Source organism: Lampetra planeri, chromosome 30 (assembly GCF_965212315.1).
Source record: "Lampetra planeri chromosome 30, kcLamPlan1.2.h2, whole genome shotgun sequence".
In the NCBI taxonomy this organism is placed as follows: Eukaryota; Metazoa; Chordata; class Hyperoartia; order Petromyzontiformes; family Petromyzontidae; genus Lampetra; species Lampetra planeri.
Genome location: NC_136136.1, coordinates 5823543 through 5895631, shown reverse-complemented (window position 1 = coordinate 5895631; position 72089 = coordinate 5823543). Strand labels below are relative to the sequence as shown.

General features: G+C 48.3%; 2 protein-coding genes across 2 annotated transcripts; one reads left to right on the top strand and one right to left on the bottom strand.

Moving 5' to 3' along the window:
* Positions 1-17288: 17288 nt before the first annotated feature.
* Positions 17289-46646, bottom strand: LOC144728742 (uncharacterized). The gene is made up of 6 exons (XM_078608349.1): positions 46638-46646; positions 46159-46342; positions 31082-31151; positions 25802-25875; positions 21003-21174; positions 17289-18735 (listed from the first exon to the last, which is right to left on the bottom strand). The coding sequence occupies exons 1-6, from the start codon at positions 46644-46646 to the stop codon at positions 18021-18023; spliced, it is 1224 nt and encodes a 407-aa protein (XP_078464475.1). The 3' UTR covers positions 17289-18020.
* A 20362-nt stretch (positions 46647-67008) lies between these two features.
* DIO3 (iodothyronine deiodinase 3) lies at positions 67009-67860 on the top strand. The gene has a single exon (XM_078608324.1). The coding sequence runs from the start codon at positions 67009-67011 to the stop codon at positions 67858-67860; it is 852 nt and encodes a 283-aa protein (XP_078464450.1).
* Positions 67861-72089: the final 4229 nt, after the last annotated feature.

The following is a 72089-nucleotide window of genomic DNA, read 5'->3' as shown; positions in this document are numbered from 1 at the left end:
ATTCCCCCGATAGCCTCAACAGACCTTTGTGGCAAGTACTGTGAGCGAGTACTTATGAAGGCCGGCACGGCACACGAGGAGGGATGGTGACCATCACCACGCCCATCTGCCTTTGTCTCCTTCATCTCGATGCGTACACACCGGACCGGGTACTCATTTGAGGCTGAGTTCGATCCAGGGGAGGCTCACGACCGGAGCAATGAACAGCATCGAGAGGGCAGAGCTCTTTGTTGCAAGGCCCGTGGGCCATTGGCGGTCCCTGGTGGCCTTTAGTAAGCCCCCCACCACCCCCCCCGCCCGACTTTCAGCACCCCGACAATACACAAGTGGTGAAAACACTCCCCATCATCATCATCGTGCTGCTGTCAAACCCCCCAATGGTTTCAAAAGCCCGGCGGCCGTCACACTGATGATGTCTTATCGACGAAAGTGCCCCCCCCCCCCCGCCCCGCTCTGAAAATATAGCGAAGAACACTGCTCTCTACACGGTGTGCAGATGCCGGGTGAATTAGTGGATTGTTGAATTGCACGACCGTGAGAGGTGGTTGCGGCTAGGGTGAGGCTTTCATCTAGCAGTGGATTGATCATGACTGGTGATGATGACAGACGTATCCACACACACACACCTGTCAGAGCCAAGTTAGAACGCACACACACAAGCATTATACGTACATTTACATCCCGTGTACACACACACACACTACTTCTCAGACCCGTGCTCGCTCGAGGTCACTGTGAGTAATTATGCGATGAGATTTGCATTGGGGCGTTTGAAAATATCACGAAACCAACGGGTTTGGAAGATGCGGAGAGGAGGAGGCGATGGCGGATGTGTGTGTGTGTGAGTTTCTGCAAGGATGGGTGGGTGAATGAATGAATGAGTGATCGGGTAGGGTGAGTGGGTGTGTGTGGGTGTGTTAGTGTGTGATTTGCAGCCCCTCCAGCCACTCATTGATGTGCTCCCAAGGTCCAATTGCCCCCTGCGACCCTTGGACGACTTCACTCCGCACGGCACCACTCACAGCTTTGACAAAGTGCGCGACAAGTGACTGCGGCTCCGAGCGAGTGAGCGTCACTGGCAGTGGTGGTGGTGGTGGTGGGGCCGGCCAATTTGGGGGCCCTAAGCAGGGACCCCTTCCCCCCACCCCCCTCTTAATTCCTCACATCCTAGTGAGATGACGGAAGAGATATAGACACGAGATTTTGTGAGATGAGAGACATGTAGACAAAAAAAGATATGGATGTTGTATGTATTCTGATTTTTTTTCGCATCGTGCATAGCCAACCGTGCTAATTGGAGGTGCTGCGAAGGGCGAACAACATATGTCGTTCGATGCGACGATAGAGATACAGACCAGATAAAGATGAGATAGGTTAATTGAGCGCATGTATATGTAGACATAAATAGAGATGTAGTGAGATGAGAGTTGAATTGGTGTTATACGTTAATTATCTCAAGTTTATTAATCTAAGCTAATTTTACGTTTTTGTAGCGCCTTCACTCAATGCGCTTGACAGAGTAAGAAACGGTGCCAAAATAGATTTAATTAAATTGGCAGGGAGGTGAATTCTGAGCCGATATTTGAAGAACCAATATTTTTTTCTCATTAGACCCCCCTCCCTTGTATCTCCTTGGGTGCCCTCAGCTTTTGCTTGGTTTCACTTGTGCCTAGCGCCGCAACTGAACACGGGAGCTGGCTACTTTGTTACATTTAAGCCCTTCATCTATTTCAATACATCGTTATAGTAGTACACTCATTGTTTAGTCAGTCAGCCTCAGGCCCTTTGCACAACAGAATGTAAACAGAGCCCAGGTGGTAAGACAATATTATTTTTGGAATGGTGTCCCCTATCGTCTCCGTTCCCAGATTCTCATTAGCCGTGGCTCAATCCGTGAACATGTTCCAACTCTTAACGATAACAACCATCAATCTTGAATATTGTTACTGGGCCCGTTTTGGGCATACGCTCAACAACAACAACAAAAGCCCAACCAAGGCCTGTAACTTTAAACCATGCATGCTGTGCCAGACGAGGAGCAACAAAAGCACCAATGGGTTAAGCTGCACTTGAGAAGTCTGTGTGTTTGCAAACACCCACCCAGAGGGGGGAAAATAATAATAGGAAGAAGAAAAAAACCCTCCCTGAGTGAAAGATTCAAATATCGTGCGACGGGTGTGCAATAAAACTGTGGCGATGTCTCGTGAAATGTGATTCTGGCCCCCCGCGTCACAGAGTCTTGTACTCGGGGCTGCTTCCCATCTCCCGAGGCTTCGTGTCCATGTGGAGCACTGGACGTGACGGACTTTTTCAGAATCAGAATATTTATTTATACTGGAGGAATCCGATGAGCTGCAAAGCTCTTTTTTAAAAAACACAGATCTCCAGAAGGGGCACGGGGTCAGAGCGTTGGAACAACAAGCGATACAAAACACGATAGTAGTACGAAGTATAGGAAAGGTAAACAAATCAATTAAAAATGTATACAAATACAACTAAACGATTTGTTTTAATCTTACCAACTAAAGCCCACTGAGCTATTAGATCATTTTTCGGAAGCGACCTGGCCACAAATGACAGCTCAACGAAGTGGCTTTTCACGTGGAAATTTACAGCAGAAAAATAATCTCAGATAATTTGGCTGTCAATCCTCACCTCGCACATCCTTGGTGCAATGTGAATTGACGTGGTTTGGCCGTCCACAAGATAGGCTCAGCCTAAAATGACGAGTCCAGCCCTGGTGCGCTGTAGTCAGTCGCCTGGGGTGTGTGTGTGCTAGCATTGACCTCCACGGACCATGTTTAATTCCAGCTCAAAGCCAACACCAATGATGATTATTTGAACCGGTCCTGAGCCTTCCCTAGGTCGACTCAGCCTCAAATGAGTACCTGGTGCGGTGTGTATGCATCGCCACTCGGGAGACAAAGGCGGCCGGGCGTGGTGCTCTCTCTCTCCACTCACCCCCCTCGTGTACCGTACCGGCCTTGATAGGTGCTCGCTAACAGCACTTTCCGCAACAGTCTGTTAAGGCTATACACGGGTGATCTTTGACCTTGTTTTTGCATTCACTCATAACCTTCTTGCATACTCCCGTGTCGGTTTTAATAGGCGCTCGCTAATGGTGCTCACCCTGGGCTGCCTGTGAAGCAAAGCACGTGGCATGTGTCTGTGTGTGCTGTCAGCCGACTCGTCTCGTGTGACATCGCGAATGCACGGCTCGCTTGTGATTATGAGTTGAGCGTTCAAGAGAGAGAGAGAGAGGCGGGGGTGGTGGGAGCGAGAGCGTAATCGTGACAAGGGGTTTGTAATTTCGCTGCCACCAGGGTCGCTCCTGTACAATTTTAAGTGTGAGGGAAAACTTGGGTAGCAATTATGCTCATAGAATGGTTCAATTAAATTCAACTTCCTTCATTATAAACCAGGTAAGGAGCGGGTGGGTGGCGTCGGTTTGAGCTCTGTGCTCAGGAGCACACGGTAACCTGAGTTCGAGTCCCAGCCATGGCTATAGCTGACATCAGTAGCGATTGGTGTTTAAATTCCAGCTGCAACAGTCCAGGAACAAAAATTCCGGGGAATTCTTTTCAGAATCAGAATACTGTATTTATTTATACTGGAGGAATCCGATGAGCTATGAAGCTGTCTAGATTCTAGCCACGCACGCATCCATCGCAACCCATTTTGTCCTTGCGACACAACATGGGAAGACATTCATCGCGTATAAATATTCATTTATTTTCCGAAAACATGTTAATGCATGGAGGACTGCAGAGCTTGGGCAATTGTTGGTAACGCCGACTCACCACCTGTGCTGCTGCCTTCCAGCTTTGCCTGCGGGTCCTCGGTGATTGTTGTGAGATGCTATGTGCTATATAAGAATAAACATTATTATTATTATTATCCAGCAGTGGAGTGACAAAGAACCGTCAATTGCAAAAATCCTGTGACTGATGTCAAGCAGTTTAACACGTCGGCTTAAAATGTGTCGTTAAACCCGCCACCACCCGACACATCCAATTAGTAAGGTTAGTCACGTGAACAAAGCATGGCAATTCGTTACTAGTACAGCACTAACCGGTGTGTTGGAGAGTAACGATTTGGTATGTTTTGTTTACGTAACAAACCTTAATAATCTTCTTGGTTCTTTCGGTAAAGTCACGTAGAATGGAAATAATAAAATAAAAATAATAAAACATAATAAAATAATTCTCACGACGTTTCGGCCACAACGCAAGCAGCCGTCCTCCGGTGAAGAACAGGTCTGACGAGAAGACAGTCTGAATTTCCGACAGACCTGTTCTTCACCTGAGGACGGCTGCTTGCGTTGTGGCCGAAACGTCGTGAAAATTATTTTATTATGTTTCATTTTTATTATTTTATTATTTTCATTCTACGTGACTTTACCGAAAGAACCAAGAACATGATTCTCTGTAGTCACGAAAGCTTTAAATCGAAAAGAAACTTTAATAATTGTCGGGTGGTGGCGGGTTTAACGGCACATTTATATTTACGCAATCTAACGCCCATAAAAAACCTATATTACGGATAATATTGGTCGCGAAAGCCTAACTACGTGTTAGACTGATGTCCAGCAGTTCACTGCAGACACATTTAGCAACTGTGAAGCAAACACGAACCGAGATCATTCCGGGGGGTGGGGTGGAACAAATCGCGGTCGCAACATCTGTCACGCTGGCGCGCGCACGCGAGACGTCGCAATCGTTCACACACCGCACACAGCATACCACACACAGCACACCACACACAGCACCACCACACACAGCACACAGCACACAGCACCACCACACACAGCACACCACACACAGCACCACCACACACAGCACACAGCACACAGCACACAGCACCACCACACACAGCACACAGCACACAGCACACAGCACACCACACACCACACACAGCACACAGCACACAGCACCACCACACACAGCACACAGCACACAGCACACCACACACCACACACAGCACACAGCACACAGCACCACCACACACAGCACACAGCACACAGCACACCACACACCACACACCACACACCGCACACCACACACCGTGCACCACTCACCACACACCACACACCGCACACCGTGCACCACTCACCACACACCACACACCGCACACCGCACACAGCACACCACACACCACACACAGCACACAGCACACCACACACCGTGCACCACTCACCACACACCACACACCGCACACCGTGCACCACTCACCACACACCACACACCGCACACCGTGCACCACACACCACACACCACACACAGCACACCACACACCACACACCACACCACACACCACACACAGCACACCGCACACCACACACCACACACAGCACACCACACACCACACACCACACACCACACCACACACCACACACAGCACACCACACACCACACACAGCACACCACACACCGCACACCGCACACAGCACACCGTGCACCACACACAGCACACCGCACACCGCGCATCGCACACTGTGCACCGTGCACCACACACAGCACACCGCACCACGCACACCGCACACCACACACCACACACCGCACACCACACACCGCACACCGCACACCGCGTCCTCCTCGAGCGTGCGGGGTGTGCGGCGGCGGCGTTGTGGTGGTTAGCGCACCGCTCAACGAACCCCAGCGCCCCCGGAGTAAAATTTCACGGCGAACATCAGTGGCGATTATTTGAACCAGTTCTGTGCCTTCCCATAAATGAGGCCGACCCTGCCTTACATGACTCGACTCAGCACTGCTACGACTTAAAGAGTGCTGTTTGTTGCTGGCTGTTTGTACCTGGTGCGGTGTGTAATGCATCACCGCTGGGGGAGCAATATGGAGCCAGGCGAGGTGCTGACCACAGCACGTGGCAGCCGGCCTTCATAGGTGATCCCCTATAACAACACTTGCCCCGACGGTCTATGCAAGACTGCACGGGGGATCTTTGCCTGTTGTGTGTGTGTGTGTAATGTAAAGCATGAATGCGACGTGATGCGCCGTGTAATTGCTAGGACACGAGCGTCGCTCTCTCTCGAGCTCTTCGGTAAAGGGGGGAGGAGGGGGGAGGGGGACGTCGATGTGATTAGAATTCAGGGCAAAAGCTCGAGTCTCGGGGACAAGGGCTGAGTAAGTGATGTTTGCCATATTCTTAGGTTTTTTTTCGGTAAAGTCACGTAGGTAAAACATCAAAATTAATGAAAATAAAATAAAATACATTAAAATAAAATACATTATTTTATTTTCATTAATTTTGATGTTTTACCTACGTGACTTTACCGAAAAAACCTAAGAATATGATTCCTTGCAGTCACGAAAGCTTCAAATCTAGAATTGATGTTTACCAATTAATCATCGAGCTCTGGGCTGTATAATCTGAGCAGCTGCTACTGTTGCTGCGACTGCTGCTGCTCCTGTTGCTGCTGCTGCTGCTCTTGTTGTTATTCTAATAAAGTTGCCTTTAGTGGGGACCATACATCATAGCGTTCGTTTGTGTAACGAGGCGAGCCCATAAGCAGAACATTGCATGAAGCGCTGTCGTGGCGGAGTATAATGAAATGCAATATCGGTTCTAATCTCTGGGCCGATGGGACGTGTAGATTACCCTTCGGTCGAGACGCGGAGCAAGGCCAATTTGTTGCGTTATTGTATTACTCTGGTGCTTCACATGTGGCATGTACGTGTGTTGTATTTACGTATGTATGGTGAACTTCCTTTGCACCGTACGTAGCCAACCGTGCTAATAATGTGGCGTGACTGGCATGTGGCCTGACTCAAGCCTACTGAGCTTCCGAGATCTCAAGCGACTCGGTTGCATTGCGGGTGATTAGGTAACAGGCAAAACAATATAATTTCTAGATGAATATTTAAACATTATTTGGTGGTGCTGCTGGTTCTGCTGCGTTGGCAGTGGTGCACACGCACAATGGACAACAACAACACTCAACTGATTCGTCCACAGCCCTTTTGCCTTGAAAAGAAAACGTATATAATCGGTGACGTTTCGGGAAATGGCCCTTATTCACATCGCACAGAGAGAGGTCTGAGAGGTAGAGGCAAGAGTAGATAATCGGCTTTTGAAGCGGATGATTTAATCATTCCGGTGGCCAAAGGGTGCTAACCAGCAAAGTCGCGCCATAGCATTTAAAATTTCACTGAGAGCTCCTGCGATTTCGGCAGAGGTGATGGTGGTGCATACCTGTCAAGAGAAGCTTTTGAGGCAGAAAGGGGGTTGGTGGATCAGGAAAGGGATTCTCTTGCGTGTCCTGAGAGAGTTCCAAACCTACCGATGAGTTGTGCGACCGGCGCTGCCAGCATACGACAGCAGAGCGAGTGTGTGTCACGAGCCTCTCTGTGCGGACCTTTGACTTCGATGGTTTCATATTATAATGATTATTTTCTGAACGAAAAAAAAACCGGGGAAGTTGGAAAGTGAAAATTTGCGAGGGGGTCTGGAGGTGGGGCATGCTCGGGATGGCACTGAAAGGGAACTGGGGACATAGGGTCAGCGAGCAAATGCGAGTTGAAGAAGGCAGCATTCGAACATTGCGCCAAGACGACAAGTTGGAACAGCGTTGAGTCGAGAACACACACAGCAGCTTCGAGATGACAACTTGCAGCTCAGCACACGGCAGATGCCTGCGCAGCGCGACTCACGACCTCCTCTTGATACCAAGATCCAGGATGGTCATGTCTATGCGCCGCTTCTCGGTGGCAGCCCCAACAGTCTGGAACGCCGTCATCCCTCTGCACATTCGCAGCATCACCTCAATCGCCTCCTTCAAGAGAGACTTAAAAACTCACCTCTATAACCACGCTTTCGAGCGACTCTGAGCTTGGCTCCGCGCCTCTGAGTTGCGGCCACTACGTCTGCACATTTGCGCGCGTTATAAATGGAACTATTATTATTATCTTCTTGGTTCTTTCGGTAAAGTCACGTAGAATGGAAGTAATACAATAATAAAAATAAAACATAATAAAATGAAATAATTTGATTTTATTATGTTTTGTTTTTATTATTTTATTACTTCCCTTCTACGTGACTTTACCGAAAGAACCAAGAAGATGAATCCCTGCAGTCACGAAAGCTTTAAATATTATTATTATGTCACGGTGACTGCCAAGAGGAGTAAGCAGGCCTCGGGCGGGACGCGTCACTCGCATGGATGATGACGACGATGACGACGGTCGAGACTAACTGCGGACAGGCAAGCAAAGTCGAGAACACGTCCTGCCCCAGAGGACGCTCATCGCAGATCGTTGCGGTAGGCCATCATCCAGCAGTGGATAGGTCATGGCCGAGAATCATTATGAATTTAACAACGACATTGTCTTAAATTAGTCAAAGTGAAACAAAGCGATGTTTCACGAGATGTGGCCTCTAAGGTGCTACGGCATCGGTTACCAGCCCACTCCGACGTGAATCGTGGCCGGATAATCCAACTCAGATGGCCGGGTTCGTATCGCAGTGCCGCTAACCACTGTGCCACCGCTCCAAAGGCAAACATGCCCCCACCCCGACCGCCCTCGTGTGCCGTGCCGGCCTTCAAACGTGCTCGCGAACAACACTTTCCCCAACAGTCTGTTGAGGCTATATGGGGGGGAGCAGTGTCTTCGTGTGCATGCTTGAAATGTGTATGTTGTAAGCGCACGGGCAATACACAAAGACAGAGATCACCCCGTATAGCCTTCAACAGACTCTTGGGGCGAGTGCTGTCAGCGTGCACCGATTTGAATGAAGGCCAACACGCCACACAAGGGGGGCGACTGGCCAGCACCACGCCCTGCGGCAAGTTACCGCACCAGCAACTCATTCGAGGCTGAGTCAACCTAGGGGATGGCCACGACCGCGTAAATCACCAGGAATCGATATCGTTAGCCTAAACACAGTTGGACACTCAACGCTGTTAGAAAATCGAAGCTGTCTGGCTCTGCGTAATGGCCCGCGAATGATGCAGGTGGGACCTCGCCTCTCGTTACTGGGAGCTGTTGACTTCATTGCAGCTTATGCAGACCGTTAGGCTAGGCCAGGGGTCGGGAACCTTTTTGACTGGGAGAGCCATAAAAGCCAAATATTTCTAAATATATTTCATTGAGAGCCATATAGTATTTTTAACGTATAATAAATTTAATATGTCTTACTTTTAATGCGACTTCTGGTCACGGGACCCGTGACCCGAGAAATTTTATCTTCAAAACTAATTTCTGTTTACTTTAAAATGACACAGTATTATTAAGCAATATCGCAAGTATTTTAAAATCAGTTCCAAACTGATTTTATTTTATTATTATTATTATTTTCAACTCAAAATTGTCTGGGAGCCATATGCCGTCACCGGAAGAGCCATATATGGCTCGCGAGCCATAGGTTCCCGACCGCTGGGCTAGGCTGTAAATAAATATACATGCAGTATGTGAGTGCGTGTGCTGTGGGGAGAGTTATGTGTAGTGTAGCGGTTAGCGCGCTGTGCTACGAACCTGGCCACCCGAGTTCGATTCCAGTTCACAGCCAACACCGGTGACGATTATTTGAACTGGTCTTGAGCCTTCCTTAGGGAGACTCAGCCTCAAATGAGCACCTGGTGTGGTGTGTAAACATCACCACTGGGGAGACAAAGGCGGTCGTGCGTGGTGCTGGCCACCCACCCCCTCGTGTACTGCTCCGGCCTTCATAGGTGCTCGCTAACAGCACTTGCCCCAATATTCTGTTCAGGCTATATGGGGGATCTTTGTCTTTTTTGTGCGCCTACTATTGATCTCAAGCCAAATCGGCAGATTTCCAAAAAATAGTCTTGAGACTCAGTGAGGCCATCCTAATTAAGCGTGCGTTATAATAATCATCATGATATAACAAAAAAATGAATACGTAACGTTGCGTCTCATTTTGCACGTCTCCCACCGCGTTGCGTAGGTCCGATAAGTAAACGTTTTAGCATATGAAACGCATATTATTTACACGTCATTTGCATTAAAAACACACACACACAGTCACGTGCCATCGTTTCATTGCACACATCTATCGTTTGGGTCAACCCTCTAGCATCTATGTGTGTGACAGAGTGACAGGTTGTAACGGGAGGGTGTGAAGCTGATTGGACTTGTCGACGACCGGTACCAGCGGTGTCAAGATCGGCCTCTGTGGAGGAGGCTCGTGAAGGACGCTGCTGCTACTGCTGCTGCTGGGCAGTTGGAGGCAGTCGCCCCATCCAACAACAACCGAGGGCAGAGGAGCGACGCTCACAATAACGTGCGGAGCGCCGGGTGGGCAAACACAGCATGTAGGGGGTACAGCTGGTGTGCATCTACCAGTCGTCTCAGTCAGCCAGCCCATGACACCTGAGTCTGTCCCGAGACCTCCTGTCGGCAGCGAGTCATCGACACTCCACGTGGCCTCTAAGTGCACCTGGCCTGGCACAGGCGCCGTGGTGACGTCACCGTCACTGAGTGTCGAATGGCCGGGTGTGTATTGTTCTTGATTGTAACATGTGTGTCCAATTGTGTGCGCTGTGAACCCGACGACTCAGTTTCAGTTTACAGTTTCATTTATTAGGTATATAACCCTGTAAGCCATGCGGCTCTTGACTCGGGTGCAACCGCAACAAACAAAAACATGAACAAGAAACATCTTGAAGTGACTACGCACAACATAAAAATCCAGGAAAAAAACAGCAAGACTCGAGTTCGATTCCCGCTCACGGCCAACGCCGGTGACGATTGTCTCAATCAGTCTTGGGCCTCCACTATTAGGTCGACGCAGCCTCTGATGAAGTACCTGTCGCGGTGTGTAAACGTCAGCACTGGGGAAACAAAGGCGGTCGGACGGGGTGCCGGTCACTACCCTACTTGTGAACAGCACTTGCCTCAACAGCTAAAGGCTATAGGGGGCGGGTCGGGGGTTGATCTTTGTGTACGCGTGTGTAATTTAAACTATGCTGTGCGTCTTCTTGGTTCTTTCGGTAAAGTCACGTAGAATGGAAATAACAAAAATAATAAAAAATAAAACATATTTTGTTATGTTTTATTTTTATTATTTTATTATAACAAAAATAATAAAAAATAAAACATATTTTGTTATGTTTTATTTTTATTATTTTATTATTTCCATTCTACGAACCAATAAGATGAATCCCTGCAGTCACGAAAGCTTGAAATCGAAATTTATGCTGTGCGTGTTTGTGCCTGAGTGAGTATGTATGTGTGTATGCTTCTGTCTATGTCCGTGTAAAGTGTTCAAGCTGGCCATTGTGCGTTCCCAATAGAAGCACCCTGTTCTTCTTGGCCCAGTGAAAGCGTGAGGTCGACGAACGGTGAACTCTCTCGCACTCACGCACCCCGCATCTCTCACCTTCGCACTCTCGCGCTGTCTCACTGGATCTTATTAGAAGCAGTTCGTGGTACAACGTCCGGAGAGAGAGAACATTGAGAATCACCAGCCCCACCGAATGTTCCAAGCAAAATTACTTTTTATATATCTAAAAAAACACAAGTCATCCACGAGTCGGTGTATTTCGGCATGCGACGACTTGCAATAGATTGATAATAATGTCAACTCGTAACACTGCGCTGCGGCATGTGAATCGCTCGCTCTCGTAGAGAAAGAGAGAGGACGACTCAGAGGCGTCAGGAGGAGGAAGTACATATGAGCTGGAAGGCAGCAAGCAGCAGCAGCCACGCGGTGAGCTACAGACAACAATTGCCCACGCTCTGCGGTCCTTCAGCCAGAGGTAACCCACGCGTGCGAGGGGCCAACACTCTATCCCATACAGACTTTATCCAGCAGTGGATTGATCTAGTTATATAAATTATACAATTGTTGTTTTATAGTTATCATTATCACCAATAATTTCATTCTTTGTTTTTATATAAATACTGTATGTAAATATGACACTAATCTTGAGTGAGGTAACTGTGTCTGATGCCATGCATTATATATATATCTATCCTATTCATTTTCCCAACTCATTACGAGAATATACAGCATGCATTTTAAACAAGCAGGCAAGCCAACTGCCTAGCCGGGGAGTTGTGATATTAGACAAAAAACTTGAGCTGTGAGACTGTGTGCAGGGGAAATTGATTTTGTCATAAACGTTGGCATTTGACGGAACAAAATGTTATTTACGAGCATCCTTCAATTATATTACACTGGCACGTTGAGTCGAATAATCCGCTCGGTGACGTGCTGATGATATTGCAGAGAAATAAATCACGATGTATACGGACCGTGAGCGCCAGCGCGTTGGTGTTAATATGCACATTTAGTCCTGGATGTGTGCAATCATTCTATTATTGAGTGTGATGGCAATTTGCTCGGGATCTACAATAAATGCCAATGTCGAGCTCTGCTAGCCCCGAGAGGGCTTCCGTAGAGAGTTCGTGTCGTGTTGCTATTCCTCCGTTGAAGGAGCACAACCCGCAGTGGTTTAGTGGGACAATGACATTACATTTCAAGCACGTTGCTGTATCCGCAGAGGCAAGTGATAATCACCATGACCCATGGATGGAGGCCTTCCAAAATCCGTCGCTGTCTCTCACGGTGTTTATTTTTGTGTGTTCGTATCGTGATGTAACGATCCGTCCAGCACCGAAGCACGAGCCGATTTCATCGCTCCATCTCTCTCCCGATTGGGCGTCCACTCGAACGCGTTCCGTTCCTTGGCAGCTACGCTGTCACCATTCTTAGCCACCGGCCATGGTCTCCTCTGGCCATGACGTGTCCCCCGCCTGCAGGTCGCTCGACTTTCGTTCGCAGTCTTAACGATGTGCTGGACTCGCGTGCGAATTTAAAATTACGCACGTGCAGAGGTGTCTTCAACAGCAAACCAAATGGAATTTCCCAGCATTCCTGCGCGTGTCAAGGTGACACCGAAGTTCTGGAGCACGTGCTACCACACAGACACGTGACCGATCGCCTGCTTTGTTTTTTTAGTTTCCTTTAAGGCGAATGTTTTTTTTATCAGATTTATTGACGAAAGAACAAACGGAACAAAAGATGAAAAGTGGGCAAAGAAGCGTGTAGAGGCGCGCCCTTGGGACTTGCACTTCGAGACGGGAAGAGGAGCACGTGGATTTTATGCATGCATGTTGAACAAAACAAAAACTCACAATGCATATTATTCTCGCATTTTATTGCAAAAAATAGCAGATTACTTTGAGTGCTCCGAGTACGGGAGGGTTATGAGATGAGCAGGAAAATGACAGCTCTCTGATTTTCAATTGCAGAGCAATGAGCCATCGACTCGCGATGATGATTATTAGTGAACACTGTATTTATGTATGTTGAACTTCTTTCGCACCGTACGTATCCAACCGTGCTAATCGGTGGTACGGGGGCAAGGACAACAAAACTAAACACAAAAGGCAACAGGCAAGATTTCAAAGAACATAGGCTGTTGGGGGGACATCATCCTGACTCTTGAGAAGAGTGCGTGGAGTTTTCGGCGAGACGCTCGAAGGGACCGTGACCCACGGTCAAGACGAATGTCGTCGAGGTGGCGGCCAAACGACAGAACAGGCCCCCGAGATGACGTTCGCCCTGGAGACGGAGCGTCGAAATTAATCACTTCGCGTTCTACTGTCGTGGGCAAACAAAAATGAAACTTGCTTGCATGCTCGTGAGGTGCGAATCGAAAGCAGTGGGACGGCGAGGTAGGTTATTGAGCTGACTGTGGGAGGCTTTGAGTGCTGACTGTCCAAGAGCGTTTGCGTGGGTTTACCACCAGGCCCAAATAAATAAATTGAGAGCAAAAAAAACAATTCGATATTTGCCGTGATATGTTGTGAGTGTGTGTCTGCGTGCCTGCGTGCTCGCGCGCTTGTGTTTGTGCGAGGGAATGTGTGGTGTGTTTACTAACAGCACTTGTCCCAATAGTCGGTTGAGGTTATACATACGGGAGATCTTTTGTCTTTGTGTGCACAGCCGGTAAGGTTGCGGTGAGCGCGCTGCACTTCGAACCCGGCGACCCGAGTTCGATTCCCCCTCACGACCAATAACAGTGGCGATTATCTGAACCGGTTCTGGGCCTCCCCTCGGTCGACTCAGCATCAAATGAGTAGCTGGTGCGGGGTGTAAACATCTCCTCTAGGGAGACAAAGGCGGCCGGGCGTGGTGCTGGCCACCCACCCCCTCGTGTGCCGTACCGGCCTTCATAGGTGCTCGCTAACAGCACTTGGCCCAACAGTCTGCTAAAGGCGATACGGGGGTTCTTTGTTTGTTGTTGTTGGTAGACGTTGCGTGAGCTTGTGAAGGAATGGGCGCATCCCGTGCCAAAGCAAAAATAAAACACTCCATTCTCCCGCTGGTACCCTCGGGACCTCCGCTCGATCGATGTTTCCCCTCCAAAGAAGAAGATGAAGGAGATCGCACAGGTGCAGACCAGCGGATTAGCAACGGTTGGCTACGTACGGTGCGAAAGACTTTCTACGTACATACATCTCCTCTTCCTTTCCTGTGAACTGCTTTTGGTGATTCGTTTGTCGTGCTTCGCCCGCACCCCCCACACGTCCGATTGGCACGGTTGGTTATGTACGGTGCGAAAGAAGTTCAACAACATATGAACATTCACTTCGCGCGTGCATGCATGGACGTGGGACAGATTTAGTTTTGCGTTCAGCGCTAGATCCTTTGGAGAAAAAAAAACACTCCTGCTCTTAATAACACCGCTTGCCACCAAAGAATTAATCAGAGAGTTTGCGTTGAGGGGGTAAAATTTCCCCCCCCCCCTCTCTCCCCAACAACAGCAACAGTTTACATTGATAATGCGCCCATAACCTGACAGCGACAGGTCACGCGGCCGCCGAGGGTGGCGCGTTCGCCCCCTTGTTGCAGAGGTTCGCGGTTCGGATCCCGGTGGCCGCCCCGATTAATGCTGCAGGCGTAATAATCGCCTGCTGCAAAGTGAACGTTAAAGAACCCGTGGCGTCATTTGCCAGCGTAGGCCATTGTGTTGCGGCGTCATGGTTCAATCGTTGTCACATTTCAAATATTACCCGCAAATGATTCGGCAGTGAAAAGGTTTCAGTTTGGTGTTTTAACATCTTAACACCTGTTTTGTTGCCAGAAAAAAGGGGACAAACCTATTATCATATTTTGGTACTGGCAAAGGAGGTCCCATGATGGAGATATCTAGTGCGTTTGATACTTCATAAGTAAACAGACGGTGGTTTCTGACCGATACGAAGGCCAGAAGGGAAGGTGATAAAACAAGGTGCTCGAAGCATGGGGTTGAAAACGAAGGAAAGGAACGTAGCAGAGGCCTGACATCAGAGGCAGATTTGACCACAGGTGGATTTGCCTGGGGAGGGAATTCTTAAAATTCGTTTGACGTCAGACACAAGGATCTGGTTAGGGATCAGCAGGATAAGGAGAGAGAAAATATGTTTTTTTATCATCTTTCGAGGTATTTTGCTTCAGTGATCCATGGCTAAATTTCGATTTAAAGCTTTCGTGACTGCAGGGATTCATCTCCTTGGTTCTTTCGGTAAAGTCACGTCGTGAGAATTATTTTATTATGTTTTATTTTTATTATTTTATTATTTCCCTTCTACGTGACTTTACCGAAAGAACCAAGAAGACGATCCATGGCTGTACATGACCAACATGACGATGAGCATATCCGATCTCGGCAGAGAATGATCTCAGAAGCCAGGCCGACTTGAACCGGGCTATCTGTATTGGTGTGCATCGTGCATGACAGGTTGTTATAGGAAGGATACTTGGTAGGCAGCAGTGCAGTTGGACTCTACTTCTATGGCTCCCGCGGCGTTTCTTCCTCCATTCACAAATGCGCACCGGCCACGACCGTCATGGTGCTGGATAGATGATGGCTGCTGCTGCTGATGATGATGATGATGATTATCGATGGGGTAACACGACGCTAACTGGCTGTGACGGTCCCACCTGATGACGGAGACTTGTGTTGCCTCCGAAACGTCGTGATTTTTGTTTTTATTTTATTTTATTTTCATTAATTTTGATGTTTTACCTACGTGACTTTACCGAAAAAACCTAAGAATATGATGATAACACTATGGGAACCTCATTTGCCAGTAAAAATATGATAATTGGTTTTTTACCCTTCTATCTGGCAACAAAACTGACACCTTTTTACAAGGAGTCATGTTTGCATAGACCGCAATACCTGCAGTCATAATACAAACAAAAGAACATAACTCTGATAATGTGCACTGTCCTTGAAGTTGATTGGTCCACACCCGAGACAGCTTTCCTTAGAGCCTAGTCTCATATGGGTTGGACCAGATGACCAGATGACGCCAAAATGCGCCTTTTGGCGTCAAGTTGATTGTTGCCAGATAGAAGGGTAAAAAACCAATTGTCATATTTTTACTGGCAAATGAGGTTCCCATAGTGTAGATGCTTGCCCCGAGCTCTCATACTCTGATGGTGCATTGTCTTTGAGTTGTGCGCCTTTTGGCGTCATCTGGTCCAACCCATGTGAGACTAGGCTCTAAGGAAAGCTGTCTCGGGTGTGGACCAATCAACTTCAAGGACAGTGCACATTATCAGAGTTATGTTCTTTTGTTTGTATTATGACTGCAGGTATTGCGGTCTATGCAAACATGACTCCTTGTAAAAAGGTGTCAGTTTTGTTGCCAGATAGAAGGGTAAAAAACCAATTATCATGATGATAACACTCAATGGGACACGTCCTGACTACAGGCCAAAGTGCCGTGAGGCAACACGTGGCAGCACAACAGCGGCTCTGTGCACACACAGTGGTATAGACAAGACACATGCGTCATGAGTTCCGTTGTTTATTTCCCTACACGAGTCATATATCAAACACAATCTCTAGTGGGGCTGTGGAACTCACTCACACACGTATACAATTGACGTGTATTTATACACCGCCGTGTAATAAATAGCGAATCGTAGGGGCCGTCCATAAATGACGTCCCGCGATTTTGGACGATTTTTTACCCCCCCCCCCCCTTCGTCACTCGGCGTCACAAAAAGTCAGACCCCCATTCAAATATGACGTCACAAAGCTCTGCCCCCCCCCCCCCCCCCAAAAAAAAATATAAAACATGCTTAAAATCGCTTTAAACTATCGTCATTGTAGTGCGTATTTAATGTGGCGCTGCACTCTGATGTTGTAGGAGAAAACATTTATCAAAAAGTCTATTTAATTAAGTAGAACGTGTTGTCAATGTTTATTTAACGTTGCGCATATTGATGTGACGTCACATTTCTCAACCCCCCCCCACCCTCGTCACAAATCGTCACAAATGTCTGACCCCCCCCCCCAGGTGCGTGACGTCATTTATGGACGGCCCCGTACAACATTCTCGTTATACCCAGATATGATGTAGTTCTCGCGGCGTGCTTCCCGGGTCGCTGGTCGACTGTGGTAGGCGCAGTCATGGCGATAGGTGGACTGGATGTGGTGTGCCGGGTGGACGACCTGCACGGACTCGACGGAAGTGAATCTCTGGTTGGACCACGGGTTCCAACTCTCAGTTTAGCACGCTTCGTCTTGTATCGAGCTTCCCCCCCCCCCATCAGTTTGTCTACTTACAAATTGAAATGTAAGGCGTTACACGCTAAACGCGCCTAATGATTGGTAAACACGTCACGCGTTACTCAGTGCGTACTCCGTGTCACGTCTGACATAAAGACAAAGATCCCCCGTATAACCTTATCAAACTGTTGGGGAAAGTGTTGTCATCGAGCACCTATGATGGCCGACACCGCACACGAAGGGGTGGGTGGTCAACACCACGCCCGGCCGCCTTTGTCTCCCCAGCATCGATGTTCACACATCGCACCAGGTACTCATTTTAGTCAGAGTCGACGTGCTATAGGCGAGGCCCAACAGCGTTTCAGATAATCGTCACTGGCGTTGGCCCTGAATCGAACTCGGGTCCACCGAGTTCATAGCACAGTGCGCTAACCACTGCGCCACCGCTCCCCGTCACGCGCACGCACGCACGCCGACACACCGCGCGGAGACGACCCCCAACATCTCTCCCCTCTCCCTCCATAGACGATCACGCGCACGACCCCAGAAGCCGAGCGCTCTCCCCTTCGTCCGAACGCTTTCCTCCTCTCGGTGTCGCCGCCGCCGCCTCCTCCTCCTCGATGTGCCACGTGGAGCCGTCCCTAGCGGCCCGGCCCCGGTGTCTCTCGATGAGGCGGCGGTGGCGAACGTTGGCCGCCCACGTCTCCCATCGCGGCTTGAACACCAGGGCGATGCTGCCGAGGAGCACGAGCGACGTGAACGAGGCGAGCGCTCCCACGCACGCCCAGCGGCGTTGCCAGTCCGACATCGAGCCGGAGCCGGAGTCGGAGTCGAACCCGGCAACGGCGGGGACGCGGGCGGTGGATCTGCGTTGAGCCATCGTCACCTCGCGGCGGCGGAGGAGCGCGGTCGGAGGTCCGAGAGATACGAGCGGCAGCGGTGGCGTGAGATGCTGCTGGGCTGCTCGATGTTCGACTCTCGGATGTTGAAGTTGCCGTTCGTTCTGTTGGCGGTGGTGGTGCTGAAGTGAGTGTTGCAGATGTGGATGTGGTTGTGACTGCTGCTGCTGCTGGTGCTGCTGCTGTTGTAGCAGTAATAGTTGCTGTGGTTGTTGTTGTTGTTGTGGCGGTGGTTGTTGTTGTTGTTGTGGCTGGTGGCTGGGTGTTTGAGATGTGAATGTTGTCAGCGGAGAGACGTGTGGTTGCTGGCAGCCACGCGTGGAAGTCGTGACCTCGCGCGGGGAACTGGGGTTAGAATGACACAAACAACGAATGCTCATCATCACAAGGCCATCACAACACAATCGCTACAGAAAATGCCAGCATTGCGACATAGCAACGTGAAATATCGTCAAGGTCAGTCTACTACAGTTTACTCTCCCACATTCTGCTGTTAGATTCTGCACGGTTGGCTACGTACGGTGCGGAAGACGTTCAGCATACACAAACACACATTTAGCAAACGCTCATTAATGGCATTGGACATGCAACCGCAGGACTCTCTTTAACAAAAACAACCGTAAGATTTCGGGAAAGGGAATTATCACTGGTATTATTATGATACCAGTGGATTCGAGCGGGATAGATCTGCTGGACGAGATCATGGCCAGCTTGACGAGACTCGTGGCGTAATGGTAGCCAAAGGAGAGAACGCATCCAAGGGGACGCGGGAGATGGAGCCATGCTATTGGGTTGACGTGCAAGCAGGACGGGAGGTGGATGATTGAAGCAACACTGGAGAGCGAGCGGATGGCCACGGCGTAGGTAAAGGACTTCAGCCGGCAGTAGATAGACAATGACTGATGATTGTGATGATCTAATCAAATGTGAGACGGATTAAAAATAAAAACTCTGAACGGTTACAAATGATATATAATGGGTAAACAGTCAACGTGTCTTCTCCTTCACATATAATCCATCTCTCCGCATACAAAAACTAACTAAAGTATTTCTCACTTGACTCATCAGCCGCACGTGCTTTCTGGGAGGACATCATATCAGTAGCATTGATTCAGGATAAGCAATCAATGCTGCTGGATTTCTGCACTACCAGACGGCCGTTGTGTAAGAAATACTTGTTTTAATCGTTGTGTAAGAAGATATTTTTATTTGTTTACGCGGAGAGACCGATTATATGTGAAGGAGACATTTAGCTATTATTTCCACTAGATTTGAAGCTTTCGTGACTGCAAGGACTCATATTCTTAGGTTTTTTTCTGTAAAGTCACGTAGGTAAAAAATTGAAATGAAAATTAATAAAAGTAAAATAAAAAAATAAAAAAAAATCACGACGTTTCGGAGGCAACACAAGCTTCCGTCTTCAGGTGGAACCGTCACAGCCACGACAGCTGTATCAAGTAAATGAGAGATTACAAGAGCTACCACTCCGTATATATAATGGTTGAGGGGGGAAGGGCCCGGAAAGGCACACTTTTTTATTAATATATTATCTCCACTCCTGTCCGTCTCGTTTTCCCTGTCGCGTTGATTGCTCGTCTTTCTCACGTCTGCCCCAATTAAAATCGTCTCGCTCGCCCCCCATTTGGCTCTCCACTAAATTGGGTTAATTTATGCCACGCGTGCGCGCACCCAGTGTTTGTGAGGAATCATCCCAAAGACATCATCATCATCACTCGCTCGGTCAAACCGCGGCTCTGTCTCCAATTCTCTCGCTTGTTGCCTAATGGGGCGCGTGTCGTGTTGATTAATTAGGGGTGGAAGGGGTGGAAGGGGTGGGGGCCCGGGGGGAGCGAGGATGAGGATTGGGGAGGGGCTGGCAGGGACAATAAAAATCGTTGTGTCAAATGTGTTGGGATACTTGCAGCGAGTGTGATGTGTGTGATAAGAACAAATACACTCAACGCATTTTTCAATGACGCTCAAGCCTTTTATGGCCCTTTTTCATATCACAGACAAAAAAGCCGGACGGGGGGTATTGGCCACCCACTGCCCACGTGTGCCGAGCCGGCCTTCAAAGGTGCACGCGAACAGCACTTGCCCCAACAGTCTGTTAAGGCTACATGGGGCAGCAGTGTCTTTGTATGCATAATTGAAATGTGCATGTTGTAAACGCGCGGCCATACACGAAAACAAATATCCTCCGTATAGCCTGCGACAGGCCACTAGGGCAAGTGCTGTTAGCGAGCACCTATGAATGTCGGCATGACATACGAGTTCTAGATTTGAAGCTTTCATGACTGCAAGGATTCATATTCTTAGGTTTTTTTCGGTAAAGTCTTGTAGGTAAAAAAACTAAAAGTAATAAAAGTAAAATAAAAATAAAATAAAAATCACGACGTTTCGGAGGCAACACAAGCTTACGTCTTCAGGTGGAACCGTCACAGCACGATAGCTGTATCAAGTGATACAGCTATCGTGCTGTAACGGTTATTTTATTTTACTTTTATTAATTTAAAATGTTTTACCTACGTGACTTTACCGAAAAAAACCTAAGAATATGACATACGAGGTTGTGGGTGGCCAGTCACACACAAACCCACGCACGTACATACCCGGGCGTGGAGCAGGGATCTTCGCGGGGAGGACAACCCGACTCTCCGGGGCCCCCCGCGACACACGGAGAGCCGTGACCGGGGCAGAGAGGTTGATCCCCCATGCTGGTGGTCATAGTGGTGGTGGTGGTGGTCGTGGTGGTGGTGGTGTCCGTGTTACAGCGGTGGGCACCTGTACACACGCGTTTGCGGCAGGTAGAACATGGTGTGAGTGTTGGGACGGGCGAGTGGATTAATGAGTGAGTAATTGGGTGGGTGAGTGAGCTCGTGGGCGGATCAGTGGGTGGGTAAGTGAGTAGGTGGGTCAGCGGGCGGATAGATGATGAATGGGTAAGTATGCAAATGGGTGCGTGAACATGGGTAAGTTCGAAGTGGAGCGGTTCACTCCAAAACCATTGACGATTATCTGCACCGGTCCTCGGCCTCCCCTAGGTCTACTCAACCTCAAATGAGTAACTGTTGCAGTGTGTAAATGTCGCCACTGGAAAGACAAAGGCGGCTGGGCGTGGTGCTGGCTAACAGCACTTGCCCCAACAGTATGTTAAGGTTATATGGGGGATCTTTGTCTTCGTAGGTTCGTCAGCTTGTGGGTGAATGAGCGGATAAGTGAATGCGTGAGTGTGTAGGCTAATGGGTGGGTGACTGAGTCGGTGCTTGGATAAGTGGGCGAGTGAGTGAGAGAAAGAGTCGAGTAGTAAGAGTGTGAGTAGTTATCTTCGTGCAGTCAGTGGACGGGCCATTGAGGGAGGCAGTGAGCGAGTGATTGGGTGTTGGTGAGTGAGCGTGTGGGTGAGTGGGGTACGAGAACAACGCGATCGTGCGTGCGAGCGAGCGAGCGCGTATGAATTAGTGAATGGGTGTACATATAATCGCGTGGATGGGTTAATGAATCGGTTACAATGCACGAGTCGGTGGGTGACTCAGTGAACGAGAGTTGAAGCATCATTTTTTTTTGTAACCATCTCATTGAGATGGATATCAGTTCCAAATAAAAGTGTTTTTTTGTTATGTTAATGTCCGTCGCTGTGCCTTACAGCGGAAAACAAAGCCTGGTCTTCGTGTTTCATCTGTTCACGTCCGGCTACACCACACATGAATCAGCATCAGATTATTTAATTACCCTGGAGGAATCCGATCAGCTATAAAGCTCTTTTTTCACAGATTTCTAGTACGCGATCAGAACGTTGTAACAACAATCAATACAAAAACACGATAGCGTGCAAAGTACGGGAAAGGTAAACGAATCGTTTAACAAATATACAAATAAAACGAAACTATTTTTTCATCTTACCAGAAACGACCTGGCCACAAATTATATCTCAACGAAGTGGCTTATCAAGTGGTAATTTATAGCACGGGGACTCGTTACCACAATCATTATCACAATCTTCATCACAATCATCATCATCACAATCATCATCATATGCATCATCACCACAAACATTACAATCATCACCACAATCATCACCACAATCATCACAATCATCATCACCACAATCATCATCACCACAATCATCATCATCACAATCATCACAATCATCATCACAATCATCATCACAATCATCATCATCACCACAATCATCATCATCACAATCGTCATCACCACAATCATCACCACAATCATCACCATCATCATCATCACAATCATCATCACAATCATCATCACCACAATCATCATCACCACAATAATCATCATCATCATCACAATCATCATCACCACAATCATCACAATCATCATCATCACAATCATCATCATCACAATCATCATCACAATCATCATCACAATCATCATCATATGCATCATCACCACAAGCATCACAATCATCATCACAATCATTATCATCATCACAATCATCATCATCATCACAATCATCATCATCACAATCATCATCATCACAATCATCATCACAATCATCATCACAATCATCATCATATGCATCATCACCACAAGCATCACAATCATCATCACAATCATTATCATCATCACAATCATCATCATCACCATCATCATCACCACAATCATCATCACAATCATCATCATCATCACAATCATCATCATCACAACCATAATCATCACAATCATCATCATCACAATCATCATCATCACAATCATCATCACAATCATCATCATCATCATCATCACAATCATCATCATCACAATCATCATCATCATCACAATCATCATCATCACAATCATCACATCCACGCGAGGGTGTTGCGTGACTGTTGGTGGATCACGTAATGGCCCTTTCTTCATACCACAATAAATAATGTATGTGCTATGAAGGCTCATTGCCCGAAACGTTGCCTAAAATATATTTCATATTCTTTGGGTCTTTCGGTAAAGTCACATAGATAGGTTCAAAGAAAATAACAAAAAAACTACGACGTTTCGATCGCAACACAAGCGTTCGTCATCTACGTGACTTTACCGAAAATACCCAAAGAATATTAATTCATGCAGTCACGAAATCTTTAAGTCAAGATAAAACATAGTAATTGTTTTACTTTTAAGGCCACACTGCTGTAACCGAATATGTTGAGCGTTTCGTTTAAACATTGAGATTAGTCGCTTATCATGTTTTCGTTGCTGCTGTTGTAAGGGCAGTGCTACTGAGTGTGTTGTTGTTGTTTTGTTGTCGTGTTATCTCTCTCCCGCGCTCTGTGGTTCACACCGCCGGTGGTGAGAGGCGAAGAGTGACAGCGCCCAGCGCGTTATCGCGCGACTCACGAATTCAATTAACACAACTCCCCCCCCCCCCCCAACAGCCCCCCACAGCCCCCCCCCCCCAACTCCCCCCGAACCCCCCCCCAACTCCCCCCGCAGCCCCTCCCCCCAACTCCCCCGAACCCCCCCCCCAACTCCCCCCGCAGCCCCTCCCCCCAACTCCCCCCGCAGCCCCCCCCAACTCCCCCCGCACCCCCCCCCAACAGCCCCTCCCCCCAACAGCCCCCGCAGCCTCTCCCCCCAACTCCCCCCGCAGCCCCCCAACTCCCCCCGCACCCCCCCCCCCCAACTCCCCCCGCAGCCCCTCCCCCCAACAGCCCCCGCAGCCTCTCCCCCCAACTCCCCCCGCAGCCCCCCCAACTCCCCCCGCACCCCCCCCAACAGCCCCCGCAGCCCCTCCCCCCAACAGCTCCCGCAGCCCCTCCCCCCAACAGCCCCCGCAGCCCCTCCCCCCAACAGCCCCCGCAGCCCCTTCCCCCAACAGCCACGCAGCCCCTCCCCCCAACAGCCCCACCCCCACGCCCACGCGTGTATCAATTAAAGCAAAGCGCGCGAGTGGGCAGGGTGATGACCCACGGGTGACAAACACGCAGAGAACGCCCGCGCCGCCCGGCGTCTCTCTGCACGATGCAGGCGCGTGTGCTTGGGGGCAGCCAGGTGGGGAGCGGTAGTGCAGCGGTTAGCGCGCCGCGCTACGGGCCCGGCAGAAACCCCAGTTCGATTCCCCGCTCAAGGCCAACAACACCCAGTGACGATTAATTGAACCGGTCCTGGGATCCCCCTAGGTCGACTCAGCCTCAAATGAGTACCTGACGCGGTGTGTAAAAACATCGCCACTGGGGAGACAAAGGCGGTCGGGCGTAGTGCTGGCCACCCACCCCCTCGTGTGTCAGTGTCGACCCAGGTCATTGCTACTCGCTCACAGCACTTGCCCCAACAGTTTGTTATTGGCTCTATACGTGAATCCACGGTTCCCATTGTGAGAGATGGAGAGGGTGACACACAGAGGTAGAGGGGGTTACAGAGGTTGTAGGAGAGAGAAACGGAAATAATGAATGAGTGGGAGAGGAGAGGCAGAGAGAGTGAGTCACTGAGAGAGACATTCAGGCAGATAGAGATGGAGAGAGTTGGCGAGAGAAGGGTGATAGAGAGAGAGAGAGACAGAGTGGATGAGATAGCGACAGAAAGAGAGAGTGTGACAGAGAGACAGGGTAGGGGCGAGAGAGACAGAGAGATATAGATAGTGGGCGATGAGAGAATGGTGATATACAACCACATGGTGGGTGCGTGAGAGGCGTAGAGAGCGCGAGAAAGAGTGGGCGAGAGAGAGAGAGAGGGTGAAATACATCAGACGGAGAGAGAGAGAATGAGTTGGCGAGAGAGAGGGTGAAATACATCAGACGGAGAGAGAGAGAGAATGAGTGGGCGAGAGAGAGAGTGACATAGAGAGACATGGAGGGGTCAATCCTCGCTGCGCCCCCCCCCCCCACACATCCCAAGACGCCCATCAATTACAGACGCACAATCGAGTGCGACGTTCACTGCGCTCGCGTAATTAACTCCCTCGATGGATCCCCAAGTGGCGTCACGGTGCAGCGCGGGCAGGCGGAGTCGCTAGAATCGCCGCTCCGTCCGTCCCTTCGCGTTCATCCCCCGTCAGGGTTACAGCGAGGTTGGTTGGCATGGGCCTCGGTGCAGGGAATTAAAAAATAAAATAAGCAGCAGGATGAGCAACCAACAGGGAAATTTAAAGTGTGTTGTTATTGTTGTTGGTGTTGTTCGGGAAAATGGAAGGAAACGGAAAGAGAGGAAGACCTACCAGAAAATAGCTTGATGACGACGACGTAAGAAAGTGGTGCCAGAAAGATGTGGCACTAAATGAGCATATTGGCACAAGACATAGTAAAGTGGAAACAAATGACGAGATGTGCAGTGGACGGACTATTTGCCCATGATGATGATGTTGATGCTCATCAGGTGGTGCTCAGAGAACTCAAGAGAATGTCGCCCCATCAGAGGCGTGCCAACGCCAAACCAACACCAGCACCCGTTCCTCAACCCTGCTTCTCACCTGGAGTGGGACTCGAACTCAGAGGCCGTGGCCTCCGTGTGTCGCACAGCGCTCCCGTCCAGCCTGGCCGGCACCTGTGTGCAAACAGAAACGAGCCCGCGAGTCGCTCACAGCTCCGGCTACAATACTCCACTCCGGGTTTTTCAGTCTCAGTTGCATGACGCGTGCAGGTGGATTCCACGATGTATTGGATTGCGCTGGCAGTGACTGCATTATCAGTGCTGCTTACTCACGCAGAGACCATTACACTCACATCGAGGCGCATAGACTCACAAAGAGACCGTAGATTCAAATTGAGACCCACAGACTCATAGCAACCCATCGACTCACGGATAACCCCATATATTATACTCTTAGGTTTTTTTGTTAAAGTCACGTAGGTAAAAATAACAATAATAAAATTATAATACATGAAAATAACTCAATTAAATCACGACGTTTCGGAAGCAACACAAGTCTCCGTCTTCAGGTGAGACCGTCACAGGTAAATTTACTGTATCAGTAAACGGAGACTTGTGTTGCCTCCGAAACGTCGTGATTTAATTGAGTTATTTTCATTTAATATTATAAAAAAAAATTTACCTACGTAACTTTACCGAAAAAATCTAAGAGTATGAATCCTTGCAGTCACGAAAGCTTCCAATCCAGAACCCCAAAGATTCACACAGAGATCCAGAGGCTCACAGAGACTCATAGACTCGGAAAGAGACCCACAGCCTTACATAGAGGCCCATAAACTCACATCGAGGTCCTATAGACTTTCATGCGGATTCACAGACTCACACGGAGACCCATATTCTCACACGAAGAAGCACACACACAACCTGAGTGCTTATTCTTTGGGTCTTTCGGTAAAGTGACGGAAATAAGTTCAAAGAAAATATAACAAAACAACAACAAAAAACTACGACGTTTTGATCACAACACGATCGCTTGTGTTGTGATCGAAACGTCGTAGCCTTTTGCTATTTTTGTTATGTTTTCTTTGAACCTATTTATGTGACTCACCGAAAGACCCAAAGAATATGAATTCCTGCTGTCACAAGCTTTAAGTCAAAACTTGAGTGCTTCTCAGACGGGAACTAGGAGATGAGTGTACAGCAAGTGGGTTCATGAACCCGTCTGCATTGACGACTGAGTGTTAAACTCCTCTGCATGCTTGTTGGTTGTCCGGGTACTCTGATCTCCTAGCACACAAAGCGAAACTCTCATTAATGGATTTGGCCCCAATGTCCCAATGTATCAGCCTGCGGACAATAAAACATACACACACACTCTTGAGATTCAGCAAGGCTCTCCGAATAAAATAAAGTGTACATACTCTTTGGTTTTTCGGTAAAGTCACGTAGGTAAATAAAAACAAAATCACGACGTTTCGGGCGCAACACAAGCGTCCTCCTTCAGGTGGGGACAACTTAGCGAAAGTACAACCGCTTAAATTTCGATTTAAAGCTTTCGTGACTGCAGGGATTCATCTTCTTGGTTCTTTCGGTAAAGTCACGTAGAAGGGAAATAATAAAATAACAAAAATAAAACATAATAAAATAATTCTCACGACGTTTCGTCCACAACGCAAGCAGTCGTCCTCAGGTGAAGAACAGGTCTGTCGGGAAGACAGCGTCTGAATGGGCACCACCAGGCTTGGCAGCGTATATTTAAGCTGGGTTGGAGGGGGGAAGGGGCGCCTTGACAAAGGAATTTGCATATCAAGAGGAATTTAGCATATTTATGGGAAATGCAGATATGGGATTAGTCACTACTTGTGGAATGCGTAGGAGGTGGGGGGGGGGTTTCAAAGTCATATTACACACCGCTTAAGTGTGTCGACACACACGCGCCCGAAACGTCGTGATTGAATTTCTTTTAATTTTTTTACCTACGTGACTTTACCGAAAAAACAAAAGTGTATGAATCCTTGCAGTCACGAAAACTTCAAATCTAGAACTAAAGTGTACAATGAAGAAATTTTTCTCTGTTGAAAAAAAAGAATTGTTCCATAAAAAAATAATAACGATTTGAAGGGAAAGGGTTCGAAGTGACCTCAATATTGGACAGGTACCTCGAGACAATGATTGGGCAGAGGAGTAAGGAGGAATATCGTTCTTTGATCAATTAAGCATTGCAAAACCCCGTATATTTGTGTATGAATTTAATTCGAGGTGACTGGGTACAACTGAATTATTCACCCGGCGCCCCACCGAGTCAGTTACGCGGCATTCATATGATGATATTCACTATGTTCAATAGTAATTTGTTTCTTGTTAGCAAAGTACATTGTCTGCTTTGTCCAGCACAGGCGTTAAACATTACGCGACGTCATCCTCGTGAGGATACAATTGTGTGCCTCTGTAATGAGCAGCCTGGATTTCGGAAAAATACACGGCTCGCGATTTTTAAATAAAAATCAAAGCGGGCCCATCGGTCCCTAGGCAACACGGGGTGACGGAGTCGTGCGGGCAACAAAAAATTGGGACGCTGAATTTTTCAAGGATTGTCACCAAATCAACGGTGGTCTTTGAAGTCGAGAGAGGAGGGTGGTATATAGGAGGGTGGTACCCGTTCACACAATTCCGGGCAGCTTGAGACGTAAAGAGAGTCGCGAATCGAAGACCATGCTGCAGCGGTGAAGTGGTACAGAGGCGAAAAAACACCCCCCAAAATAAATACTAAATACAATTCTAACATTGTTCTTAAAGGGGGGGGGGCGTATAAGTGACGTTTCGGGAAATGGCCCTTCTTCATAGCGTACAAATTAGAGTCTCGCATACGCTGCTACTGTTTCCGAAATCCTGCGCCGAAACTGTTGAGTTGTAATATTGGGTTTGAACCGTTGGGTTTAGTTGGAGCTGGGTCGAAATTGTGTTGCAATGGATGAAAGGCTGGATAAAAAAGGCTTCAGAAGGCTTCCTGTGATTACATCGTCCGCGCGACTTTTCTACCGAGTCAAGATGCTCTCTCGCAGCGGGATTTGAGAATGGGAATTTGTGGAGCGATTTTAATATAATTGGAGTGAACATGTAAAAATAAATGACATGGAAATTGATAGGATCCTTGGCGCGAGACTAATTTGCTCACCCTCCAATTACCTCTGTTGACAACGTATTCTGTCAGCAAATCTAGACTCTCTGTAGCTACACGGTCATGAAAGCCTTGTGGGGTCCTGGGGAGATGGGAGCTGATTGAAGCTCGGAGGGAGAGCAGAGGCAGAGCTGGGAGAAAGAGAGGGGGGAGTTGGGGGAGATAGGAGAGAGAAGGAGGAAATGGAATGTAGGGCGAGAGGGGAGCTGGGAAAGAGGGAACAGCTGGAAAAGAGAGAGAGGAGAGGTGAGAGAGAGAGAGGAGAGAGCTGGGATAGAAAAAGGGAGCGAGGAGAGAGAGAGAGTGAAAAAGATCCGGCAGGGTGCTTGGTGTGGGAACATTCGAATGGGCTGTCGAGGAGCCTCGTTATTGAAGGGGATTTAAGGGCTGGCTCCCTGCTAATGGACTTCGATTGAAGTAGGCAGTGAAAGAGACAGATCGAGTTCATGTGTTCGCACATCTCGACACTGCGATGCATTTCAAGTGTACGGGAAAATGCACCTCCTGCTTAAAAAGAAAAAAAACTACATTACCGATCTTAATTTTAGAACTTTGGTGACTGCAGGAATTATTATTTGGTTCTTTCGGTTAAGTCACGTCTAAAGATAAAATAATAAATTAAATTAAATAATAGAATACGACGTTTCGATTGCAACACAAGCAATCATCATCAGGTGATGATGATTAAATAATAGAATACGACGTTTCGATTGCAACACAAGCAATCATCATCAGGTGATGATTGCTTGTGTTGCAATCGAAACGTCGTATTCTATTATTTAATTTAATTTATTATTTTATCTTTAGACGTGACTTAACCGAAAGAACCAAATAATACATTACCGATGTCCCAGTGTCAAACAATCGCTCGATGAGGGCCTCCTTTCCACGCTGTGTTGGCCGTGGGAGATGTTTGATTGACCATACTTCACCACGCTGTGTCGGTGCGGGTTGGTGGTTCGTATGTTATGGGCCACCGACGTTACCCGTCGCCGGGAATAGAGTTAAGGGTTTCATCTTCTTGGTTCTTTCGGTAAAGTCACGTAGAAGAGAAGTAATATAATAATAAAAATAAGACATAATAAAATAATTCTCACGACGTTTCGGCCACAACGCAAGCAGCCGTCCTCAGGTGAAAACCAGGTCTGTCGAGGCGACAGCGTCTGAATGAAACAGCACACGTGCTTGGAGCTGTTTCATTCAGACGCTGTCGCCTCGACAGACCTGGTTTTCACCTGAGGACGGCTGCTTACGTTGTGGCCGAAACGTCGTGAGAATTATTTTATTATGTTTTATTTTTATTATTTTATTACTTCCCTTCTACGTGACTTTACCGAAAGAACCAAGAAGATGAATCCCTGCAGTCACGAAAACTTTAAATCGAGAGTTAAGGGTTTCAGAACGCGTTGCGCTAACTGCTGCGCCACCGCCCCCTTCCCCCCCCCAAAAAAAATCCGTAATCTGTGTATGAGTACACAATACTATATAACATACATGGGACGCGGTAGTGCAGTTGTTATTGCACTGCGCTACGAACCCGGAGACCCGACTATTATTCCCGCTTACGCTCAATCTAAACCGGTGACGAATATCTGAACTGGTTCTGATCCTCCCCTAGGTGCCTGGTGCGATGTGATTATCATCACTACTGGGGAGACAAAAACTGCCGGGGTGGTGTTGCCCCCCCCCCCCCCAAAACCTTTCGTGTGCCGCTGCGGCCTTCACACGTGCTCGCGAACAGCACTTGCCCTAACAACCCGCTAAAGGCTATAAGGCGCGAGCTTTATCTTTGTATCTATATAACACGAGCACACTGCGTGAGCAGCCAACTGCGCGTTTATAATGAGTTTAAATGCTCGTCTCACACAGACAATAGCCCTGCACGTGACGAGCAATTGACCCACCACGCACGTTCATCTCGTGACAGCCACGCTCTTTGCACTTTGTGCTGATCGATGTCATCATCATCATAATCAGTCATGATCAATCCCCTGCTGCAGCAAAGAGCCCCCGTGTTGGCTTTAACAGGGCTGTTGTGGCAAGTGCTGTTATTACAAATTAAAGCATTCCAGACCCAGACATTGTGAGCAGCAAAAGATAGGGAGCGACCTCCTAAATCAAGCAGGGCTTCTAGATTACCCAGAGCGTGATGTTACTGATGTTTTGAAAGTGAAATTTGAGTACGGATTCGGGGTCTCTCACCTGCATCCTCCGCTGGGTCCACAGTAGCCGCCTACGATATTACATCCTGGATGGCACGGGACGGAGGCAGCTGGCGAGGTGACACGGGGAGACACAGGGGGTGGGGGCAGAGGGAAGGGGGACACATGGAAGACACGGAGAGACGCCGTGAGACACGGACAGAGGGAAGGAGACACAGGGGAGCCACGAGGATACACAGTTAGACGCAGACGGTCAGAGGAAATGTTGTGGATTTACTCTTCAAACACACCGGTGGGCTGAAGAAGTAACTAATTGGTGTTTTGTAAACGTGACACATTTTTACATATTAGCCATGTCGGGTGGTGGAGGTTTGCGACACATTTATAACAACGCGATCTAACCCACAAAACCTTTATTATGAATGACGAAAGGAGACATGGGGAAATAGGAAGAGACACTGGAAGACGCAGGAGGACAGAGAGGAGGCATTGGGGGACGTGAGCAGGCACGGGGAGACACGTTGGGGAGACACGTTGGGACGCACAGCCAAAAGAGACACGAGGAGGCGAGTGGGCGAGATACGGGTAAGGAGACGCGTTCGGGGAAACGTTAAGAGAACCGAGCCGCAGGAGAGGGAGACACTTGGAGCCCCGGATAGATAGGGAAGGCACGTACAGAAGACACGTGGCTGCGGGAGACGCGACATATCTGTAATGGTGAATTGAACCTCATAAATCACACTGGGTCCACAATTAGCGAGCAAGGGAAATATCCAGAGTCTCCCGAATTGCGCGGCTAAACACACAGGCACGTGTTCTACTTATCTCTGCATTCAAAATTGTACGGCGGAAGCTGGTATATAAGCACACCTGATATAATAAACAACCAAAACAACTCAACACATCCGTCGATAACACTGCCCCAGAAGTAAACAAATGTATAATCGGTGACGTTATGGACAATGTGCTTTGAAGGAGGGGGGCATTGCCCGAAACGTCGCCCATGATATATTTTGTATTTGTAGGCCACTGCTGTTGACGAACGTGTTCCGTTTAAAACGTCTGACACTGCTGATGAGACCCAGAATGTCAAAACCGGACCAGAGTTCACATACAATTCTTACATCCTGCTTCATATCATCGGTCTGTAAAGCCAAAGGGCCGAAGGATTAAAACACGTTTCTATTTATGTGGAGGTACAGAATGGAGTTCTGCTTACGTTTGCTAATATAAGCACTGGTCGGTTATTTAAAAATACACATCCCTACATTGTACTGGTGGAGGTGGGGGTGGGGGGGGTGAAATGCAAAGGGAGCCCGTTTAATACGAGCACACTTCAGATATCCGCACACGTGGACATGCTCGCAATGGGTGTGCTTATGGCCAGCTTTTGATGAATAATATTGCAAGTGCTAAGGTCGTGCGTTTAATAATGCATTTACTCAGCGAAAACCAGGCATGCAACACTTTGCAGGTCCGTGTTTGTATATACAGTACAGTGTAATCGTGTGCGTATGTATGTATGTTGAACTTCTTTCGGACCGTTCGGAGCCAAACGTGCTAATCGGAGGTGCTGAAACGCCCACGCACACGTTTCTGTGATTCTCCCACTGCAGTTCGACTCCCGCTCGCGGATGTCATCAGCACTGAGCTTGCCTTGGACATATTCTAGCTTTACTCTGCTTCAAACGAGTGGACACGTACCCGTTGCGTTAACATCAACACGGGAGAGAGAGAGACAGACAAAGGTGGCCGATTGTGGTGCTTTCATGCCACTCCTCCACCACTCCCCCCTCCTGGTGTACGTCGTGGCGACCTTAATCGGTGCTCGCTAACACCACGTGCCGCTACAGTCTACAAGCCTATAGAGATGCTCTTCATCATCTTGCGTCTGTGTGTTGTCTTTGTGTCTCACGTGACGTAGTGGTTAGCCACACTGCACTTGCGAACCCGGCGACCTGGATTCGATTTCCAGCCACGGCTAACATCAGTAGCGAGTGATATTCGAACCGATCCTCTGGTCAAACCACCTCCTCGTGCGTCACGCGGGTCCTAATAGGCGCTCGCTTACCAGCACATGCCTCAACAGTTTCTTTAGAGGCTCTCCAGTATATGGGTTGGTTATTTTCTATCATGCTTGTGCGCTGCAAAACTTGCCCTTACGGTCTATAATCCAGCACGAGGGATATTTGTCCGTGCATGTAGCAGCTACTTGTGCAGAATCCATTGAATTTGCGGGGATGCAGACACGCGCGCTACTCCGAGTGTGCAATGTGCACGCAGCGTAGGCGCACAGACACGAGTGCACGCACCCACGCACGCACGCACACACACACGCACGCACGCTGTAGCGTAGCGCTTCCCCTGTACACAGTCACGCAGCATGTACGAAACTCATCCATTGACAACTATTCCTTGCATCATCATCAACAGCAGCAGCAGCCATGCTCAATCCACTGCTGGATGAAGGCCTCCCGCGCCCCTCTCCTACAAGCTGTCGTCATCACGGTCATGCGTTGTTAATTAATTATCCACCGAGCAGCTGCACGTGAGCTGATTCCATCGCTCCATCTCCTCGACGGGTGGACGTCCTCTCTCGGACGCGTTCCGCTCCTTATTTGCTGCCACTCCGTCATTATTCTTGACCATCGGCGATCATCATCACCGTCGTTATCGTCACCATCATCCTCATTATCGTTGTCATTATCATCCCTTCCAGCTGTAACGTGTCCTGCTAAAACATTCCCCAATTTACTTTTCTTTCCACGGCTTCGAACATTCGTTACGAATCCGCGCGCCCGTCATCCGTGTATATAAATGTACGTGTTGAACTTATTTCGCGCCGTATGTAGCCAACCGTGCTAATCGGAGCTGCGGGGTTAAGCGTGTATCCACAATGCATCGCATCGCGGTGGAGCGACCGCATTAACTTAACGCACCCTTCCCTACGATCACAGCACAAGCGGAAGAGCCTCGACGACAGAATATACCACAGCGCCTGCTCTCTCTCTCTCTTTGCTTTGCGTACAACCATGTACACGCAATGTGTCACACAGCCAATAATACACATTCATCCCGAACAATGCAATACAATGCAGCGAAACAATGCACGCTCGAACTCCTAACTAGGTGAACGCAACGAGGGACGAAGCAGAGCCGGCGGGTACCTGATGATGTTGTTGTTGTTGTTGTGAGCCCCACGCTCACGCAAATCGCCACGAGCCACGACGCACGGACACCCCGCCGGGTGCGCGACTCCAGCATTGCCGAGCGTTCCCGGCCCGGCCGCGACTCGGCCGATGTACAGACGGGGAGAAGAGCTCTGACTCTGGGTGGGCTAAAGCTGGGCGAGAGCCTGCGACTTTAAGAGGGAGAGAGAGAGAGGGAGGAGTGAGGAGGGGACGAACTAGGAGATGAATCCGTGGTGGATACTATGATGACTCGAGGCTGAACTCACCCCTAGACCCAGAATCAAAATGTTGATTTAGACTGGAGGAGAAATCCGATGAGCTGTGAAACTCTTTTTCACAGATGTTCAGCACGGCGGCTGCTCAGTGCGACGAAACGCGCGATAGAGGTTGCTGAATTAATGTCCCCTGCTCTAAGCGGCCGATTACATTTATATACGTGTGGCTGTGAATATAGTTTACATGATTGGAGCGCCAAGTAATAACACTAATAATGTAATTGTTATTGCGTATTATTGTTCTTCAACTAATACCGCTGTGCTACGTTACCTTGATTGCATTTGTGCAAATTGTACGTAGCCAAGACAGATGATATATATATAGGGTTGTAAGAAAAACAAATCACAGGGACAAATTTAACTCCAGCGTCGAGCTCGCAGGAGACAAGCGAGCGATTTGGATTATCTGCTCCCCGTCCGCCGTTGTGCCCTAGCCCAGCCGAGAACTCCGCTGGCTACACACACTCACTCGCGCTGCCGTGCAGTGGATATCACAAGACAGAGGCGAACGTAACTACAAGGTGGGGTTTAATTTGCAAATGCGATGCCCCTCCTGCCCTGCAGGAAAACTCGGTAGGTAACCGCCAAGCACGCGATGACTATTGTGACATCGTGGGGCCCAGAGCTGTGACAAGAACACAGGGCCCACTCGTTTATATTGTTAATTATAATTAGGATTTGTTCTTCCTCGATATTTAAATTCAAGCCAGTATAAGGGATCCTTTCTTAAACTTAACTAATAAAAGAACCCCTGCAGCGGAGTGGAGTCAAAGGGTTAATTACATCTTCGCTCACTCATCATATGAGCTAGCGATCTCCCACTGTTCATGCCGATGAAGCTGATGTTGCTACTGATGATGATGATGTTGACGATGATGCTGTTGATGATGATGATGCTGTGAAGGTAACCAGCAACCGCGTCCTCGGTTCGCCGCGTCTCGCTCTGCGCGAGCCGCGGCTGCTGCGCTCGCTGTCCGTGGTGCTGGAGTGACGTCACGCACTCGCCCTCTCGCTCGTGCCGAGCCCTGGCCCCGCCTGAAACATTCTCCGTTATGTTCCCACAGAGTTTAGCGTTCAGACAGGGATCGATATCTTAAAGAAAGGGCCCTTGCCGATAACGTCTGGCAGTTCGCCAGCATTGATTTAAACGTGAGCCTGAGTGCTGCTGATGAGAGGCTGTTTGTGGAGACCGGTCCAGCCTGACTGCTGCTGTGTGTTTGTATGTTGCACTTGTTTTGTAGCCAAGCGTGCTAATAATCGGAGGTCTCTGCTGACGAGACTTCTCACCCGTGTGCGGAAACTGGTCCAGAGTGTTGCTTGTCTTGCATCAAAGCTGCTGAGATTATGCACGACAAAAAAAGCCGTGGGGCGGATAGGTTGTGTCCAGAATGTTTTTTTTTGTATGTTGAGAAGATACAAAGATGCGTAAAGGTGACACATTGTCAACTTATCTATTTCCTTCCGATAATTATTTTTTGAATAACATGTTACGCTTAAATATCACTGGATGATATTGAATTACTATTTCAATTATTATGATCTGTATAATTACTACTGCAGTATTAGTACTCCATCAACATTTGTCAAATATCTCTTAATTCATTAGTTAGGTGTCCATGTATACGGTTGTATGGGTGTGATATTCGGTGTATACTGTATAAGCTATAGATTAAAAATGATTGTGCACGTGCCCTTACGTGTTTGGTTTGTGTGTGCGTGTACAGTGTGCGTGTGCACCCAGCGAGCCGAGTTCAATTCCCGCTCACGGCCAACACCACTGACGATTATATTAACCAGTCCTGAGCCGCCCCTAGTTCGACTCAGCCTCTAAATAGTAGTTCGGGATTCTAACAAAACGTGGGCACTTGCAGAGCGCATAAATAGTATGGTACTGTATCGCTTAAACCTCACGATATATTGTGATCTCTGCGTGATCCACCAACCCCATGAGACAGGGCCGCGAAACACGCCGCTTAGTTACAAATGTCCCGAAACGCAGCCATGCTGCCATCTCACCGCATTCGTCCGCACGTGGAATTTTGAACCGTTTCGCGTGGGGGAGACCTCGGTGAATTCGCGACCCGAAGTGAAACCGCACAACACCCATCGCATTTACACCGCTCTCCTCTTCCTTCTCTTTCCACAGGAGACCCTCACTGGCTTTCGCCCAAAACCTTCCACGACCATACCCCCCCACCCCCGCCACCGCAATCACCAAACCCTCCACGAAGACACCACTTTCAACACCGTAATCACCACACCCTCCCAGCCCGCCACTCGCCAGAATCATCATCACCATCCATACACTCGCCAAATCCACCCACACACGCACACATCACCATCATTGCCACCACCACCGCACTCGCCCAAACCACTCCCCCACTCCATAGGGCCACTCACCCCACCGTGCCCTTCCGTCTCTTTGTCAACAGATGCTTAATTTGCATCAGAATCCCATTTCGCATCCTTGGATGTTTGTGCTGGGTTTTTTCTCCTCCTAAACCATTGGCCGCGTTGACAAACAGATTATGCGTGGTTGCTCTGGGTCACACGAACAGATGCTGGACATTCCGTTCACGAGACATTGTATTTTTTGTTGAGTCGAATTTTATTAAATAATGTCCTTTTACTCTGTCATCTTGTCTTCATCATTTGCCGATCTTTCATTAAGACTGCAAATGCCATGTGTTTTATGTCTCGCTGCGTTTATTAGTGGAAAATGTAACAACAATCATAATTTAAATTTCGATTTAAAGCTTTCGTGACTGCAGGATTCATCATTCAGACGCTGTCTTTCCGACAGACCTGTTCTTCACCTGAGGACGGCTGCTTGCGTTGTGGCCGAAACGTCGTGAGAATTATTTTATTATGTTTTATTTTTATTATTTTATTATTTCCCTTCGACGTGACTTTACCGAAAGAACCAAGAAGAATAATCATCATTTAGTAAATGAATACATGCACACCATTACCATCACGCATGGTTAACAGAGGACCGTTGCTACCCGTGTGACCTCTTGCGACAGCATTGACACAAACTGCTCTTGCTGCCATTGCAGTGTCGCGAGCAATGTGTCTGCTCCACGGGGGACGTTCCGTGCACCACGGGGAGCATATAAGGGGGAGCAAAGTGGAGTACAACAATGGATTTCTGATTCTAGATTTGAAGCTTTCGTGACTGCAAGGATTCATATTCTTAGGTTTGTTTCGGTAAAGTCACGTAGGTAAAAAATTTAAATTAATAAAAGTAAAATTAAAATAAAATAAAAATCACGACGTTTCGGAGGCAACACAAGCTTCCGTCTTCAGGTGGAACCGTCACAGCACCTGAAGACGAAAGCTTGTGTTGCCTCCGAAACGTCGTGATTTTTTATTTTATTTTACTTTTATTAATTACATTTTTATACCTACGTGACTTTACCGAAAAAAACTAAGAAAATGGATTTCTGCTCAGCTGCCCTCTGCTGTTGCTGCTGCTGGTCCCGTGGTTGCTTCGTCCCCAGGCTGTGGCACAGAAGCACTGCTCTCTCATCTCTCCCCGCTCTCTCCTCTCTGTCCCCTCTCTCTCTCTCCAGTGTTTCCCTGCCATGACTGACCTCCCTTCCCCTCCACGTCCATTTGTGCCCTAATGTTTTTTGTTTGTTTAAAGCATCTGGAGATGACATTGGATTTCATTGAGACGCGTCAGAAATTAGAATTATTATTCTTGTTGGTGGTGTGTGGAGCTTGACATCTTGCATCGGCGTGGGGCTAAACACGTCACCATCATCCTCATCATCATCAAAAGCGCGTAGATCACGAAGGTGCACGTTGCATCAATCCGAGTGGTGCCGTGATGCCGACGGTCGAGATCCAACTCCTTTGCCTGGATGGATGCCGCCGAGTATGGCAACGCAGCGCAGCAACACGCTACCGGATGCGATCGCAGCCCATGTTCCCCGTGCCTTGAGTGCGAGGCATCAACGTTGGGTTGACTTGATCTTCTCCCGGTGCCAGTGGCCCCTTGAGTGGGGAGATCAAGCGTGGAGCGAGATGGAAGCATTTGGGTTACACTGATAAATTGAAGACCCTTAAATAAAGTTGTCATCATCATCATGAGTTAGCCATCACTCATTAAATCTGGATGAAGGCCTCTCTCAATTCGTCGTGTACCTGCTAATTTTCATCGCTCCATCTCCTGCTTTCTCTGATACTCCATCGCTCGTCTCGAGCATCGATCACCGTCCCATCCAAGCCCCCCCCCCCCTCCCCCACGTACTGTTCGTTACACGTGTCTGCCTCCTAATCCATGGAACTTGCTGATATTGTCAAGCAGCATAAACCATTATGCGACCTCTGGTCATCCTCGCAGCAGCGGGTTTTGGCTGGCCATCGGAAAAACGCCGTCACCCAATCGCGCGGTTTCAGACGTGCTTCCGATTTTATGAAGCCACTGGAGCTATGTACTTCTAAATCTAGATTGAAAACTAGTTTCTTTAGAACTGTTTTTTGTGTTTATTTTGTTGTCCTTCCCCCGCACTTCCAATAAGCACGGTTGGCTACGTAGGGTGAGAAAGAAGTTCAACATACATATAGTACATACATATACATGCAAATCACTACTGACCCATGTCCACGTAAAATTGGCATATGCAGAGTTACATTTTCACTGAATATTTTCCATATCGCTGGTAGACTGGAGTCTGACTTGTAGATTAATACTGAATGTGGTGTACCGGGTACGAATATTTTCCGGGTCGCCGACCCGTAAAGTTGTTAAACATTAAGCCCCTGGCTTCATGCATAGACATAATAATACGTGTTTGACGCAGGGACTTTAATTTATTAAAGTTACATGTAATCCACGAACTACATACATTTTACACACAATCCAACGTCTGAATGTTGTCATCCGTTCGTCCGGCTGTCTGAGCAAGCACTGCCATTGGCTAAGCAATTGGCCCGCCACAGCCAATCAGAGTGCAGTTGCTCCAAAATAGAAAGATGGCGGCTCTAAACATGTGAAGCACGTGGCTCGCCCTTCGAAGACAAAGGTAAGGATCCCCCCGTCCGTACAGCCGTCACTGCGCACGAGGGGTTGATGTGGGCCAACGCCATGCCTGTCCGTCTTACTCTCCCCAGTGCTTAGTGTTTGCACCCCGGACAAGGCCCAGTACTTCAGGCCGAGTCAATGTAGGAGAGGCCCAAGGCCGTGATGGTTGAGACTGTGTAGTCTGCACGTGGTATACAGTACGTGTGTATTTCTCCGCCACGGATAGATGGGCTAGAATGTTAGAGCTGCTTAATAGATTGTTGGGGGAGGGGGGGGTGTGAGAATTCTCAACGTTGAAATGCATTGGACAGTTTGCTACTTACAACACTTTACTTGATCCACTGCTGGATGATGGCCTCCCCATACCATGTCGTGCAAGGTCGGTTTATTTGTCCGCAACTGAAGTTGTAGGGGTGAGGAACGCTTCAGATGTCACTCGCCACTGATGTTCGCCGTGCGTGGCCGAGAATCAACACTCGGGCCCGCCCAGGGTTTGCAGTGCGGTGAGCCTAACCACTGCGCCACCACTCCTCTTCCCACTTGCACAAGAAGTGCTCGGCAACCCGCGGCTCTTTGGCTTCGCCCTTGCGGCTCTTTGGTTGCCCCCCCCTCTCCTTCCCTTGCGGGCAGCAGTTTAAAAACAAGTCTTGAACGTAATTAAACGGAGAGATAATTGATTAATTATGGCAGTGAATGGGTCACTATGGAATGTACTCTTGCCAACAAAAAAATCATAGGCGGAGTTTGCCGGGGGGTGGGGGGGGCAATGCCCCTCCCAAACTGGACACCTTTTATTTATTTTCATTAGTTTACTATTAAGATTAAATTCATACATTAAATGCACATGCGATTCCTCATCTGATGGACAAAGCGAAACCCTTGCCCCCCCCCCAAACTCCTCCTCTGAACAAAATGTAAAAAGAACGTGCATGTATTAATCTTGATTTGAAGCTTTCGTGACTGCAGGAATCCGGTAAAGTCACGTAGGTATAAAATCAAATAAATCACGACGTTTCGGGCGCAACACAAGCGTCCGTCATCAGGTGGGAAAGCATGGTCTGCTGCTGAGAACGTATTATTGAAGAATAACAAAGGGGGGCTAATAAACTAAAGAGACGCAGTTTATTCCATCACCTATTTTATTTCACTCAGAATGTGTGGTGTCATCTGTATATCTGCTGCTGTGTCTCTGTACAAGTAGCTCTGCGTGTGATGTCGCTCTCGAACTATTATGGTCAAGGACCAAAAAAAACAGCTCTTCTTTTTTGCCAAGGTTGCCCAACACCAGAGGTCGCAAACGGGTACCCGATACCCATACCCTACCCGATACCCGGCTACCCGTACCCAGCCGGATACGGGTACCCGTTTGCGACCCTGGTGCGGCCGGGTACGGGTAGGCCGTGAGTCACTGGTGAGTCACCGTTTGTCACTCATTTCCCAACATCTTGTCTCTTCTCACAATTCAAGTTCCTAGAATCAACCCACCCGCGCCTACAACATGGCTTCATCCCAGAGGTCGCAATCAGGTACCCGTACCCTACCCGTACCCGGCCGGGTACGGGTAGGGTACGGGTACGGCCGGGTACGGGTACCCGTTTGCGACCCTGGTGCGGCCGGGTACGGGTAAGGAATCAAAACCCGTTTGCGACCTCTGCCCAACACTAATCACCCCGCTACGATTCGGACGCATTCCGCTGTGACCCCGTGTCTTGCGTGGTGATTCCAATCGGCGCTTCCTCTCGACTTCTCACACACAAACAGAAACGTGGGGTTGTAAACGCATGGTATTGTTCTCTCTCTCTCTGAAATGTCTCCAGCCACTCGCACTTAATTAACTCGCGTGGCCTTTACACAGGAATCAATGAGCAGCCTAGGGAGAATGTGTCGCGTACTTAATGAACACAGTCGGGGTATATACAGTTTATTTTTTTTAAACTGAAGATATTTTTAATCGAGGCAAAAGAGTCCACTGTGCGACCGGGACTCAAACACGGGTCACTCGATTCATAATGATCATAATGTTGTATATATAGCGTCACTCATGCAAACGCATGCTGTCATATAACAGCGTGCTAACCACTATGCCACCACACCACTATAGAAATGAAATCATTATCAGTGACACATATTTTGTTATTATCACTACTGCCAGGGATGTTTTGTTATCATTGGCAGTAATGGTGTACGGATTCACTGAACAAATTCCTGCGGAGGGAGCTGGTAGGAACGTTGGGTTGCTCGGTCAATGGCCAGGGTCAACGGCGGCGTGGTGTATTCCGCAAATATGGCCGACTGTGAGGGCGGGCACAAGCCGGCGTGAGTAGGTTAAACGTTGAGTTTTATAAGGGCACCACGGGGTAACCAGCCCCTCCCCTCCCCACCCAGCCCCACCCCTCCCCACCCAGCCCACCCTCCCCACCCAGCCCCTCCCCACCCTCCCCATCCAGCCCCTCCCCACCCTCCCCTACCCACCCAACCCCACCCTCCCCACCCAGCCCCTCCCCACCCTCCGCTCCACACCCAGCTCCTCCCTCCCCACCCAGCCCCTTCCTGCAGGATGGACGGACGGACACAATAATCCCCTGTGGGCTGGTGTAACCAGGAGGTTCCAACCAGTATTAATGTACATTCGTAAAATCACAACAGTGCATACAAATGTATTTGTAAAACACAATCTAAAGCCAATTTCATATATGTTGTATGTAATGGGTTCACGTCATCCCTGGCACCACTGTTGGCCGATACAACCACCACGATTGACTTTTCGAATCAAATCGTGACGACAAATTCCCGACGATTTGGGGGGCCTGTTAGGAGAGCGGGAGGAGGGGGTTGGAGGCAGTGTGCTACAGGCCTCAGATCTGTGTTGGGGGGGGGGTCCCACAAAAGGGGCAGAATGCACGAGAGACAGGGCAGTGGGGGGGGGGCGCAGAGGGGGCTCGATCTTGCATTTTGCCCCGGGCCTCCCAAAATCCTTCTGGACGGCCCTTGGCCAATTCATGGAATCGCTTGGGTGGGAAGGGGAGGTGGAAACAGTGGCTCAACTCTCTCTCACCCCTACTTCTCTCCCCCCCACCCCCGCATTTTGCCTTGCTCGTCTCCAATTCCTCTAGCAACGTTCCACTCCCCCTACCCCACACCCCCCTCTCTATCTCTCCTCCCTGGCTCCCCCCCCCTCTCTTAACTATATAGCCTCTTGTCACGGCAGCCCTTTAGCCCACTTCAGCAATTGTTTCTTGCTGTGGTTGTCCCACCTGATGACGGGCGCTTGTGTTGCGCCCGAGACGTCGTGATTTAATTTATTTTATTTTCTACCGACGTGACTTTACCGAAATAACCAAAGAGTATGGATCCCTGCAGTCACGAAAACTTCAAATCTAGATTATTCTCTCACCCCTGTTCAGTATGCAAGTGTACCTACAGGCTGGTCCAGATGTCGTGTGACCCCAAATATATTGACCCTAACACATTTTTTTTTCTCCTGTGCATATTAATTTCTGTTTAAAATAAACCTGACTTAATAAGTTTTAGAGAATTATATAGAGGTCACAAGACATCTGGATCACCCTGTAGACATGGAACGTGTCCACCTTTATGAGTGCAGTCTTATTCAGGGACAAATACACAAATACTGTACACAGCTGTTAAGGCAGCTGTTGATTGCCACTTCACGTCTTTCAAATGAAACCACCACAAACACATGACAATGCGAGCTAAATTTTGTATTTTCTTCCTATAAGTGTCTGCAATTTCTCTATGAATGAGGGCCTCCCTACGCCGTGCCGGTTATTGGCCTTACTTGACCACGCCGGTCAGTGCAGGTTTGCGAAATGGGGACGGCCCAACGATTGATTCGAATATCACTCCCCGCCGATGTTATCCGTGGCTGGGTAACCAAACTCAAGTCGACAGCTTTGCAGCGCGTTAACCACTGCACCTCTGCACCTCCTATTCTGCTGTCGTTCAACGGGGAATGATGATTGTTTTATAACAACCCTGTTTTATCACGAACCAAAGCGGTTGTCCACAATTTTGACGCCTTTTTAAATCCTTTATATTAAGTTCACTTGCTTGATTGCGCGCTTACGACCGTGCAAATCTTTCAGTCGTGTTTTAACCCACTTCCCGTGATCCAATCGAGCTGACATTTTGCACACAGACTCGTTGTGCGTGACAATTTATTTTCGTGAAAAAAAATTCCAAAATTTTCCACTTTTTAGGAAAAAAAAAAAGTCATTTAATTTAAAATACCAATGTGATAAAAATGAAACTCTTACTCAAGAAAAACAGAAATGAATAATAAAATAAAACCGATGCCACGCATATAAAGGATTTATAGTGAAAAACTTTGTTTTTACGGGTTAATTTTTTTTCTCCTCCTCGGAGGGGTTTTATATTTTTTTCTGTTCTGCTCGCCTGGCCAACGCTCAACAATCGCGAGTTATTTTCTGTGTTGAGAGCAACGATGTTTACTCCGGATTCTGTCAGCCCCCCCCCCCGGTCAGACGAGTGGGCGGGCATGGGAAACAGCTCGTTACGTCAACGGCTTTTGTTCCCGTTACCAGGAGAGGGACGCGTTGAGAAGAGGGCGTTGGGAGTTTAAAACCACGCTGACAAGAGATGGCCACTTCAGAATCGAAAAACAACTGGAGTTTTTATTTAGGCGGGGCGCCGGATGGTGGGCGGGGTAAAATTATCAATTTATTTTGGAAGCCGATGGAGAGGGGGGGAGAAAGGCAAACATAAAATGAGACAGTGGGATACGAATAGAATATCTGGAGGAGCCCAAAGGATGGAAGTGGCTTTATTTGTGCACATGATGGCAGCAGAAATACATTCAGGAGCCAAATGGCAATGTCGAGGCCTGCTGCTGGTCACAACGAGGGGGCTTAAGGAGATCATTTCGTGGAGTTTTGCTGTTCCTTCTCTGTTGAAGGAGCACAGACTACATTGGGGTTCGATTTAAAGCTTTCGTGACTGCAGGGATTCATCTTCTTGGCCGAAACGTCGTGAGAATTATTTTATTATGTTTGATTTTTATTACTTTATTATTTCCCTTCTACGTGACTTTACCGAAAGAACCAAGAAGATACATTGGGTTTATTGTGCGGTCCGTAGCTGTTGGTGGTAAGAGATCACGAAGGCTGGGAGACATTGCCCAGCAGTGGGATGTGAATGGTGAAGAGAGAAGAGAATGTCTGGACCCATTGGGGCCTGTGACGGTGCGACCGGCTGGAGCAAAGCATGCACAGCATCATTTGCATGTCAAGAGGACATATCAATTATCCGCGGTTTTAAACATTGCAGTGGATATGGCGGCCTCTAGTGGTTGCAGGGATCGCAGGAACCCATTGCCTGCGAGTCTTAACACGGCGTCTCTTACACATGCAATTTGACGTTTGCTTCGCGATCTTTAAAAACAAATCCATATATGCCCGTGAAGCGGTGTTTCGTCATCAATAATGCCCCCCCCCCGCCTAGGGAACTGCCCCACAGCTAGAGATGAGGCAGCTAACAGCTCAGGAAGTGGGCTCTCACTGGGAGCTGTTGCTCGCTGCCTGGGGTTGTCAAGCTCAAACGCGCAGCCTGACCTTGTGGAGCCAGGGCAAGTTTTAGTTGTTGCGTGACAGTGAGTGGTTGAGACTCAACGACGTTGCTTTAATTGGTTAACAAACCAATGAATAGCAAGCACGGACAAGTCACCATCATCTCGGTTATCGTGGAAACGAATGACGAAACGTGCAGTGGACACCTATGGGCTACCTGCCCACGGATTGTGACGATAGTGATGATGACAGTCATCGTCAGTCACGATCAATCAACCGCTGAACGAGGGCTCTCCCCCAAAAAGCCATCACCATCGAGCACAGTCCTGCCACGGGCTCGTTCTACGCGAGTCCTTGCCGAAGGCTGACTGGCTTCACCAGAGTGGAGGGACTTGCCTTTCGCATCTTTCTTATTATTTATTTTCGCGGTGCTGCGACGTGTAATCTGCCCCGGGCCCGCCTTCAATAATTTCTCAGGGCGCTGCCAGCTCCTGTTCGTCTGGGCTCGGCACAGCGGGTGGGTGTGATCGCTCTCTGAACTATGGTCTGGCACGTGGAATGATATTCTGTTACTCTTTTTGCTTTCATCAGTTCGCCGTGGAAGAGCACTCGCCAAGAGCGTCGCGGGAAATGCGGGGAAGGCGGCAGGTGCATCATCCTCTTGATTGCGTCGCCGCTCTGCCCGCGTGCTGGCATTCTTTTGCTGTTGCTGATGTCATTTGTTAATACGAGCGGGCAGCGGTGGCACATCGATTGGTGCACTGTGCTGCACACCCGACTCAGCCTCAAATGAGTACCCGGTGCAATATGTGCAAACTTCGCCACTCGGGAGACAAAGGCGGCCGGGCGTGGTGCTGGTTCCCCAAACCTGCTCGCTAACAGCACTTTCTCTTCCAGCGGTCCGTTAAGGCTACACGGGGGATCTTTGTCTTTGATCCTGTTGAATGCTTTATAAAGGATGCAAGATTTACTGAAGCGCCCCCACCCCCCAACTTCCCTCCCCGCTTCATGCGACTGATTGGCCGTCACGGCGTCTCTCTTAAATTGCTCTCAATCGTTCCACGTCCGCTCACCGGTGCACGCTCCGGCATCGTAAGCGAATTCACCGATCACGTCGCCGCACCTGTTGCCGCCGGAGCGACGACGCCGCGCGGGCGAAGGAACCTCGACCTCCTTCGAAATTCCTCCGGTCGGCTGAATTTCGCTGCCAGTCGGCGTGTACGTGTCATCTTTCTGTGCATTTGTGGCTTTGGTAACCTGGGTGGGGGGGGCCGGGGGGGAGGTGGGGAGGCACGGGAGCCCAGTAGTCTTGAATGAGTTTGGGTCTGCCATTACCAAACAGGTTGAGAAGCCGCTGCCTTTAGCGCCTTGCGCAGGGAGATGTCCCCACGGGTGCCGTGAGCGGCGCTATCAAGGGGCCCGGTGTCGCTCCGTGTTGGTGAAGCATTGCGCCGGGTCCCTCGAGCGGAGACCGGTGGCTGGGAGAGAGGACGTTTATTTATTCGGCTCATCGAGGCAGCTGCCTGACGATGGTAGCACAGCCACCTCCCACCAGCTCCATTACCTCCCGACCATCTGTGCACGACCCCTGGGACCACAGACACCTGTGCAGGCGGTGAAAGCTCTCCGGAGATGAGAGGCAATGGAACGCACCGTGCATGTGTGAGTGCGTGTGTGAGTGTGTGCGTGTATGTATGGCGACACGATTTCGTTTCCCTCTCACGGCCAACACCAGTGACGATAATCTGAACCGGTCCCGGGCCTCCCCTAGGTCGACTCAGCCTCAAATGAGTACCTGGTGCGGTGTGTAAACGTTGCCACTAGGGAGACAAAGGCGGTCGGGCGTGGTGCTGGCCACCCACCCCCTCGTGTACCGTTTGGACCTTCATAGGTGCTCGCTAACAGCACTTTCCCCACTATTTTGTCAAGGTTATACAGGTGATCTTTGTGTTTGCGTGTGAGAGTGGCGATGGGAGATTGATGATGTTAAACATAGGGAGACAAAGGCGGCCGGGCGTGGTGCTGGACACTCACCGCCTCGGGTGCCGTGCCAGCCTTCCTAGGTGCTGCTTTATAACAACACTTGCCCCAGCAGTCCATGAAGGTTATACGGGGGATCTTGATCTTTGTTGCGATGAGGAATTGTTTCCTAAACGATTGCAGAAGAGAACACAATTGATAAACATTGAAGAACTGCTACCAAATAAGATTTTAAAAATAAACTATGTCAATATAAATGTTTACCTTTCAAAAAACATTATTTAATTACAGTTCGTGAATGTATTTACTGTTGGTATGTGCCCTAATGATGCTGGCGGCATAAATGATTATCACCACGTGACCGTTGTATATATTAATCATGCAATGAAGATGATACAATTGATCATCATGCTCTGCATCGTTCTGTATTCAGGGTGAAATATAAGGTCTAATTTCATGAGCGTATTCTAAACTCTTGTGACCTTTGAAAAGAATGCAAGTATCATATTACATTGTCTTCTTTTGCTCAAATCTCTGCAGGCAGGCAGGCGGGCAGCTTATAGAAAGAGGTGGTTTCAAGGGGTTAAACCAGCTCTCCGATGTGTGTTCGTTTCGTTCTGAATGAAATCTGACGTTTCTAAACGACCCACGCACTGGGAGCTTCTTCAGGTCAACGTGCTGGCACCTTCACGACGTGGAGCTGTTGAAACTCGCGGCACTTGGTGCGAAACGTCGGACGTCGTTCCGAACAACACGGTGCAACCCATAAATTCGTCGGCCGATCTGCCGCGGCACAGCGGCAAAAAACCCACGCGGTGAAGAGTTAACCGTATTGCAGCTCCCTTATTTTAATCTCGGTGTCCCGAAGCCAAAACACAAGTATCATAATGCATGGCCTGTGTGTGTGTTGAAGCTACTTTACAGGGCCATTACATCCACAGAGTCAGAGATACCTCTGGAGCCGTTGTGAGAGCGTAGGAACACAATGAACCAAGTTGTTCTCCAGAAACTTTTTATGTTATTTCAAGTCCTCGTGGGGCATTAGTAATTTCACAAAGACGCATATCCTCAGAATAGCCTTCACACACTGTTGGGGCCAGTGCTGTGAGCGAGCACCTATGAAGGCCAGTACAGGACACGAGGCGGTGTGTCCAGCACCACGCCCAACCGCCTTTGTTTCGCCCAGTGGCGATGTTTACACACCACACCAGGTACTCACTTTCGGCTGAGTTGACCTAGGGGAGGCCCAACACCGGTTCAGATAATCGCCACTGGTGGTAGCCGTGAGTGGGAATCGAATTCGGTTCGCTGGGTTTTGTAGCGCAGCGCGTTAACCTCTGCACGTACACATATGTAGACACGTGTGTACGCATTCATACACGTGTGTGTGTGTGTGTGTACACAAAATGTCAATATGGGGCCACAAGCGATGGAAGGAACACGAGTCGTGGACGTGCCCATGGACAGAGAACTCGAGGCACCAAGATGAGTGTGTGCTAAGGATGTGATTCCTGTATTTTATTATTACTATGATGCCTGTTTATCTTATTTTTATGTATATTGTGCCTTAACTACGGCGCTGGACAAAGAATTAACTATTTGTCCAGCGCGATAGTGTGACGGGATGAGATGAGTTGACGAGAAGGATGGTAGTGCACGATGAATATGACGATGCGTGAAATAAACGATGAAAGTGACAGCGAGTGGTTGATGATGAGTGAATGCGATGGATGGGTCGGGAAATTGGGAAGAGCGATGGAGTTAGTGATGGGGAAGGGAGGGGGAAGGGGAGTTTGGGTAAGCGAGGGAATATCGGTGAATTTTAAGGAAAGAACGAAAAATGGAGAGGGTAGTGGATTTTTTCTTTTGACGTATTTACCAAGGAAGGCCTTACTGCTGACACTTTTCCAGGTGGGCCCTGCTAAGTTTTTACAGTAGGGGGCGATAATTGCTCTGCTTTTTTCCCCAATTAAGTAATTTCCAAGCCATTTTTCATATTAGAAAATAAAAATGATTGACCTGTAATTAAATAAATAAACATTGAAGAACTGCTACCAAATAAGATTTTAAAAATAAACTTATGTCAATATAAATGTTTACCTTTCAAAAAACATTATTTAATTACAGTTCGTGAATGTATTTACTGTTGATATGTGCCCTAATGATGCTGGCGGCATAAATGATTATCACCACGTGACCGTTGTATATATTAATCATGCAATGAAGATGATACAATTGATCATCATGCTCTGCATCGTTCTGTATTCAGGGTGAAATATAAGGTCTAATTTCATGAGCGTATTCTAAACTCTTGTGACCTTTGAAAAGAATGCAAGTATCATATTACATTGTCTTCTTTTGCTCAAATCTCTGCAGGCAGGCAGGCAGGCGGGCAGCTTATAGAAAGAGGTGGTTTCAAGGGGTTAAACCAGCTCTCCGATGTGTGTTCGTTTCGTTCTGAATGAAATCTGACGTTTCTAAACGACCCACGCACTGGGAGCTTCTTCAGGTCAACGTGCTGGCACCTTCACGACGTGGAGCTGTTGAAACTCGCGGCACTTGGTGCGAAACGTCGGACGTCGTTCCGAACAACACGGTGCAACCCATAAATTCGTCGGCCGATCTGCCGCGGCACAGCGGCAAAAAACCCACGCGGTGAAGAGTTAACCGTATTGCAGCTCCCTTATTTTAATCTCGGTGTCCCGAAGCCAAAACACAAGTATCATAATGCATGGCCTGTGTGTGTGTTGAAGCTACTTTACAGGGCCATTACATCCACAGAGTCAGAGATACCTCCGGAGCCGTTGTGAGAGCGTAGGAACACAATGAACCAAGTTGTTCTCCAGAAACTTTTTATGTTATTTCAAGTCCTCGTGGGGCATTAGTAATTTCACAAAGACGCATATCCTCAGAATAGCCTTCACAGACTGTTGGGGCCAGTGCTGTGAGCGAGCACCTATGAAGGCCAGTACAGGACACGAGGCGGTGTGTCCAGCACCACGCCCAACCGCCTTTGTTTCGCCCAGTGGCGATGTTTACACACCACACCAGGTACTCACTTTCGGCTGAGTTGACCTAGGGGAGGCCCAACACCGGTTCAGATAATCGCCACTGGTGGTAGCCGTGAGTGGGAATCGAATTCGGTTCGCTGGGTTTTGTAGCGCAGCGCGTTAACCTCTGCACGTACACATATGTAGACACGTGTGTACGCATTCATACACGTGTGTGTGTGTGTGTACACAAAATGTCAATATGGGGCCACAAGCGATGGAAGGAACACGAGTCGTGGACGTGCCCATGGACAGAGAACTCGAGGCACCAAGATGAGTGTGTGCTAAGGATGTGATTCCTGTATTTTATTATTACTATGATGCCTGTTTATCTTATTTTTATGTATATTGTGCCTTAACTACGGCGCTGGACAAAGAATTAACTATTTGTCCAGCGCGATAGTGTGACGGGATGAGATGAGTTGACGAGAAGGATGGTAGTGCACGATGAATATGACGATGCGTGAAATAAACGATGAAAGTGACAGCGAGTGGTTGATGATGAGTGAATGCGATGGATGGGTCAGGAAATTGGGAAGAGCGATGGAGTTAGTGATGGGGAAGGGAGGGGGAAGGGGAGTTTGGGTAAGCGAGGGAATATCGGTGAATTTTAAGGAAAGAACGAAAAATGGAGAGGGTAGTGGATTTTTTCTTTTGACGTATTTACCAAGGAAGGCCTTACTGCTGACACTTTTCCAGGTGGGCCCTGCTAAGTTTTTACAGTAGGGGGCGATAATTGCTCTGCTTTTTTCCCCAATTAAGTAATTTCCAAGCCATTTTTCATATTAGAAAATAAAAATGATTGACCTGTAATTAAATAAATAAACATTGAAGAACTGCTACCAAATAAGATTTTAAAAATAAACTTATGTCAATATAAATGTTTACCTTTCAAAAAACATTATTTAATTACAGTTCGTGAATGTATTTACTGTTGATATGTGCCCTAATGATGCTGGCGGCATAAATGATTATCACCACGTGACCGTTGTATATATTAATCATGCAATGAAGATGATACAATTGATCATCATGCTCTGCATCGTTCTGTATTCAGGGTGAAATATAAGGTCTAATTTCATGAGCGTATTCTAAACTCTTGTGACCTTTGAAAAGAATGCAAGTATCATATTACATTGTCTTCTTTTGCTCAAATTTCTGCAGGCAGGCAGGCAGGCGGGCAGCTTATAGAAAGAGGTGGTTTCAAGGGGTTAAACCAGCTCTCCGATGTGTGTTCGTTTCGTTCTGAATGAAATCTGACGTTTCTAAACGACCCACGCACTGGGAGCTTCTTCAGGTCAACGTGCTGGCACCTTCACGACGTGGAGCTGTTGAAACTCGCGGCACTTGGTGCGAAACGTCGGACGTCGTTCCGAACAACACGGTGCAACCCATAAATTCGTCGGCCGATCTGCCGCGGCACAGCGGCAAAAAACCCACGCGGTGAAGAGTTAACCGTATTGCAGCTCCCTTATTTTAATCTCGGTGTCCCGAAGCCAAAACACAAGTATCATAATGCATGGCCTGTGTGTGTGTTGAAGCTACTTTACAGGGCCATTACATCCACAGAGTCAGAGATACCTCCGGAGCCGTTGTGAGAGCGTAGGAACACAATGAACCAAGTTGTTCTCCAGAAACTTTTTATGTTATTTCAAGTCCTCGTGGGGCATTAGTAATTTCACAAAGACGCATATCCTCAGAATAGCCTTCACAGACTGTTGGGGCCAGTGCTGTGAGCGAGCACCTATGAAGGCCAGTACAGGACACGAGGCGGTGTGTCCAGCACCACGCCCAACCGCCTTTGTTTCGCCCAGTGGCGATGTTTACACACCACACCAGGTACTCACTTTCGGCTGAGTTGACCTAGGGGAGGCCCAACACCGGTTCAGATAATCGCCACTGGTGGTAGCCGTGAGTGGGAATCGAATTCGGTTCGCTGGGTTTTGTAGCGCAGCGCGTTAACCTCTGCACGTACACATATGTAGACACGTGTGTACGCATTCATACACGTGTGTGTGTGTGTGTACACAAAATGTCAATATGGGGCCACAAGCGATGGAAGGAACACGAGTCGTGGACGTGCCCATGGACAGAGAACTCGAGGCACCAAGATGAGTGTGTGCTAAGGATGTGATTCCTGTATTTTATTATTACTATGATGCCTGTTTATCTTATTTTTATGTATATTGTGCCTTAACTACGGCGCTGGACAAAGAATTAACTATTTGTCCAGCGCGATAGTGTGACGGGATGAGATGAGTTGACGAGAAGGATGGTAGTGCACGATGAATATGACGATGCGTGAAATAAACGATGAAAGTGACAGCGAGTGGTTGATGATGAGTGAATGCGATGGATGGGTCGGGAAATTGGGAAGAGCGATGGAGTTAGTGATGGGGAAGGGAGGGGGAAGGGGAGTTTGGGTAAGCGAGGGAATATCGGTGAATTTTAAGGAAAGAACGAAAAATGGAGAGGGTAGTGGATTTTTTCTTTTGACGTATTTACCAAGGAAGGCCTTACTGCTGACACTTTTCCAGGTGGGCCCTGCTAAGTTTTTACAGTAGGGGGCGATAATTGCTCTGCTTTTTTCCCCAATTAAGTAATTTCCAAGCCATTTTTCATATTAGAAAATAAAAATGATTGACCTGTCCCGAAATTTTGGAATAACATATTTGAAAATCGGGGGTTCCAAGCCCAAATTTTTGGGTGATCTGAAATGACAAAAAAGTTTTCCTTTGGATCTGTCTGAAATCTCAGGAAATCTGCTTTTACCCCCCCCCCCCCCACCAAAGTGGTGTCACGAGGCAATCGGACGACATAACCCTTGCAACGAAGATGCATAAAATAATTACACGATGTGAATTATCCCAAAAAATTAAAGATACGTCAAATAACAAAAAATGTAATACAGAAAAGAAAATTCGAAAATCCTTCAAATGATGAAACAAAAAATCCCGAGCTCGTACAGACACACGACAGGTTCCGGCTCGTGATTTCCACACCAAGACCTTCCGCTGCCTCGCTCGCTGCCCGTCAATTTAACATCGCTTGCGAGCGGTTTATATACGTGAAGCACGGGCAGTGGCATTTTGTTAGGAGAGGCCTCAACCTTTCGGGGAGAGCCGTTATTTCCCTGGGAGAGGTTGCACGGGAGGTGCAACGTCTGCGAATATCTCATTTGGGGGGGGGAAGGGGGGCCTTAGCCAAAGCCCATTAAGACACCATCGGTATTGCAGCGAGCGTCCCGCCGTGGGTTTAGCGGGCTTACACGCGTAACCGCGCACGCCACTAGCGCAAAGCGGGGATTTGCACGCGAAAGGGTGCAACGTTCATTATTGTTTTTTAGCGGCAACACCAATATCTAGATCTGACGGCCGCGTGGTGTGGAATGTCTCGATTTGCAGCGGGAAGTTACGTGAGATCTATTGGCAGTAACATGAGTAACACTTTGTGTTAAGTGAGTGCGCAAGGGTTATCGGATCAATCGTAGGAATTGGGGATGTGTTCCAGATTTTGAGATTTTAAAAAAGTCACAGTGATATTTTGCTCAAGTGAGCATTGAGGTGGTGCTTATATTTAGAGCCGTGAATCAGTGGAAGAAACTCGACATTCCCATGGCAGGGGTGAGACAACCACTGTTGACTTCCCCACAAAGTGGTACTCATTGTATCAACCCTGGTGGGATTATGAGCCGAGTGAACTCCCAACCAGGATGTGAACTTGCAACCTTTCAACTACGAGCCACTCGTTTTTGCCTGGCAGGATGACTTCGGATTAATCCCCCCCAAAAAAAATCTGAAAATATTCAGCGGGGAATCACGCCTTGGCTCTGCTCATTTATATTCTTAGTTTTTTCGGTAAAGTCACATAGGTAAAAAATGAAATTAAAATTAATAAAAATAAAATAATAAAAATCACGACGTTTATTTGTGTCACTGCCCCTTGATTGTGATCAGGAGGGCAGAGGTGGAGAGGGAGCAGCTGGGGTGAGTAAGACGGGGTGAGCAAGGGAGTGCCTGATTCTCACTGCTTGCACTGGTAGAAGAATAATCGAGGCCTCTGTGTCTGCACTTGGCTCACCACGACCACGCAGCTCACACGAGTCAAGAGATTCAAAACATTTCGAAACTGCGGCACTGACTGCTTTTGGGATTTTTTCGAAAAACGTTAACTTTTCTTCAATTGCATATCTTTTCGTGTAACGAGAGGGCCCTTTTGCGACCGTGGCTGCATCAGCAGTTGTAGCTGCGATGAGACGTTGGCCTTGACAGTGTGCCATTGTTCCCTAGATCATACGAACATTTTTTCGCAATCCCTCAAACTGTGGCCCGGTCACATGGGATGAATGGCGCCGACACGAGCAGCGACCGCCCGCTAAAATCGATTGTTTTGACAACCTTCCCCCACCACCCACCAGCAGGCTCCCCGCCACCCCCGAACCACGGTCAACCCCACCTCCCCAATCCGGTGACCTTTGCCTCGCTCATCATGAGCGCACACACACACACGCGTGCCCGTGCGCATCCGCCGATAAAGATCCCAAACACCAGGGCGCAACCTCTGCTCCCCCACGTTTGCGTGGAAGAAGAAAAAAAGAAATGTGTTGTCCGACAACCTTGACTTGACTTACCCATCAAAGAGAGTCCTGCACGGATGGCTTTTTTCGTTGTTGTTACTTTCCTCACGTGTAGTGTTTGTGTTTCTGTCCCGCGTGGCTGGTGCGCTTGGTTGGCCCCTGGCAAGGCTCGCCGCGCTTAGTTAGGAGCCGCATCCGTTGGGGGGGGGGGGTTTTGCGCGGTCGAATCTCTGCCCGTTCGCCGCCCCGTTGCATGTACGCGCGTGCGTGCGTGCGTTGGACCTCTACCGTGCCGTACGTAGTCAAACCGTGCTTAATCGGAGGTGCGCGCGTTATTTTGACAAGACGCGTCGGCCACTGCGAACGGGATTTCGAAACACGACCGTGGCTTTGTCTTTTTTTGTTACGTGAAATCGACCAATTTCGTGACGACGTCTTGGCCAAAGTTTGCCCCGCTTGAAAATAAATAGATACATAAATAAACTGTGACGCTTAAATAAATTCTAGGAATCGCAGGGCTAGAAATGTCCACTTTTAAGGCCATAATTACGTATGTTTGACATGCGAGAGGAAAACGGAGGCTGGAATAATTATGCAAAGGTGGAGATTGGACTGGAGTGGCGGCACAAATAGTTAGTGCACTTCGCTGTGAACCTGGAAATCTAAGTTTGACTTGCGGCCGTGGCTGACAGCAGTGGTGAGCGATCTCTGAAGCGGCTCTTGGCTACCCGCCCCACATAAACCCGCACCGGACCAGCGTAGGCGGACAACAGTCAAACAGCCGTCGAAAACTCACTCGATGTGGTGAAACCTTCATCCAGTGGCCGATTCACAAACAGATGCGCATCATTATTATACAGATGGCGTCTAAGTACCTCGAACGTCGGAAGGATACATTGCAGCACAAGTGTGAGATGTTAACTACCTCGCCTGGTATACAGGAGGTCGTGGGTTCGATCCCAACCCTGATGCCTGTACAGTGTATTTGGAGTTTGCATGTTTTCTCTCCATCTCCGCGGTGACGTGGATTTTTCTCCGCATTCTGTTTTTCCCCTCTACATTTAGAATCAACATGCTTTGAGAGTATTGGCTGCTTTCAATTTCCACGTGATAAGCCACTTCGTTGAGCTATCATTTGTGGCCAGGTCGCTTCAGTGGGCTTTACCTGATAAAATAAAAACAAAGTTAATAGTAACACGGACATTCAGGTAAAAATCGATGAAATTTAAACAAAACATTGGTGGAGCCGCTCGTGCATTGACAGGGGAAACACAAGCCTCTGTCAACCACCGTGAATCGGTGGCGATCGTGTACTGTGATGGGTAATGAGTTAGGCTGCGACATCTCTTATTAATGCAGCCAGAGCGGGAACAAGGTGGGGATTAGGGTGGAGGTGGAAGGGTTGGGGAGAATGTGGGCAGTATGTGTGTATGTTTAACTTCTTTCGCACCGTACGTAGCCAACCGTGCTAATAAGATGGAGAGTGTGATTGAGGTGTTGCTAGTCAACAGTGGAGGAGAGAAAGGCGGGGGGGGTCTTACATCTGACACTTGAGGATGGCTAGCAAAATCTATACGTGTAGATCGGCAACCCACTTGCTGTACTGCTGTATGGAAGTCACGCTGTAGCCAATGCAGCTTATGCACGATCCATCAACCCCCCACCCCTTCTGCTGTGCCAGAGGCATCTGGTGAGAATCTATGTTTGTGTGGAGGCTGTAAGACGCCTTTAATATTTAAAAACATCATAAGTGAAACGTGTATTTTTTAACGTTCCACACCTCCGATGAGCACGGTTTGGCTACGTACGGTGCGCAAGGAGTTCAACGTTCACACATATTTTTTAGACGATGAAACGTACGAGAATGAGACAAGAGAGACGAGAGAGCATGAAAAGGTCTCTCCGCTGCCGGAGCCGCGTGGTGGAACTTGCGGGGCCAAGGGCCGCCGGCCTCTCCGACAGCGACGGTCGGCCACGCGCCGCTCTGCCAGCGTCGCGATCTTTGCAGCTGCAGCAACAGCAGCTCACTCGGTTTGGACGTCGACAAATCAAGCAAACCCGACTCCGCCGGTGATACTCTTCGAGTGTCAAAACCGGTCCACAGTTTGGCTCGCGCTGGACCAAAGCTGCTGAAGTTACGCGCTCCCGGAAGGCCCTTGATGCTGGCCGACAAGGCACGTGCAATGCAGGGATAGATGTAGGAAAGGGAGGCGTATTGCCCGCCCGTTTGTTTACGTCACACGGACGGGCTCACCGATTGCGTCAATTTGCCACATGCTCGACCTTGCAACAAAGCCTCGCACTCTTCCGCTCGGTCCGGCGTCGCGAGCTGTCGCTGCGTTTGAACGAACGCCGGCGCTCTCGGCAAAGGTGTGCGAGGGCGGCTAAAGCCTCGTCGTCTTCACGGCCAGCGCTGAATTATAGATTTGCGACGCCTCTGCCACTACGTACGGGGCTGGGGGGGGGCGGTGGGGGGGGCATGAGGAATGGTGCCACATGAAGATGGAGGGGAATTGAAAATTGGATTCTAGCGGCTTGCAGGCGGAGGTTTAATTTGGAAAAGTTCAGTCTCAGTCGACATTTCCAGCCCGATTGCCATGCATAATACATGAATTACGGCCGGCCACATTTTGAATTGGGTTAGCGATTTTCTTTTCTTAGCCTTTTGTACGTGTAAATGTCGTTTGTTAATAGTCGGGCCACAATGGGTTTGGTGATCACAACTTCTGAACACTTTAATTGAACGTGTAATTCTGCGAGAAATAGGAAGGCCATCTCGAGAAATGTCAGAATTTGTTTTACATTCCGGCCGTTTCAAGTTGGGAGTCGAGGCTTAATGGTCTACTTATTCATAATTTTTCCAGATTTTAGCCCCTTAGTATTAGTTATACTTTGGTCCGTTAGTATAGTTAGAGTGTATACCTTTTATATACGTTTTTTAAGATTCCTATATGTTAAATGTATGCACCGTCCTGCCATAGTGAATTCCTTGTCTGTGCAAACTTACATGGCGATTAAAACCGTTTCTGATTCTGATGTGGGATTGGTCGCACAGCGGTGAGCGTGACACGCTACGAACCACCCGGTGATCCGAGTTTGATTCCTTTCTGCAGCGAACCCCCTCTGACCTGACCGGCGTGGTGAAGTATGTTCAAACATCCCTTCAGAACTGCTAGCGCCGCCAGACACGCCTTCATCCAGCAATGGATTCACGAGGCCCAAAATTGTTATCATTCTACTTTCAAATATGATCCACGCCTCGAGTTTCCTGGCTGGCTGCTGACTGGGCTCTTCTCCAACCCAACAATATCTCTATCGTTGGTGGCTGCTGTGGGCCTTGGCTATCGACATCGCGAAATAACTCTTTGGTTCTTTCGGTAAAGTCACGTATAAAGATAAAATAATAAATTAAATAATACCATACGACGTTTCGATTGCAACACAAGCAATCATCATCAGGTATAAATGAAAGAAAATGAGATAGCAACAAAAATCTAACCAGAAAACTATAGACAGACATATAAGCAGATAGATATCACCAAGATACATAGAGAGAGAGTAACACATAGGCACAGAGAGTGTTACTCTCTCTCTATGTATCTTGGTGATATCTGCCTGCTTATATGTCTGTCTATAGTTTTCTGTTTAGATTTTTGTTGCTATTTCATTTATACCTGATGATTGCTTGTGTTGCAATCGAAACGTCGTATGCTATTATTTAATGTATTATTTTATCTTTATACGTGACTTTAACAAAAGAACCAAAGAGTAATTCCTGCAGTCATGAAAGCTCCAAATTAAGATCGCGAAAGAAGTTCGGAAGACTCTTAATAATATAAATAATAGACAGCGACGTCGAAGAGGTGGGAGTAACGGATACTTTAGATAAACTAGAAACTTTTTATATTACCAGGTAAGGCTCACTGAAAGTTATAGCTATTTTTTTGAAGTGACCTGGCCGTTACAAATGATGGCCAAAAGAAGTGGCTTATCATGTGGAAATTAATAGCAGCCAAATACTTAAAACGCACGTGGATTCTTAATGTGGCGGGAAAAACAGGAGGACCTCGGAGTAAAATCCACTCGACCCCGGTGAGAGAGACACGCAAACTCCAAATATACAGCAGCAGGCGTCAGGGTCGGAATCGAACCCACGACCTCCTGCATACCAGGCGAGGTAGTTAGCATCTCGCTATAAATTGTTTAAAATCGCTCTAACTTTTAAATTTGTTCTTCTATAGATGTCATATTTTGCCAGAATATCCTTTACATCCTGCAGAATATAGCAACAACAAGAAAACAACTCGCAATGCATATTATCGTTGCATATTATGACAGATAATAGCAGATCACTTGGAGTGTTTCGAGTACAGGAGGATTATGAGAAGAGCAGGAAAATGACAGCTCGCTTGTTTTTAATTGCAGAACAATGAGTCATCTACGCGCGATGATGATACTTATTATTATTGAACACAGTATGTTTAACTTCTTTCGCACCGCACGTAGCCAGCCGTGCTAATTGAATGTACGGGGGGGGGACAACAAAATGAACACAAAGAGTTTGAATTTTTTTTACAGTGGCTACCGATTATTACCGGTAAAGGTCTGCCCACGATGGGGCTCCTCTGCCAAACTAGGTAGGACTTGAACACGTGGGAGGAAACGGGAGGGAGGGGGGAGAGACGGAGTGCGCGAGTTCATCTTTGGACAAAAGCACTCGACGAGGACTCGTGGACAATTAAGAGAGGCATTGAAACTCGGTGATAAAGGGCATTTTAAAGAAATCATATTACAATTTGTTTCTTTCGGTTAAGTCACGTCTAAAGATAAAATAATAAATTAAATTAAATAATAGAATACGACGTTTCGATTGCAACACAAGCAATCATCATCAGGTATAATGAAATAGCGACATAAAATCTAACCAGAAAACTATAGACAGACATATTAGCAGACAGATATCACCAAGATACATAGAGAGAGCAACACAGGTAACAGAGAGAGGTGGTCGTCTTTGTGGGGTGGCCTTAAATAGACAGAGGGCGGACGCAGAGAGAGGGAGGGGGGTTAGAGAAAAAATTAGCATATCAATGAGTGGACAACAAAACGTGGTGCTGCAAGTGCGATGACACGGCAAGCAAGCCTGAAAATCAGGACACACTAAAATTAAATAACCTAGTAAAATATCGAAATGTAATGTAATACAACACAGAGGGTCGGTCAACACACAATTAACGCATAGCCTGGTTGATTACGTATTTCAAAGATTGCTAAGTTAGAATTTAAGTGTGAACATTCTAAAGAGAGGACACAGGCAGAGAGAGCAAGTAGTCAGAGAGAGAGAAAAAAGAAGATGAGTTTAAAACTTCCCCGTAGAAGTGGTTCTCTCTCTGTGTATCTTGGTGATATCTGTCTGCTAATATGTCCGTCTATAGTTTTCTGGTTAGATTTTATGTCGCTATTTCATTATACCTGATGATGATTGCTTGTGTTGCAATCGAAACGTCGTATTCTATTATTTAATTTAATTTATTATTTTATCTTTAGACGTGACTTAACCGAAAGAAACAAATAATAATTCCTGCAGTCACGAAAGTTCTAAAAATTAAGATTGAACCACTTCTACGGGGAAGTTTTAAACTTATCTTCTTTTTTCTCTCTCTTTGACTACTTGCTCTCTCTGCCTGTGTCCTCTCTTTGGAATGTTCACACTTAAATTCTAACTTAGCAATCTTTGAAATACGTAATCAACCAGGCTATGCGTTAATTGTGTGTTGACCGACCCTCTGTGTTGTATTACATTACATTTCGATATTTTGCTAGGTTACTTAATTTTAGTGTGTCCTCCTGATTTTCAGGCTTGCTTGCCGTGTCATCGCACTTGCAGCACCACGTTTTGTTGTCCACTCATTGATATGCTAATTTTTTCTCTAACCCCCCTCCCTCTCTCTGCGTCCGCCCTCTGTCTATTTAAGGCCACCCCACAGAGACGACCACCTCTCTCTGTTACCTGTGTTGCTCTCTCTATGTATCTTGGTGATATCTGTCTGCTAATATGTCTGTCTATAGTTTTCTGGTTAGATTTTATGTCGCTATTTCATTATACCTGATGATGATTGCTTGTGTTGCAATCGAAACGTCGTATTCTATTATTTAATTTAATTTATTATTTTATCTTTAGACGTGACTTAACCGAAAGAAACAAATAATAATTCCTGCAGTCACGAAAGTTCTAAAAATTAAGATTAAATCATATTACAATTATGGAAAGCCGAGTGGCCTACATAAAGCTAATGTACACTGCAATGCAATCACATCAAATTCACTCGTGCATGTTTCTCACGTGTAAATAGTAGCGGTCAGCTGTCGGACGACGCAGGATGGCAATGGTGATTTACGGATGCAAACTTTCGTACACGAACAGCATGCACAGACAGCATACACACACAGCATGCCCACAGCATACACACACATAATGTGCAAACACACTCACATTGCACACATGGACAGCGAACACACACGCACGCACGTGCAGCAGACAAGTCGTCGTGTCACCGCCGGCCTGCGCGCTCGGAGAAGCAGCTCGAGGGGTCCGCGGACGGCGCTGGCGTGACGCCGACGCGACTAAGAGTTGGTGAAGTCTTTCTCGTCGGGGATAATGACGCGCCGCTGTGTCGCGTTAACGAGTCCGCACAATCGAGCCACGATGCGACGGTGCACGGGTTGCGCAACCGCCGCCAGTCCGCCGCCATTCCGCGAGAGCGGAGAGCACAGAGAGCCCAGTTGAGATTCTGTCTCTCCCGCAGCCCGGCAGCGTTAGGGCAACGTCTAGACGGGGCAGGTGGCCCGGTTGTTCGGGGGTCAGGGCAGTGGCGTGGCCGTTGAGTGAGCAGGCGGTGCAACTGCATCGGGGCCCCGTAGGTCGGAGAGGGGGGTGGAATTGGACAGGGGTGGGCCCAATTTCACTCCTTGCACCAGGGCCCATGCCAACCATGCTGTTTGCTGGTTCGAGCACTAAGCTTTTACCACTGAGTGAGAGCATAGGTGCAGCTCCCGGTCAAGTGAGGTTCTCAAATCGAAGAAATAAAGTGTCTCTGCCTGAATGCCAGTGACCGCACGGACAATCCCAATTCCTAAAAATTAGTTTTTTCATTTCATTTGGCTAAATTCCAGCTCAAATTTTTTATTTAAAAAAATAAAACCTCGTATTGCACACCCTTGAAGGAGAAGTGCATCGCTCCTGGGGTGGACTAAAGGTTCCAGGAAGAATTATCAGATGTGGTTCTGTGACATCACCTTCCACAGTTCATTCCGTGGAACGCAGGGCGACGTACGGCTCTATGAGAATTTGCGATCAGCATGTTGCCGGAGGAACAAGGTGGGAGAAACATAAATAAATAAATAACGACCTCGAGTGAGCACGCTGCGCCGAGCGGCAGTGACAAATGAAGCTTGGACGTGAACGACAGTGGCGCTTTGCCCTGGATTCAATTAACTGGCAGGATGTATTAATAAATAAATCCCGGAAAGTACATCTTGTTCCTTCGCACAGTAGTTGTTCTCTCATCGTATGGGGAACATTCACGCTGAGAGTGACAGCTGACGCCTGCCATCATTGAACTGTTCCCTGGTTTAACAATTACTAGCTCTGGCCCACTTGCCACCACGTCCGTTCGTTATCTCTCTTGGCTGGGCGATTTTTTTTTATTGGCCGAATGTTTTTTTCTTCTTTTCTCTGCACGCTATCCAGTTTTATTGTGGCCGATGGTTGAGACTAATGATGGAATGGCAGCCAAAGGAGGGAACCCGCCTAAGGGTCTGACCACCGCCTCGATGGAGCAGGGAAATCAGCTCGTGTGCCGTGGCACGAGATGGATTTTTACGACATGGCAGGACCGTGAGAGATGGTATATATGTATCTATGTTGAACTTATTTCGCACTGTACGAAGCCAACCGTGCTAATTGGAGGTGCGGGGGAAGGACAACAAACTAAACACAACAACAGGCAGTCCTTAAGAAATACATTTTCAATGGTAGCAGTGGCTTGCGAAGGCCTTCATCCAGCAGTGGATCGATCAAGGCTGATGATGACAGTGATGATGAATTAGTCATGCGTAATATGAATTACTTGGTTAACCTAGAGTAGCCTCATTGAGTATGACTTCTCATCGTCAGTTTCAATCAAAGTGGCTTCCTGCTCAACTGAGCATTAACGGGGTGCTCATAACCTCTTTACAACCCTAAGTCAAGCAGTGCAAATTCCACATTATTATGGTGGGGCCGAATCTATCCATTAGACAACCACTGTTGACCTCCCCACATAGCGGTACTCATTTTTTATCGAACCCCGGAGGAATGATCGGCTTCTTCAACCCACGAACCAGGAATTTAACTCGCAACCTTATGGTTGCAAGCCGCTTTTCTCTGCCGCTGAGCCACCATTGTCACAGGAGAGCCCTTGCTCTTGTGATAATTTGCCATCTTCTTCGGTGGAGTAATCGTGGGAAGGGCAATCGCCAATAGAAATCCACGTGGATGCGTTCTAATGGTCTACGTTGTGCTTCGCTGCCTTGGATCCGTGAGCCTTAGGCCTGTTCACTGAGCAAATCCTCACCTTTTTCTTTGCTTGCAATCATTGCTACCGCGTCGTCGTCGATGAATTGTGCGATCGTGAGAAGACGATGAAATTCACATTCAAAACTTTTACGCAAAGCGGAGCGGATAACCGCGTGTCGAAGACGATATCACTGGGAAATGTCTGAGATCTCGAATTGCTTCTGATCCCCGTCCGATGCCCTGCTGTAAAAGTGTTGATTCATTTATTTATTTATCCAGGAGAGCTACACTGAGTCCAAGGACTCTTTTCAGGAGGATTTTGCTGCATTGGCTTTTTTAAATTTCAACCAGTTAAAGATGAGTTGTGTTTATTATTATTATACGTGTTGGAGGAAACTGGAGTACAGTACCTGGAGAAAACCCACGCCTTTCGCGAGGGCCGCAACACTCAATCCCCATACGAATGGAAACAGATGGCAATGAGTCCACTTGCTCTACGGCCTACTACTGGCGAGCCAGCGGTATGGCACCTCCTCTGCGCTCGCGGGAAAGGAGTTTGACAACCCTCGCTGCGTGCACAGCGCAGGATCACAGGCCACGTGCATAGTCTCCACTGGCAGTCGAAGCAAATTCGTTTTTATTTCCCAGAGCAGACACATGTCAGGTTGAGTGAAAATCGAATTTAATATGATGGTGACGGAGCTGAGACCATCAGCTCACTACGCTTGAGAACCCGCTTTAATCATGAGTGGCCGAGGCCTGGATTCAAACCCAGGCCCTCGGTGGTGCCGGCTCAACGCCCCGACACAGCATCGTGCACCCGAGTAACCTCATCACGGCCGCGCTGAATCAATGATGGGGCATTGCGCTGGCGAGATGTCAACTCCCTCGCCTGGTATGAAGGAGGTTGTGGGTTCGACACCGACCGCGGCGCCTGTATATTTGGATTTTGCATGTTATCCCTATAGTCGCGTGGATTTTTCTCTGGGTCCTCCACATTAAGAAACATGCGTTTAGAGTATTTGGATGCTATAAATGTGCGCATGATAAGCCACTTCGTTGACTATAATTTGGGGCCAGGTCGCTTCTGAAAAAGAGCTGTATAGTTCAGTGGGCCTTATCTGGGAAAATAAAAATAGACACAAACAACCGCCCCGTTGTTGTACACGTGAATGTGGGCTGGTGCTCTCTCGTTTCTGGGGGTGGATTGTCCAAAATTTGTTCCCTCAATATTCACCAGACTTGTGCAATGGCACCACCTGGTGGCCTGCGCTTTCAAGCCGTGCCCCTCCGCCACCCCGTGGCGGTATGCGAAACTTTAATTTTACAGGTAAGGCTCACTGAGCTATGTAGCTCTTTTTCACGAACGACTTGGCGAAAATTGATAGCTCAACGAAAGCGGCTTGTCGCGTAGAAATTTATAGCAGACAAATACTCTGAATGCACATTGATTCCAAAACATGGAGTGAAAAATCTGCATTGACTTTATCTGTGTGAATAGAGCCAATTCAAATTAAGATGGAGATCCCGGTGTCTGTTTGTGTGTACACATGTGACGTGTGTGTACGTGTGTTCCACATGACACAGACAGTGTTAATTGCTTAGTGCGTCACGTGGGCATGTGCAGGGTGAAACGAGTCAATTTGTATTAGAATGGGGAGGAGTAAATTGGTAAGCGCGGAGAGAATTAGCATGGTGGTGGCGTGTCGCAAGGACTGGAGTTTGGCAAACCCTGCCGTAGTTTCCACCGCAGTGGTTTCGGTGACCCCCTCCCTCCCGCTGAGCGAACATGAACCTCCTCCTCTGCTGAGATTTACGAGCGCCGCTCTCTCGCGTTAAAACCGCGACACACTCTCTGTCGGCGACGCGGGGTCACTGCAGCGATTTGAGCCGAGCTGACCTCTCGGTGGGCGGTTCGTCTCGTGCGCGAAAATTAACGTCCTGAGATTTACGGCCACTCGCCGCCGGCACTGGATGGAACATCCCCACCCCTGGGACACCGCCCGCTCAGGGATTCATTTCAGGCGGGTCTGTCTGTGCCTGGTGACCGGGGAAATATTTACACAGTCGGTACACCACGTCGGGTAATTTCTTTCACTATGGCCGTGGCCGCCGCTCGTCTTGTGCCACTTAGGCTAGCCTACCAGCGACACGGGAAATATTGTCGTTGATAAATCGCGCCCTGGGGTGCGCTCGTTCGTAAATTGCCGCCGTCTCCGATTGTGATCAGGAGGGCGGAGATGGAGAGGGAGTGGCTGCGTTGAGTGAGACGGAGCTCGCGATGATGGAGTGTCCGGGCCCTCTGTGACTTCACTCGGCTCAGCACAACCACGTAGCTCACGTAAGTCAGGGTTTTCAAACCATAATGAACTGGTGGCCACCTGTCAGAGGCATTAACTGGTATGGTAAGCCACCTAAAATATAATTTTCCTTTTATTGCAATGCTTTAGTGTAGATGCCCTTGTGTGATGCCACCGAGTGTCCCAGAAGCATCACGACCCATTCATTGAAAGTACGCGCGTCTTACGAGGCACCGCTGAATTGCACATTTCTCAAGTTAATTGCACCGTATTCATTTCCTGGCTCAAAGAAGCACAAGGTGGGTTAAGTATTGTGCCCACAGAATTAGCACAGCAGTTTTACTTTCAAAAAGCCACGCCACAAAAATATGTAGAAATATTTTTTGTTCAAACATTTACACGATGATCTAAACCAAAACAAACTAATTAAGAGTCATAATATTAGTCGTGAAAGCCGACAAATAAATTTGTATATGTCATACTCTTAGGTTTTTTCGGTAAAGTCACGTAGGTAAAAAAATAAAATTAATAAAAGTAAAATAAAATAAAAGTTACATTATTTTATTTAACTTTTATTAATTACATTTTTTTACCTACGTGACTTTACCGAAAAAACCTAAGAATATGAATCCTGGCAGTCACGAAAGCTTCAAATCTAGAATTGTATATGTCAGTTGCTAATGCAGTGCCAGATAAAGGTCTCTAACACCATGTCAGTTGTGGCGGTTGTATGACCATACTTCACCACGCTGGTCTCAGAGTGGGTTGATGAGTTGGGGGCCTGGACCGGTTCAGTTATCACTCGTCACCGATGTTAGCCGTGGCTGGGAATCTTAACACGGATTCCTGGGTTCATGAAGCAGTGCACGAACCTCCAAAGTGACCACGAAATAAAAAATTATCTCCAATCCTGATCGCAACTGCAGACCCTCTAGTATTTAACCATGCCCCCCCCCCCCCCCCATGCATGATATCTTATCACAAAAACAAGGCATTGGGAATTTGCACCGTGTGGAATTTGGGGAGAATGTCAGTTGCCCATATTCACAGGGTAAATTTAAATTGGACCATTCTCAAATAATTCTGTCTCCCTTTGCCCTTTGCAGTAAATCCTCTCCACCCCCCTCAGTAAAAAATAAAAATATATTTTCTATTTCTCATGCTCACAGTTCAGGAATTCGCGGGCAAAATCACGCCACCGCAGCGGCACATTATGTAACGATCGTGCATCGGCATGCGCACCCCGCCAAAAATGAAATCAAAGAAACGACTCCCGATCAAAACAAGGATGAGAATTTTTTTTTGCGACCGTAGAGCGGGGGGCGGGGGGGGGGAGCGATTTCAGATGGGGATGCAGGAGTGGCTGGCCGGGTGCCAGAGCCGACTGCCACTGCCGTATAAAACCTGGCGCGCGATGGTGGGTGCGAGAAAGCGCGGCACACGCGCGTGGCACTGGCGCGATGGAACCTCCGCTGCTCAAGCGGCTGGCGCGCTGGCTGTTGGTGGTGCCGCGCTTCCTCGCGTCGGCCCTGGCGCTCTGCCTGCTCGACCTGCCGTGCGTGCGGCGGCGAGCGATGCGCTCGCTGGCCGAGGAGGCGCGCCGCTCCGGCACGGCCGACACCGACCCGCCGTGGCGTATCTCCGACTCGGAGCGCACGTTCACGCGGGCCTCGCTCGCCGCCGTGTGGCGCGGCCACGTCCTCGACGCGTTCAAGGAGGCGCGGGCAGGCGGGCTCGCGCCCAACACGCCCGTCGAGCGATTGGACGGCGGCGGCGGCCCGAGCGACGGTGGCGCGAGCGACGGCGACGGTGGCGGCACCAGCGCGCGCGTTCTGGACTTTGCGCACGGCTCACGGCCGCTCGTGCTTAGCTTCGGCAGCGGCAGCTGACCGCCGTTCATGGCGCGGCTGGGCGCGTTCGGGCGGCTGGCGCGGGAGTTCAGGCCCGCCGCCGACTTCCTGCTGGTGTACGTGGAGGAGGCCCACCCGCTCGACGGGTGGAGCACCGGCGACGCCCCGTTCCAGCTGCCGCGCCACCGCAGCCTGCCCGAGCGTCTGGAGGCCGCGCACCGCCTGGCGGGCCTGCTGGGCCCCGCGTGCCCCGTGGTGGCCGACACGATGCGTAACGAGACGATGGCGGCGTACGGCACCGCCTTCCTGCGCCTCTACATCCTGCAGGCCGGCGTCGTCGTTTACAAGGGCCCCAGCGGGCCCGAGGGGTACCGGCTGAGCGAAGTGCAAGCTTGGCTCAGAGACTTTACCGCGCGGCAGCAGCAGCAGCAGCAGCAGCTGTGTTCGTTACTCAGCGTTTAAAAGCGCCGTCGGAGTGCAGGCACCTGCCTTGGGGGTCGGTGTCGAGGTCACAGTTTTGTAAATCTTGCTCAGCGGTGAATATTTTTCTTCTTTTTTTTTTACTAAGAGAATAAGTGCAGTAAATACTGTTGTTGCCTTAAGGGGATCTGTAACAGTTTACATCGACGTCCACTGCTCTTGGAAAGAGGAAAACGAAATTGGCAATTGGCATATCGGAGGGCGATAACGCATAGGCAATGGTACCAAGAGATGAGCCAGAAAATCTGTATAGTGTTGAAGTTATTTCTTTTTACGATTAACACTGCCTTAGAACAGAATAAAAAAAATGTATGCAGCCACACGCTATACATTGTTTCTGTTTTAAGACATTGTTAATGATAAGCTGGTCCGCACCTCCGATTAGCACGGTTGGCTACGTATGGTGCAAAAGAAGTTCAACATACACATTATTATTGTTTGCGCACAAATTAACGTTCACAGTTAGTTCAACACGAGACAAATTATATCTCGCGTTTCCTCAATTTCACCGTGATAAATTAGTGTAAATGATGGGCTGTGAGATTTGCCGAGCATACTTATATTTACATAGGCGCGTAACCTAACGAACACATAGCATAGGCCCCGTTCATTTATCTATTTTGTATCTCTGCACATTAACGGTGCCTTACTACAGAAATTAACATCAAATGACTTAAACGCCTTCACTGTGATGGTTTTTTTGAAGACGCAAAGCCCCAGTTTACTTGCGATTAAAGTAAACACGATGTTTTCTCTCAACCGTGTTCATAAAAACAGTCGGGTAAAAAAAAAAGATTTGTCTCCCAATGCATTCAGTTTATTTCTCAGAAACGGATTATTTATTGGCAACTATTTATTTGCAGTGCAAATACGATAGTTGTTTGTGCCAAACTTCGGGATTTTTTTTTTTACTTTTTGTTTTGCGCACATTCAACGCTGCCTTGCTGTTTGTTAGTCTGCACACATTTTTTTAGATGACGCGCATTTACGATGGAGAGTCGACGCAAAAACCTTAGCTGCGCGTAAAACAAAAACTGAAGACAATCGTCAATAACATTGCCCTAAAGAGGGGAAAAAATTAAACGTGACATTTCGGACAATGGGCCTACTTTCATATCCATCGCTACGTTTGGTATCCGCGTCATTCTTAGCTGGCAAGGTTGTCGTGAAGGCGCCGTGTTTCACAGGATATTGTGATGGAAGACAGGCCATTGCCTGAAACGTCACGATTCAAATTTATACGGCGCCCTTGAACAATCGGATCTCGGGAGTGCTTTGCTTGTAAAGGATGAAAATCGGTAACCAGGGAGAGAAATACTGAAGAGACTAGATAGAGTGCGAGAGAGAGGAGGCCTGGAACTTTAAACATCTTCAGCGACTGCGAGTTCCGATCCTCCCGAGGGTGGGGGCATCCCAGATGCTGGGCGCTGTACAGACAAACAGCTCGGCGGTCATCCCAGGTTCCAATCCCGGAGAGCGCGGTCATCACGCCGAGTCGGGGCACGATGTTAGTATCCTTAGAGGGGCAGTGTTGTTCACGTGTTGAGTTTACGTGTTTGTGCTCGTGCACTACTGACCACGTATGTACGTATGTACGTTGAACTTCTTTTCGCGCCGTACGTTTGCTGACCGCGCTAATTGCGTCTCGCGACAAAATAATTATTTTTAATTGTGAGCTACCACCCACGTTCTGCGGCCACGGGGCTTTGCGCGTGTTGGGTATTTTTTCATGAGGAAGCGTCTGTAAAGGGACCCCGCTCCACAGAGACGCGTTCTGAACGCTGCGCACAAATACAGGCACAACCCTTTCCCTCAGCGCCGGCAGAACGTGTGTGCCCCAGTAGAGCGAGCGAGCGAGCGACTCTCGCTCCAAACTCTTCTTGTACAAGTAATTTTTTTCGTGACGTGTATGTCGGTGCGTGTGTGTGTGTATAGGGGTAGCGGTAGTGTAGCAGGTAGCGCGCTGTGCTCCGAACCCAACGACCCAAGTTCGATTCACGCTCACGGCCAACACCAGTGACGGTTATCTGAACCGGTCTTGGGCCTGCCCTAGCTCGACTCAGCCTCAAATGAGTACCTGTTGCTGTGTGTTAAAACATCGCCACTGGAGAGACAAAGGCGGTCGGGCGTGGTGCTGGCCACCCACCCCCTCGTGTGCCGTGCCGGCCTTCATAGGTGCTCGCTAACAGCACTTGCCCCATCAGTCTGTTCAGGCTATACATGATATCTTTGTCTTGTGTGCAATGTTAATTTCGGTGATTAAAGTCTAAAGCCTCCAGTGCAGAGCTTTACTCGTTAGAAATTGAACAATACATTGATAGCGTTTTAACTACAGGTTTCCCTCGCTCTGTGTGGGTTCGGCTTGTGTGATTTCACGCATATTCGGCTAACTTATTTCGACCCAAAATTCACAACGTGAAGCGGTTTGAATTCACTCCACATGCAGCTTTGCGGTCAGACGTGGGACAACTTTGTGTGTGTACTATGCTCGCTACTCGACAGGCGGCTGTCACGTGCGGTGCATTGTGAGTTCGGGTGACTGTGGGCTCCATTCTGCGCGAATTTGTTTCGTGCTCCCTATTTTTGGAACGCACCTACTCACGCATTAAGGGAGGGAAACCTGTAATATGTCTGTAAACTTGACGTTGTTGGATGGTGCATGGGATAATAGCAAGAATTTTGGAATAAGCCTAGCACATGGCCTAACGCAACAACAAATATGTGTGTGTATATGTGTATATATGTGTGTGTGTATGTGCGCACTGGAGAGGTTATGTAGTGGTTAGCGCACAGTGCTTCAAACCAGGCGACACCAGTTCGAATTCCAGCCACGGATGAAATCCGTGTTGAGTGATATCTGAAACATCCTGGACCTCCTCTAGGTTGACTCAGCCTTAAATGAGTACCTGCTGCTCTGTGTAAACATCAACACTGGGGAGACAACGGCAGCTGAGCATGGTGCTGGCCACACCACCCCCTCGTGCACTATACTGGCATTGATCGGTGCTTGCTAACAGCACTTGCCCCAGTAGTCCGTTAAGGCCTAATGGGGGATCTTTGTCTTTGTATTATAGTTTGCTGGGATTCCTTTAGTTTAAGTGTAATCTATAATTATGCACGCAAACTTGTGTTCACGCGATGTTTCCAAAATAATGTTTTGTAACTTTGAACAAAAGCAATGAAATCCAAAAATAGTTTTCCTGCTTGAACGAAAAAGCCAAGAAATGGACGTTGTAGGAGGACGGCCGATTTCAGGAAGGTCGCGTTTTACGGCGCGTCACTCATCTAACAACGTCGGCTCCTTCCTTTTCCGTCCAGACGAAGACAAAAACAGGGTCTTAAAATTATTGATCGTCGTTATTGTTATCATTGTAGGCACTGAAAATGCAACAATTTCAGTTTCCAATAAAATATTGTAAATTACCGTGACTTAAATGTTCACTCAATTGCACGGTGGCAGTCGGCGAGTGGTGCCGCATGCACGCACAGACGGACGGACGCACGCACGACCCAGGTCACTCTCGTGAACGAGACTCTGTCCTGATATCTCGAGTTGTCACCTGGTCGAACACTTGGTTCAAGACCTGATCAAACACTTGGTTTAAGACCTGGTCAAACACCTGATTAAACACCTGGTCTCAATTACACCCAGGCACGTTTGCAGCAATTTAAACAGTTATACCGGTTATACCGAAGCACAATTATATGAATTATACCTAAGCATAGTTACACCAATTATACCAATGCACAATTATACCAATTGTAACAAAGCACAGTTATACCAGTTATACCGAAACCATGGTTGGAATGGTTGGCAGGCTGGACTAGAATTAAGAGGTTCACTGGTTCAATCTCCCAGCGCGGAAGGCGATAGGATGGACAAGTATCATAAATCCTCCCCACTGTCCACCCAGCACAGTAACTGGGTACAACCACAGTTATTCAATAGGGAGTTCCGTTTGCAGTGGGGTAAAGTGTGAACACTCTCCCCTCTCCTAAGACATTTGACCAGGGTGGAAGTGTAAGATGAATCCCCTCCATTGGGGTCCTCTACAGCTGCCTCTGACGTAGACCATTCCACCTGCAGCGCGTCACTAATGATTATTAATGAGGAGGGGCGGGGGATGTCCATTTGGAGGACGTCACCTGCTCATGAATATTAATTAGGGAGGCTGGTCGATGTGGAGTGACGTCACGAGCGTTAATGACAG

Coding starts and splice junctions, on each gene's coding strand:
- LOC144728742 (XM_078608349.1), bottom strand. Junction 21,175..25,801: donor GAGTTCGAGTCCCACTCCAG/GTGAGAAGCAGG, acceptor GCGTGTGTACAG/GTGCCCACCGCTGTAACACG. Junction 18,736..21,002: donor GATCCCTGCTCCACGCCCGG/GTATGTACGTGC, acceptor TTCTAACCCCAG/TTCCCCGCGCGAGGTCACGA.